The sequence below is a fragment of the Coffea eugenioides genome, chromosome 9 (genome assembly GCF_003713205.1).
Source record: "Coffea eugenioides isolate CCC68of chromosome 9, Ceug_1.0, whole genome shotgun sequence".
Classification (NCBI taxonomy): Eukaryota; Viridiplantae; Streptophyta; class Magnoliopsida; order Gentianales; family Rubiaceae; genus Coffea; species Coffea eugenioides.
In genome coordinates, this window is record NC_040043.1 from 13,174,146 (window position 1) to 13,246,234 (window position 72,089).

The 72,089-nt window shown below is 34.8% G+C and overlaps 5 protein-coding genes and 1 non-coding gene across 7 annotated transcripts; 2 read left to right on the forward strand and 4 right to left on the reverse strand.

The window, feature by feature from the left end:
• Positions 1-4,193: 4,193 nt before the first annotated feature.
• On the reverse strand, positions 4,194-4,301 carry LOC113748473. The gene has a single exon (XR_003464331.1). It is a non-coding gene; the product is annotated as a small nucleolar RNA R71 (small nucleolar RNA).
• A 775-nt stretch (positions 4,302-5,076) lies between these two features.
• LOC113782233 lies at positions 5,077-9,055 on the forward strand. The gene is made up of 3 exons (XM_027328137.1): positions 5,077-5,178; positions 5,689-7,915; positions 8,925-9,055. Exons 1-3 carry the CDS (start codon positions 5,077-5,079, stop codon positions 9,053-9,055), a joined length of 2,460 nt encoding a protein of 819 aa, XP_027183938.1.
• Positions 9,056-27,419: 18,364 nt separating this feature from the next.
• On the forward strand, positions 27,420-37,236 carry LOC113783865 (ADP-ribosylation factor GTPase-activating protein AGD12-like). The gene is made up of 9 exons (XM_027330110.1): positions 27,420-27,592; positions 27,975-28,065; positions 29,045-29,126; positions 31,081-31,156; positions 32,265-32,428; positions 32,729-32,864; positions 35,003-35,119; positions 35,559-35,654; positions 36,728-37,236. Exons 2-9 carry the CDS (start codon positions 28,026-28,028, stop codon positions 37,007-37,009), a joined length of 993 nt encoding a protein of 330 aa, XP_027185911.1. The 5' UTR covers positions 27,420-27,592; positions 27,975-28,025; the 3' UTR covers positions 37,010-37,236.
• Positions 37,237-39,853: 2,617 nt separating this feature from the next.
• LOC113783084 (V-type proton ATPase subunit F) lies at positions 39,854-45,113 on the reverse strand. 2 transcript variants are annotated; one of them, XM_027329115.1, is made up of 5 exons: positions 44,874-45,113; positions 44,710-44,773; positions 43,206-43,287; positions 41,603-41,685; positions 39,854-40,273 (listed from the first exon to the last, which is right to left on the reverse strand). In XM_027329115.1, the coding sequence occupies exons 2-5, from the start codon at positions 44,770-44,772 to the stop codon at positions 40,109-40,111; spliced, it is 393 nt and encodes a 130-aa protein (XP_027184916.1). In that variant the 5' UTR covers position 44,773; positions 44,874-45,113; the 3' UTR covers positions 39,854-40,108. The 2 variants fall into 2 exon arrangements, with proteins under 2 accessions (XP_027184916.1, XP_027184914.1); XM_027329113.1 differs by having other exon boundaries at positions 44,869-45,113.
• An 8,839-nt stretch (positions 45,114-53,952) lies between these two features.
• Positions 53,953-54,761, reverse strand: LOC113783182. Its single transcript, XM_027329248.1, has one exon. It carries the CDS (start codon positions 54,683-54,685, stop codon positions 54,146-54,148), a length of 540 nt encoding a protein of 179 aa, XP_027185049.1. The 5' UTR covers positions 54,686-54,761; the 3' UTR covers positions 53,953-54,145.
• Positions 54,762-63,170: 8,409 nt separating this feature from the next.
• Positions 63,171-64,634, reverse strand: LOC113783779 (glutathione S-transferase U15-like). Its single transcript, XM_027329987.1, is given in 4 exon segments — positions 63,171-63,389; positions 63,392-63,503; positions 63,506-63,634; positions 64,292-64,634. Coding segments are annotated over 4 exon segments (690 nt in total). The 5' UTR covers positions 64,610-64,634; the 3' UTR covers positions 63,171-63,258.
• Between the last annotated feature and the right edge of the window lie 7,455 nt (positions 64,635-72,089).

Here is a 72,089-nt window from a genome sequence, read left to right on the forward strand (position 1 = left end):
GTTTCTCCAATTATTTCTTTAAATTAATTATTTTCTGCATTTAATTTGTCTAGTTGGCATTTGATACCAAAACCCCCCCATTAATCTTGATTTGAAAAGAAACAAAATATCTTGCTAATTCCTGAGGAGACGACCCTGCTTACCACTGTCTACTAGTTAGGGAACTCAGTTAAATAATTAATTCAGGTATATCGGATACTTTGACCAAACCCGAGTTCTTTTTCATTTGGTGTATGGTTACTCGGACTAAGGTCAATTTAGGTAGCTGGTTTGCCCTCCACCTCCGCACTGTGCTAAGTAAGAAAAATAAGCCATTAATTTTAGGCTCATTTATCACTCAATTAGCTGTAAATCTTGGGGTTTTGGACTTGAATAATCATAATTTGCATCGTGCTTGTACTATGGAACCCTTCGATTTGGTTTGTTTGGAGAAAATGGGTCTTGTGCGACAGGTGAATGGCGCTTTCCAGTTTGCTCCCCCGGGGCCAATCTCTGTTCCTCCGAAGCGCAGCGCTTCCAAATCCACTGCCCCGGAGGCTGCTGGTCCTTCCACGGATGCCCCCGGGCCGTCCTTTTCGGCGCCTCCACCATCTTCCTCCGCTGATAGCCAGCTTGCAGCCCTTCGGTTCCAGATGCAGCACATGGACACTCGTATGAATCGGTTGGAGCGCCAAATGGGAGGGATGGCCCAGAATTTGGCACAGTATCTCCACCACGTGGGTTTCTGCCAGCCTTTCCCTCCGCAGCCGTGATTCATTTCTGCCCTCCTCCGTTTTAAGGGAAATGTCGTTGCCCCAATACCTCTGATTTGGTCTTTCTTTGCTTGCATTGAGGGCAATGTAAGGTTTAGGTGTGGGGGAGGGTTAACTATGCTTTGGTTGTGTTTTCAGTTGCCTGATTAAATTTTTCCTTGCCTTAGTAGTTGTCTTTCTTTAAACTGTGATGAATGAAATTGAGATATGAGTAGACGTAGCAAGTTCATGCCATGGGGTGTTCTATTTTCCTCGATGACGAATTGATTGATGAATATGCTGAACTTGACATAAATTTGACCACTTGTGCGATTTTTGGGCCTAATTTTTCGTTTGTTTGAGTGGTTATTGCACATGGTTTGTCTTTCTAGAACTTGTTCGGTTATGCATGTCAAGACTGCATTTAAATGAGTTTAATGCATCGAAATGATAGGGCACCTAGGAATGAGCCATTTTTGGACTTTCTTAAAACCAACCCTTGGATTATTTACCATTAGGGAGCCAAGTTGAGCCTTAACTCCTATTCTTCACTTGAGACCTAGTTTTTAGCCGAAAAACCTCTTTTTAGACTTTCTTTTTGAATCTCGTGTGAAGAAGTGCTTTGATTTCATTATACAGAATTTTGGAGTATTATTTGAGAGGCATTACACCTATCTATGAGAAAAAAGAGAAAAACAAAAAAAAAAGGAAAGAAAAAAGAAAAAGAGGGAAATGTGAAAAAGGAGACAAAGTGCAGGAAATCAGCAAGTAAAGTTGATTTTATGTTGTGCAGAATTGACTTTTCCAATCAAAAAAAAAAAGGGGGAGAAAGAAGGTCGAAGGTCGTGGCAAGTGCCAATTCACTTCACTTATATGATGGTTGAGATGTCTTGAAGATTCAAATGTGCAAAGCATCTGTGTAATGAATTTCTGAGCACTTTCTTTACACTTTTACACCCTTTTGATTCCTTTTATCCTACCTTCTCACCCTAGCCCCGTTACAACCTTGCAAAGTCCCTTGATTGCTGCACTTAAATTCATAAGTAAGTGGTGGAGATATGATATATGAGCAAGTTTATGGTAGTGTCATTCTATTGTGTTGATTTGAGAGCCATCTTATATACATACCCTATACACTTTGGAGTGAAGGAGTGCACTTTGAACTGTGAGCATTGTTGATTTGGTATATTCTGATTTCGGTGAGGTTATTGGGAAATTTGGAATGCCATTCTTGGTATGAACTGCTATGAATTGCTTAATATCTTGATTGCGCTTCTGAGTTAATTATGCTTGAGAGCAAGCATAGTTTAGGTGTGGGGGAAATTGATAGGTCATAATTTGTTAATAAATTTATAATTATTTTTCCCTTGATTTTAGCCAAATATTACTTTAATTGTCGGATTCTACTTATATTTGGTGTTTTATATTAATTGCAGGGCATTGGAGTAAAAAATGCTAAAAAGAGGTAATTTTCTTGGAGTTGATTGTCAAGCGCAAATGTTCTAATTCAAGATGGAGTCTACGTGGAGCATTGGTTGAAAATTAGGAAACTGCCACCTTTTATTAGATGTTTTATTAGGGAATAATTAGTATTATATTTTAGAAGGTTTCCCTTTTTCAATTAGAATTGGAGTTCTATTCTTTTGCGAGCCTTTAGTTAGTGGAGGCCAAGGTATTAGTACTTGATAGGAAACAAAGCAAATAAAAAAAAAAAGAAAGCCGGATCCCGCGGGATTGCTACTTGGCCAGGGCTCCTGTTTGACTTCAAGAAGGAAACAATAAGAGACGTGAGGGCACTAGACTTGGTCTCCACTTTTGTCTCCTTTGGCCGACTTTGAAAAGGAGAATTGCTTTGGTTTTTATTCTGGTTTTTTTTTTACTTTTTCCTGGGACGGAATTTGGGAGACGGCAATTGTAAGCTTCGAATAGGTTGGTTCTCCATTAATGGGGAACTAGCCTCTTAATTCTAGTCAAGGGGACAACTGATGAATTGGTTCGGCAATTACTGTGAGATCTAAACCGCTTTTAATTATTTTTCTCATTTATTGGTATTTATATGTTTCCTACTTTTAATTGTTATAACTCTTGTGTATGATTGATTAGTGCGCAATAATTAATTATTCATATAGGTTATTTTGCTAAATAGGGGTAATTGAATCCGTAATTGTTCGTTATCTCTATTTCAGTAGCAACTGGCGTAATTGGGTTTATGTCAGAGAAACATACGATCTAACTTAAACAAACCCTTTTAGCGTGTTTGTTAGTTAGGACTGGGCCTTTCTAATTAATAAAGCAATCTAGAAATTAAATCCTACGGTCGTACCTAGGGTTGTTCTTGGGTTAGGGAAATAGCTAACGGTCGTACCTTAGCTATCGATAAATTAAGGGTTGGTTGTTTATCGCGTGCATGACAACTATAACCACTCTATTAATAAATGTTGGAATTATCTCTGAATCAATGATCAGTTGCATGAACCATTTCTGAAGTGTACCCTTGGCTAGAGTTTCTCCAATTATTTCTTTAAATTAATTATTTTCTGCATTTAATTTGTCTAGTTGGCATTTGATACCAAAACCCCCCCATTAATCTTGATTTGAAAAGAAACAAAATATCTTGCTAGTCCCTGAGGAGACGACCCTGCTTACCACTGTCTACTAGTTAGGGAACTCAGTTAAATAATTAATTCAGATATATCGGATTAAGCAAACTCTTCGGGAACAGGGTGAATCAAGTAACCCATTGCACACCTTGAGTCCCTGCTCCAGTACTCGAATTGATTATTGACTGCTTTAAGTGGTAGTTAGGTTTTATTTATTATTATTGCACAGGTTCGGCCCCTGTCAATTTTTGGCACCGTTGCCGGGGACTGGCATCTGATTTATTTGTTTCTTTTTTAATTCAGTTTTTATTTTGTTTTATTTTATTTTTCTTGGTACTTTTGCTAGTTTATGCCCCGTTCTTCTCGCACAGGTGAATTGGTATACAATCCTGAGGTTGAGACGGCAGCGCGTAGGCGAAGGCAAGAAATCAAAAGACGAAAAGAAGGGCATTTATCTTTTGCAAACGAGTCAGTAGAAGACGAATTTAGCATGACCAACACCCAGACATTAAAGGAGCTGGCTACCCCAGAGCTGACTCATCAGCCCTTGTGCATCACGTTCCCAACTCTGGCTGAGAATACCTCCTTCGAGCTGAAATCGGGGTTGATTCACCTCCTACCCTCGTTCCATGGTCTTTTTGGTGAATAACCCCACAAACATGTCAAGGAATTCGAAATAGCTTGCTCTAGCATGAAATCTCCTGGGGTCACTGAGGAGCAAATAAGACTTAGAGCTTTCCCCTTCTCTCTCAAGGATGCAGCGAAGGATTGGCTATACTACCTACCTGCAGGTAGTATCACCACGTGGGCACAATTGAAAAAGAAATTTCTGGAAAAATTCTTCCCCGTATCCCGGGCTACGAGTCTGAGAAAGGAAATATGTAGCATCAAGCAGTACTCTGGAGAATCATTGTACGATTATTGGGAAATGTTCAACAAGTTGTGCAACGGATGCCCACAGCATCAGATTAGTGAACAACTGTTGATCCAGTACTTCTATGAAGGGCTCCAGTCAACTGACAGGAGTATTATTGACGCTGCGAGTGGAGGAGCCCTGGCAAACAAGACACTGAGGGAAGCGTGGGAGCTCATTGAAGCCATGGCAGAGAACTCTCAGCAGTTCGACTTCCGTGAGAGCAATCCTACCCGTAGAGTCAATGAGGTAGAGACGTCATTCATCCAGCAGCAGCTGTCAGAATTGACGTCTGTTGTCAGGCAATTGGCCATGAGAGACACGCCGCGAGCGAAAGTATGTGGAATCTGCACGAGTATGGACCACTGTACGGATACGTGCCCCATTCTGCAAGAGGACTGGGCGGAACAGGTAAATATGGCCGGAGGCGTGCCCGCACCCCGCAGGCAGTATGACCCGTACTCCAACACATACAACCCCGGTTGGAGAGACCATCCCAATCTCAGTTATGGGAACATGCAACAAAGTTCATTCCCGAATCGTCCACCAGGATTCCACCAGCCTTGGCAATCAAAATCTCAACCCTCATCCTCCAATTCAGGAAGCTCCTTGGAGGACCTAGTCAAAAGCCTGGCCACGACTACTACTCAGTTTCATCAGGAGATCAGATCCTTGGCAGCAAATACCGCGCAGCTCCAGCAGGACACCAAAGCGGACAAGAAAGACCAAAACTCGAATAAGCCAACTGGCAACTGCCATTAACCGTTTGGAGTCCCACGTTTATGGAAAACTGCCATCGCAACCTGAGGTAAATCTCAGGAATGTAAGTGCCATGACGCTGAGGAGTGGCAAGGAACTGGAAGGGCCTAAAGTGGGAAACTCAAAAAGCAAAAGTGAGGAGGAGATAGAAAAGGAAATTGAGGAGGAAGGACGTGTTCGTGAGGATCCTAAGATAACCTCCACCTCTCCACTCACTACTAACTCTAACTTACCCCCTTTTCCTTGCAGGTTGGAAAAGACAAAGAAGGTAGAGAAGGAAAAAGAGCTCTTGGATGTGTTTCGGAAAGTGGAGATCAACATTCCCCTGTTGGATGCAATCAAGCAGATACCGAAATATGCTAAATTTTTTAAGGACTTGTGCACCCACAAGAGGAAGCTAAGGGGAGAAGAACGAGTGGCGGTGGGAGAGAACGTATCAGCTATACTTCAAAGGAAACTCCCACCAAAATGTGGAGACCCAGGTATGTTCACCATCCCCTGCAAGATAGGAGGTACCCCAATTAGGAAAGCAATGTTAGATTTGGGGGCGTCAATTAATGTTATGCCTAAGACAATCTATGCTTCTCTTAATCTTGGCCCATTAAAAGGCACAGGCATTATAATCCAACTTGCAGACCGTACCAATGCTTATCCAGAGCGGTTAGTTGAAGATGTTTTGTTATAGGTCAATGAGTTAGTTTTTCCTGCAGACTTCTATGTCTTAGATATGGGAGATGAAAAAGCATTAAATCCATCACCTATTTTGCTAGGTAGACCATTTTTAAGCACTGTTAGGACGAAAATAGATGTGAATGAGGGTATTTTGTCGATGGAGTTTGATGGTGAAATTGTAAATTTCAATATCTTTGATGCGATGAAATACCCGGATGAGGCTAACTCTGTTTTTGCTTTGTGCATTATTGAACCTCTTGTACAGGACACATTTGAATTGAATAGGGGCGATGCACTGGAAGTGGCATTGGCCAAACATCTCGAGTTGGAAGCAACTCTTGATGTAGAAATAAGTGATGAGCTATACCGTGCAATTGAAGCACTGCATTCGCTCCCACCACTCTCCCCAAGGTATGAGTTTACTTCTCTCTTTGTATCAGAAACTCAGCCAAAATTGTTGCCTTCTATTGTGCAGGCACCTGAGTTGGAGCTCAAGCCTCTCCCGAAGCACTTGAAGTATGCATTTCTCGGAGATAATGAGACGTTACCAGTCATCATATCTGCTCACCTGTCACCAAGACAAGAAGATGACCTTATTCGTCTTCTTCGAGACTATAAGGAAGCGATTGGGTGGAGCGTAGCAGATATCAAGGGAATTAGCCCCTCTTTATGCATGTATCGGACCCGGCTTGAGGAGGATGCGAAACCAGTGAGGCAAGCGCAACGGAGATTGAACCCACTGATGATGGAAGTGGTGAAGAAGGAGATACTTAAACTCCTAGAAGTGGGGATCATCTTCGCCATCTCAGATAGTCCTTGGGTGAGCCCAGTGCAAGTAGTCCCGAAAAAGGCGGGAGTAACAGTTGAAGAGAACCAAGAGGGTAAGATGGTCCCGGTGAGGAAACCCACAGGATGGCGCCAGTGCATTGACTATCGGCGTCTGAATGCTGTGACGAAGAAGGACCACTTCCCTCTACCTTTTATTGATCAGATGATAGAGAGGTTAGTTAGTCGTGTCTATTACTGTTTTCTTGATGGTTTCTCAGGTTATTTCCAGATCGCGATAGCACCAGAGGACCAGGAGAAAACTACATTCACCTGCCCCTTTGGTACTTTTGCCTATCGGAGGATGCCTTTCGGCCTCTACAATGCTCCAGCTACTTTTCAGAGGTGTATGGTAAGTATATTTTCTGAGTATGTAGAAAAGATTATTGAGGTGTTTATGGATGATTTTAGTGTTTATGGAGATAGTTTTGATGAATGCCTGGATAATTTAGCTTTAATTTTGAAGAGGTGCATTGAGGCAAATTTAGTTTTAAATTGGGAAAAGTGTCATTTTATGGTGGATCATGGCATTGTTTTAGGGCATGTAGTGTTGGCCAGAGGTATAGAGGTAGACAAGGCAAAAGTCGATATTATTTCTGCTTTACCTTACCCCGCAAGTGTGCGGGAGGTGCGCTCCTTTTTGGGTCATGCAGGGTTCTACTGGAGATTCATCAAAGATTTCTCCAAAATTGGAGCGCCCCTGTTCAAACTGTTGCAAAAAGATGTAGCATATGACTTCACCGAGGAGTGCAAGGTGGCATTTGACAGATTGAGGGAGTCATTGACATCACCACTTGTTATCCAACCTCCAGACTGGAGCATCCCGTTTGAGATAATGTGTGACGCGAGTGACTATGCAGTGGGGGCGGTGTTGGGGCAACGGATTGGCAGAGCTGCTCATGCAATCTACTATGCATCTAAAGCGTTGAATGGAACTCAACTCAACTACTCTACAACAGAGAAAGAATTGCTAGCTGTGGTTTTTGCACTAGAAAAATTTAGACCTTACTTGTTAGGTGCAAAAGTAATAATTTTTTCTGATCATGCAGCTTTGAGATATTTGATGACAAAAAAAGATGCTAAACCAAGGCTCATCAGATGGATCCTGCTTCTTCAAGAGTTCAACTTGGAGATTAAGGATAAAAATGGGGCAGAAAACTTAGTCGCTGATCACTTGAGCCGCCTGCTTGCTCATAAGGAGGAGCCACCATTGAGGGAGGCATTTCCAGAGGAACAACTACTTGCTATTAACTCGTCTGTACCCTGGTATGCCGATTTAGTAAATTTCTTAGTGACTAATCAATTGCCTGCAGGGTGGCCAAAGGCTAAGAGAGACAAGTTGAAGAGTGATGATAAATATTACATTTGGGACGACCCGTACCTTTGGGGACATGTTCGGATCAAGTGCTCAGGAGGTGTGTAAGTGCAGGTGAATTTCACTCCATTTTAAATTTCTGTCATTCGTTTGCATGAGGAGGGCATTTTTGGGCCCAAACGAACAGCTCGCAAGGTTTTGGAGAGTGGTTTTTACTGGCCCACCCTTTTCAAAGATTCTTATTTATTTTGCAAATCCTGTGATAGGTGTCAAAGAGTAGGAAATATTTTCGTAGGGACCAAATGCTTCAAACTCCCATGTTGTTGTGAAATTTTGATGTTTGGAGGATAGATTTTATGGGTCTTTCCCCTCATCTTTTGGTTTCCTATACATTTTACTTGCGGTTGATTATGTTTCTAAATGGGTGGAGGCCAAAGCCACCCGTACTAATGATTCTAGAGTGGTTGCAGAGTTTTTAAAGTCTAATATTTTTGTCCGCTTTGGAATGCCAAGAGCTGTGGTAAGTGATAGGGGGACACATTTTTGTAATAAGACTATCACTGCCCTGTTCCGAAAATATGGCGTGCTCCACAAGGTATCCACACCGTATCACCCTCAGGCAAACGGTCAAGCCGAAGTGTCAAACAGGGAAATCAAGTCGATCTTGGAGAAGATGGTGCGTCCGGATAGGAAGGATTGGAGTTTAAAGCTAGAAGACGCATTATGGGCGTACAGAACCGCGTATAAGACGCCGATTGGGATGTCTCGGGATATACTTGTCTTCGGTAAGGCTTGCCACCTTCCCGTGGAGTTCGAACACAACGCGTTTTGGGCAGTGAAGCAATGTAACATGGGATTAGACGAAGCAGGGGTCCAAAGGAAATTGCAGCTACAAGAGTTAGAGGAGATAAGAAATGAAGCGTATGAAAATGCCACGATCTATAAGGAAAAGAGTAAAATCTTTCATGATCAATAGGTTTCCAGAAAATTTTTTGTAGTGGGGACAAAAGTCCTCTTGTATCACTCGAGGCTTAAACTTTTTCCCGGTAAGTTGCGTTCTCGTTGGATTGGTCCATTTGTCGTTTCTAATGTGTTTCATTATGGTGCAGTGGAGATCCAAAGTTTAAAAACAGAGAAAAAGTTCGTGGTGAATGGCCATCGTCTCAAACCTTATTATGAGGGGTTCTCTGTTGAAGAAGTAGAAGTTGAACACCTCCAAGATCCACTTTACCATGCTTGAGGGTTTTGGCCATGTCTAGCCAAAGACATTAAAGAAAGGCGCTACTTGGGAGGCAACCCAAGACTATTGTTTCAGTTTTCATGTATTTTTGAAGTTTTAGTTAAGTGTTAGTGTCAATTAATAGTTTGATGTTTGGTGACAGGAAATTAGTAGTTAGACGTGCCCACGCCAGGTGGTCACGCTTAAGGGAAAGAAATTTTCGTTCAGGATCTGCGGACTCTATAGCAGTTAGACGTGCCCACGCCAGGTGGTCACGCCTGAGGGAAAGAAATTTTCGTTCAGGATCTGCGGACTCTATAGCAGTTAGACGTGCCCACGCTAGGTGGTTACGCTAACGGATCGAGAATTTTCGCCGGATGGTCAAAAGACTAGGAAGCGGTTAGGCATGCCCACGCCTAAGCTAGAGATTCTTTGGAAAAAAAATTTTTTTTTGAAAAGACTAAATTGCCCCTGAATGACAAAAGGAAGAAAGGAAAGAATTTTCAAGGACCCGTAGCCCTACTTCCCCTCTTTCTCTCTTTTTTTTCTTCTTCCCTTTCTTTCTTTTTCTCCTTTTTCTTCCTTCCTTTCTCCTTATCCGCCGCCGTCACTTTGCACGCCGCCAGCCTGCGCACCCCCAGCTGAGCTCACAGCCGCGCAGACCACCAGCTCCTGCTCGCGAAAGCCCAGCCGCAACCAGCGGCAGCCGAGCGTTTTTTTTTGAGCCCACCGCGCGCGAGTCTTCGCGCACGCCTTCTCCACGCGGCAGCAGCGATCCCTCGCGCGTTTCAACTCAGCAGCAGCCAGGCACGCCTCCTCTCGCAGTGCGCCTCCTCCGCGCAAGACCAGCAGGCAGCGCGAGCTCGAGGCAGCTCGCACCGCGCCACGTCAGACGTGCGACCAGCGCCCGACGCCCGACCTCAGGCGTGACCCTCCTCGCGCGCGCCCTTGCGTGCGACCAGGGCTCCAGCACCCACCAGGCGCGGCCTCCTTCTCCGCGTGGTCAAGCCCGGAGGCGATCCTCCTCGCGCGAGCTAGAAGCTCGCACTCAGCCGCAGCAGTCCAACAGTAGCTACGCATGGCGCGCAGTCATCCACCAGTGCGCGACGCCCTCTCCTCCACGGCGTGCGCCAGCAGCGCGCAAGAAATCCTAGGCGCGATCCATCCGCGCGCCTCGCTTGCAGCCCAGAATAGCAACAGAGAGCAGCAACTCAGCCGCAGCAGCGCCCACAGTGCGCGTTCCTCCTCACCCTGGAAATTTTTCTCCAATGATATTTCTCTTTAATTTACTACCATTAATTAGCTGAGGCCAGATTATTACTTCTTTATTAGTTGATGTTTCGTAGCTGAGGCCAGATTTTTGATTTGCTAGCTGAGGACAGATATTTTGTGCTTGTTTGGGTGCTGTGATATATCTGTGGTGGATTGTTGATTGTTTGGTAAATTTTGTGCTCAACCAGTGATATTTGGAGAAAATTTTGCTCTAGTTGCCTGTTTATTTAGTTTTTGAGGGGGTTTTTGCTCTGTTTATTTGATTAATTACTTTTTGGGTCAAATTGGTAGTGTTTGGGAAATTTTGCTGCTCACAGTACTACTTAGCTTTTGGGGTAATTTTATTGTTTGGTTGTGCACTTGTCTGTGATTGGAAGCTGTGATTGGGACCCTTTACTGAATCAGCTGCCTGTTGACTTCTTTTGTGCACATTTGCCTTGCCTCTGCCCTATCCAATAGACCAAATGACCAAACCAAAAACTAAAGGCAAGAACAAGCCATCCACATCCACCTCACAGCCTACAGTCCCCTTGAGTGGACCTGCCCCATCGATTGGTCCGGAGGGCCTCGTACCCACCTTGGACGGAATAGGGAGGTTCATATCTCCTCTCCCGCCCACTTTGGCGGCAATTTGACCTTCACCCGGGCTGCCGACAAGGAGCGGTATGTCTCAACTTGTACAAGAAAGATAATTCCTTGTAAATACATCCATGGCCCTACACTTGATATGCTAAACCTGAGGGATGAGGTCGCGCAGCACTTGACTAACGTAGGCTGGACTCGCTATGCTTCTATCAATCTACCTGCTTTTACTGAACTCACGTGGGAATTCTATGCTACTTTTGAATTTAATATTCCCGATGAATTCTCCGTTACCACTCCTGGGGTAGTGAGATTTCGATTAATGGGTGGAGAGTTCAACCAATCTATCACTGAGTTTAATTTGGCTCTTGGGTTTATTGATATTCCCTACTCCCAGAGTGAGGAATATATGCACAGTGTGTGCGAGTACTCGGAGCCATTTTTCTCTCATTACATTGGTTATTGGAGAGATTTGTCGGTTGACCGACACAACTATGACCCCAGCCAATCTAAGGCATCTTATCTTAAGAGCGCCGCCTACCGTTATTTACATAGATTTATGGCCTACAGTTTCTCAGGTAGGAAGGATAGTTCGGGTACTTTGACCAAACCCGAGTTCTTTTTCATTTGGTGCATGGTTACTCGGACTAAGGTCAATTTAGGTAGCTGGTTTGCCCTCCACCTCCGCACTGTGCTAAGTAAGAAAAATAAGCCATTAATTTTAGGCTCATTTATCACTCAATTGGCTGTAAATCTTGGGGTTTTGGACTTGAATAATCATAATTTGCATCGCGCTTGTACTATGGAACCCCTCGATTTGGTTTGTTTGGAGAAAATGGATCTTGTGCGACAGGTGAATGGCGCTTTCCAGTTTGCTCCCCCGGTGCCAATCTCTGTTCCTCCGAAGCGCAGCGCTTCCAAATCCACTGCCCCGGAGGCTGCTGGTCCTTCCACGGATGCCCCCGGGCCGTCCTCTTCGGCGTCTCCACCATCTTCCTCCGCTGATAGCCAGCTTGCAGCCCTTCGGTTCCAGATGCAGCACATGGACACTCGTATGGATCGGTTGGAGCGCCAAATGGGAGGGATGGCCCAGAATTTGGCACAGTATCTCCACCACGTGGGTTTCTGCCCGTCTTTCCCTCCGCAGCCGTGATTCATTTCTGCCCTCCTCCGTTTTAAGGGAAGTGTCGTTGCCCCAATACCTCTGATTTGGTCTTTCTTTGCTTACATTGAGGGCAATGTAAGGTTTAGGTGTGGGGGAGGGTTAACTATGCTTTGGTTGTGTTTTCAGTTGCCTGATTAAATTTTTCCTTGCCTTAGTAGTTGTCTTTCTTTAAACTGTGATGAATGAAATTGAGATATGAGTAGACGTAGCAAGTTCATGCCATGGGGTGTTCTATTTTCCTCGATGACGAATTGATTGATGAATATGCTGAACTTGACATAAATTTGACCACTTGTGCGATTTTTGGGCCTAATTTTTCGTTTGTTTGAGTGGTTATTGCACATGGTTTGTCTTTCTAGAACTTGTTCGGTTATGCATGTCAAGACTGCATTTAAATGAGTTTAATGCATCGAAATGATAGGGCACCTAGGAATGAGCCATTTTTGGACTTTCTTAAAACCAACCCTTGGATTATTTACCATTAGGGAGCCAAGTTGAGCCTTAACTCCTATTCTTCACTTGAGACCTAGTTTTTAGCCGAAAAACCTCTTTTTAGACTTTCTTTTTGAATCTCGTGTGAAGAAGTGCTTTGATTTCATTATACAGAATTTTGGAGTATTATTTGAGAGGCATTACACCTATCTATGAGAAAAAAGAGAAAAACAAAAAAAAAAGGAAAGAAAAAAGAAAAAGAGGGAAATGTGAAAAAGGAGACAAAGTGCAGGAAATCAGCAAGTAAAGTTGATTTTATGTTGTGCAGAATTGACTTTTCCAATCAAAAAAAAAAAGGGGGAGAAAGAAGGTCGAAGGTCGTGGCAAGTGCCAATTCACTTCACTTATATGATGGTTGAGATGTCTTGAAGATTCAAATGTGCAAAGCATCTGTGTAATGAATTTCTGAGCACTTTCTTTACACTTTTACACCCTTTTGATTCCTTTTATCCTACCTTCTCACCCTAGCCCCGTTACAACCTTGCAAAGTCCCTTGATTGCTGCACTTAAATTCATAAGTAAGTGGTGGAGATATGATATATGAGCAAGTTTATGGTAGTGTCATTCTATTGTGTTGATTTGAGAGCCATCTTATATACATACCCTATACACTTTGGAGTGAAGGAGTGCACTTTGAACTGTGAGCATTGTTGATTTGGTATATTCTGATTTCGGTGAGGTTATTGGGAAATTTGGAATGCCATTCTTGGTATGAACTGCTATGAATTGCTTAATATCTTGATTGCGCTTCTGAGTTAATTATGCTTGAGAGCAAGCATAGTTTAGGTGTGGGGGAAATTGATAGGTCATAATTTGTTAATAAATTTATAATTATTTTTCCCTTGATTTTAGCCAAATATTACTTTAATTGTCGGATTCTACTTATATTTGGTGTTTTATATTAATTGCAGGGCATTGGAGTAAAAAATGCTAAAAAGAGGTAATTTTCTTGGAGTTGATTGTCAAGCGCAAATGTTCTAATTCAAGATGGAGTCTACGTGGAGCATTGGTTGAAAATTAGGAAACTGCCACCTTTTATTAGATGTTTTATTAGGGAATAATTAGTATTATATTTTAGAAGGTTTCCCTTTTTCAATTAGAATTGGAGTTCTATTCTTTTGCGAGCCTTTAGTTAGTGGAGGCCAAGGTATTAGTACTTGATAGGAAACAAAGCAAATAAAAAAAAAAAGAAAGCCGGATCCCGCGGGATTGCTACTTGGCCAGGGCTCCTGTTTGACTTCAAGAAGGAAACAATAAGAGACGTGAGGGCACTAGACTTGGTCTCCACTTTTGTCTCCTTTGGCCGACTTTGAAAAGGAGAATTGCTTTGGTTTTTATTCTGGTTTTTTTTTTACTTTTTCCTGGGACGGAATTTGGGAGACGGCAATTGTAAGCTTCGAATAGGTTGGTTCTCCATTAATGGGGAACTAGCCTCTTAATTCTAGTCAAGGGGACAACTGATGAATTGGTTCGGCAATTACTGTGAGATCTAAACCGTTTTTAATTATTTTTCTCATTTATTGGTATTTATATGTTTCCTACTTTTAATTGTTATAACTCTTGTGTATGATTGATTAGTGCGCAATAATTAATTATTCATATAGGTTATTTTGCTAAATAGGGGTAATTGAATCCGTAATTGTTCGTTATCTCTATTCAGTAGCAACTGGCGTAATTGGGTTTATGTCAGAGAAACATACGATCTAACTTAAACAAACCCTTTAGCGTGTTTGTTAGTTAGGACTGGGCCTTTCTAATTAATAAAGCAATCTAGAAATTAAATCCTACGGTCGTACCTAGGGTTGTTCTTGGGTTAGGGAAATAGCTAACGGTCTTACCTTAACTATCGATAAATTAAGGAAGGGTTGGTTGTTTATCGCGTGCATGACAACTATAACCACTCTATTAATAAATGTTGGAATTATCTCTGAATCAATGATCAGTTGCATGAACCATTTCTGAAGTGTACCCTTGGCTAGAGTTTCTCCAATTATTTCTTTAAATTAATTATTTTCTGCATTTAATTTGTCTAGTTGGCATTTGATACCAAAACCCCCCCATTAATCTTGATTTGAAAAGAAACAAAATATCTTGCTAGTCCCTGAGGAGACGACCCTGCTTACCACTGTCTACTAGTTAGGGAACTCAGTTAAATAATTAATTCAGGTACATCGGATTAAGCAAACTCTTCGGGAACAGGGTGAATCAAGTAACCCATTGCACACCTAGAGTCCCTGCTCCAGTACTCGAATTGATTATTGACTGCTTTAAGTGGTAGTTAGGTTTTATTTATTATTATTGCACAGGTTCGGCACCTGTCACTGCACTATTATTATATTCGCATTTACAAACCATACTGACTAAAAATTTTCCAAGGAGACTCAGGAAAATTTGATTCACTAGAGAGGATAAGGTTCACGCATTGTTGCAGTCTCATCTTGCACTATCATATTAGGGCTCCATTTGGGGTTGCGATATTTTTGCTGAAAAAGTGTTTTTGAAAGAAAAAAAAAATACTTTTAACATGTTTGGTGAGTATCACTTTTAGAATTTAGGAGTAAAGCATTTGTTCATTAAAATACTATTGGCATAAACTCAAAATTGATCCTTTTAGAGCAACTTTTATATTTTAAAAAATGAAAACATTAATTTTAATAATTTTATTGTAAATTTTGAGCTAAAAGAAGAGATAACAATGTTTTAGAATTTCAAAATTACATATTATCAAATAGCAAAAGTAGTTATGCAAGTATATATGTATCCAAACAATATGATTAAGCACTTAATAAGTATTTTGATGAAAAAAACTCTCCTAGCTGAAGTGTTTCTTGCAAGCCACCGCACCCCCAAACGTGCCCTAATACAGGTGAGGAACTCAAGACGCAAACGATAACAAAGAATTCTGAAAGCGTCACAAACATTGTGCTCTTGAGACCACAGACACAATAAAATGTCTAAACTATTACCCTTTGAGGTCCGAGAGCTTTTGGAAACAAAATGAAATTCCACATTGGCATTGCTTTCATCATTCAAGTAATACGAGCAAGAGATTGAGACGTATACTGACTGATGTCACGTTGTGTCCATGTCTTGTAAAACTCTATGCAAGGCATGTACTAGCTAGCAAAGTTTGATCTTTTTTCTTTTTTTTTTTTTGTCGACGCAGGGGTGTCCGGGTCAATCCTTACAGGGCCCGACTAATCCCCTGCGGCCCGGGTCGGACGCCCCAACCCGACCCGAACGCGATAAATGCGCGGAGGAACCCAGCGGAGCGGAGACTCGAACTTGAGACCTTAAGGGTCACCGGTGAGAGGCGCTACTGCTGAACCATTCACGTGGGGGCAGCTAGCAAAGTTTGATCGAAATTAATGTTTTACCTTCAAAATATCAGCTCTAAATTTTTTTTAGTGGGGCTAATGATATAGTAAATTTTGTACTCTAAGTATATGTTTATGTACATATAGGGTTCATCTCGAGGGTGGGGTGCCTAGTCCTAGTAGGGCCACAAATGTTATCTTTTATCACATAATTATAATTGTATAAGAAATTGTCTACATCCAAGAAGCAAGTACACAAATGTGAGCATGTGCACTATAGGTGGGGGAAAAAAATATTGGATTAGATAAATTAATATGCAGACCCAATTTGTAGATATCACGGACAGGATGAAACGGGGTACACATTCTCGAACAATTCATTTTGGATCGAGTCATCCTCAAATAACTAATCCTATTTGGTTGGTTCTGAATTAGATTGGATCACTTATTTATAAATTAAAATACCCCTTTTTGTCAAACCCACAACTAGAGGTGTCAATGGGATTTTGATAAGTCCAAATTCGACAACAAAAAGTAGAAATTTTGGGTTTGGAGTTCCAGGCTAACACTATCAAACCATAATCGGCTCATAAATATAGTGGGATTTCGAGCCTGGTTTGGGCTTAACACAACTCAATATCAATACTCAATTATGTGTTTAATATTATATATTTTATTAAATAATTAAATATAAATTATAAATTTTATGATACATATTTTTTTTATAATACATACTTTAAGCTATGCAGATTATTATATATAATATACACATTTATATTAACAAAGTTCTTGACGGTTTGTCCAAATGAACGATGACTTTTTTATGAAATAGATATCAACCAGTAGGTTCCCATTTTCCCTCCCCAGCGGGGCATAAAGGGCATATATATAGGTGTAAACAGATTGCCTCTAAATACTAAGTAGTCTAGGTTTTTGTTTTTTTCGTGCACAAAACTTAGCTCCAACAATCAAAAACGAATTACAATAACCTAGTTCCTAACCGCCTAGCTAGCTCCCCAAGGAAAAAATGACGGCAGTCGCGGCCAACTCCAACTTCAACATAACTGAAGAAGCAGCCAATAGTAATCTTCTGCCTCTAAAAGTTCATGCAGCAGTTTTATATATTTTCTGCATGCATGTCTACACACTTATATTACGAATGCTTTGTTTTACAATAGCAAGGGATAATTATATCTGTCTCTTGAAATCAGAATGGGTTTTTGTTCCTTGATGGAAATCAGTGGCTGCAAAGGGATTCCAGCAGGCCGAGGTGGAAGCTATACTGAAGATAGCTGGAGATGATGGGATATGGATGGAAGGCAATGGAGGGAATGAGGGATCCAACAACATGGACATGTACGATGAGGACTTCTGAGCCACTGCTGTTGGTGATGGACAGGTGAATAATGATCATATCCTGGAAGATCCATTTTTCTTTCTTTTGCGTTTTGACTAGTTTACGCATGTAGCTTGAATGGTTCCCGCAACAATATCGCTATAAAGTTGCACCAAATTAATTCCTTTCAGCTTATTCACGACCATCGAGTTTCGATACGAGCTCTGAATGCCCCGGGGTGTAAGTATTGTTGGGCATTCGCCCCACTATTGAATAAACGCTGAGGCATTTGGAGCGTTCGGGGTGTTTTTATAATTTTAAACTTTGGTTTTACTATTTTATCTTCCTATCTTATCTTTGTTTTCTGTCTTTATTATTGTTTAATAATTTTGAAGAATAATTCCATTTATTTTCTCTTTGGAAATAGTTTGAAAAAAATACAAAATAATATATAGCATCCATGACTTTGTTTCCTATATGCTTTTTCTTTTTTTTTTTTATCCCAAAATATAACTATTTTTTATTAACATGATTCTAGAGGGCTAATGTGTAAGTTAGAGTTATGTTGTGATTTCACTTGTTAGACAATAATAATATTTTGATAATTTTCTTAATTTTATCAATTTTTATAGTCATTAGTAAGATATATACACACGTATATGTATGATACTGTAATTTTATAGTATTATTACATATTTTATTTTTATATACTTAAAAAATCAAAATTTGTGAGATTTACGTCCCACTTCTCGAGGCTTTCGCCCCGTTTGGATGGACAGAAAATGCCCCACCCAACGTCTTGCCTTTTGAAAACATTGTTCACAAGTATTATTATATATGTACTAGCATTTAATTTTTTCAAATAATCTTCTATCCAATAAAGCACAGTTTCTTATTAGTTTGTTGAATCTGAGATTCTGGCTGTTTCTTGAAAGGATCCTGACTAATTTTGGGAATTCATATATGTACGGTTCACAGAACGCCAAATTCATTGGTTTAGGTCTTATTCCTAAGCCAAAACCAGTGGACACAACAAGCGCTCAAGTGATAAGGATCGCAAAATTTGCAGTGCAAAAGCACAACGAGGATACTGGGACCAAGCTAGTGTTCATCGAAGTGGTAGGCGGGGTCTCATGGAACGTTGTTGCCGGCACTTTGTGTGCACTCATTATTGCAACTCAAGACACCAAGGGCACATATTGGGACAAAGCAGTGATCCGTGATGCCATGTTTGGTTACAAGAAACTCGTCTGGTATAGGCATTAATCAAGAAGCCCTACTCTTCGAGTGGAGGATGATTATTGTATCCTACATAGTACTGAGTACTTTGATTTTCTGGTGTCTCTGTGTGGTGAAGTATGGGTTGGATGTTTTAGACAGTCGACGTACTGCTAATACACATCTTCCAAATACTGTATTGCATGTAAGAAGGTGCATTTGTGCCAACAAAAATGCGTCATAAATAAATAAATAAAACCAGCAAGCTCTGTGTTTGAGATAAATATATATATATATATATATATATATATAATATACGTGTATATTTTGTTTCTTTGTTAATTAATTACATGTGTGCAATGGCTGAGCAAAGGAGGGCTGAAGGGGACCATGGCCCCCCCAATTTTGAAAATTTTAATTCATAGGGTGTAAATATATGTGTAAAACAAATTTTGTCCCCCACATTTTTTACATTTTTAATTTATATTATAAGAGTTTATATATATATATATATATATATATATGAATTAGCAACCTCTGAATTAATTTTTTTTGCAAGAATAGTTATTAATTTTTTATTGTGCTAATTATTTAACTTACAAAAATTTAAACATATAATTTGATGATCCATAGTAAATTGATCTAATTTAATATATTATAATAAAAAGACTCAGTTCATAATTATCAATGGATTAAAACAAAAATAATTACTTTAGTGGCCCGTATACAAATATACAACTTAACCCAATTGATAAAAGATTTAAAATCAGTGATCTATTCTCTTATTGACCCATATACACCTACACAAATAATTATTCCAAGACTTGGTGAATATAAGAAAATGAGTGATCTATTCTCTTGTCAACAAATTGATTAGCATTGTTCTTCCTTGTCCTATATCAACTGCAACTACAGAATGGACATTTTTAATTATGAAAATAATCAAGACAAAGTTTCGAAACAAGTTGAAATATAATTTCTTGAATGGTTGCCTAACTATGTATATAGAAAAGGAAGTTGGTGAAAAATTTAGCACTGATTCAATCATAGATGAATTTAGTTCTGTGAAAGAATGTAAAGTTCAATTTAGTTTCAAGAAAAGAGGTTGAAATTTCACGGTATTTTAATATAACTTTTATCTTTTTTTAATTGAAAATAGTTATATTTGTATTGCATAGTGTTATATATATATAGACACACACACACACACATATATTTGCACAAGTGACATATTGGAGCATCTTCTCATAATGTGCAACTTGGGTGGTTTGCAATATTATAAGATATTTAATCAAAGGTTATTTCTTATTTTAATTTTCGTTATGACTGTGCTGCATATTTATGAAATAGACATACCTTTATAATTAAAGTTAATATTTGATGTTGTTAGATGTCATATATTTGAATAGATGGAAATTACTTTGAACATAACATATTAAGATAATTTTGTTAGGAAAAATTTTGGCCTCCTAAAAAAAAAATCCTAACTCCATCACTACATGTGTGTTAACCACTGAGATCGATCCAGTGGTTAAGGGCAGAATATTAAAGTCTTCTTCGCCTTAGATTCAGGCATTGCATGTAATTTCATCTTCTCATGAATATTTTAAAAATAATGATAAATGAAGTTGTTGGCATATTAAATCAAGACTCAAAAATAGAAATTTTTATATTATTATTTACTAGTATTTTAGTCAAGTTAAGGTTTTACTAATTATATTAGAGTCAAGTTATAGTAGTTTTATTATTTAGGAATTTGTAATTTATTATGAAATTTTTTATGGTTGTAAGACTTGTTTATCAAGTCATATAGTCTACAAATAGGGTGCTTTATTATTATATCAGTTGAGAAGAGTGAATGATTTGAGAGTCTTGTTATTATAGTATGTGATTAATATATTATTATTGATATTTATTTCTCTCCTCCTACACATACTCGTATATGTGTAAATTACCTCCCCGTATACATTAATTTTATAAAATATATCTCCTATAATATTTGATGAATTTTTTGGGTTCTACGGAAGTCTTGCTAATAATGTCTTATGTACAACGAAACCAATCCCCAAAACAAGCAAAAGTTAATTGATATACTCAAATGACATGTAGCCACGCTAAATTTCAAACATAAGACGTTCTCCTTCCTCTCTACTATATACTTCTCTTTGAGTCTATCTCGAAACAGAGTTTATTTGGATGATTTATTTGAGATAATTACTGTAACACTTTTTGTGATGTGATATATGTGAGATAAAAAAATGATTGGAAAGATAAAAAGGTAATTGAAATTTGTGAAGTAAATTATTTTACTTCAAATCTTGTTTGTCCAAACACATTCAATGTGTATCCTAATATGCATGCAATAATTAAGTGTACAGGGCATAATAGATAAGCCAGGAATTAATGGTTCCTTGTCTTGAAAATGTGTTGATAGAATCTAGAGACTAACGTACAGTTGGACTATGATCCCTTTATTTTATTTGAAACTCAATGGAGTAGTAATCGTGAGATTGAGCACCAAAACCACTTACCATTTTAAGCAGTAAAGAAAACGATATTTTATGGTCAACACTTAAAAGTATAAGTTGTATTTCATTCACCTTTTGATTTCCCAACTGTCAATACCAATTGGAAAACCTTGAAAGTTGATCCCATGTTGTTTTGACTACCTATTTCCTGTATCATTACTTCATTCACCTATTACCTGTTTCTTCTTCTTTTTTTTTTTTCCAAATCACTAACAGCATCCAACATATGCAAAAATTTAGTGAGACATTCAAATTACAAAGGGCATTCGTGTTTAAAAAAATAAATAATTTTAGATACCTAAATTATGAAGCTAGAGTGATACAGAATGAAGATTCCCAGCTTCAAGAATTCCTTGTCTGTATCATACACTGATATATTGAGTTATAGTGATTCATTCGGATGGAAGATATATAGGAGCATCAACGTTATCTTTATTTATATTATTTTCTTAGATATGTTATATCTATTGATTTCAGATCTATATGTATATATGTCATGCTTGTTTAATGTATTTTCTGCCATTAATACAGATTTATTTGAATGAAATGATCTTTTCTAACAAAAAAAAAAAATATTCCTTGTCTGTATTGCCTTTGCTTTTCACGCTTCCATTACCGCATCATATAGTCTTGGCGCTTATTTGTTTTGGTTATCATTTTTATCCTGTCTACGTGATTTTGTATGTAATATGCAAAAAGGCATTAGTACACAAGTTATTACATCATGTAGACTTCTGATTAGGGATGGCAATGGGGCGGGGGTTCCTTCCCCCATCCCCCGCCCCATTGTCAAATAACTCCCCCCGTCTCCCGCCCCATCCCCCGTCCCTTGCCCCCCGTCCCCCGCCCCGCCCCTGCCCCATTTCCCCCGCGGTTCCCCACGAGAAAAGAAATTAACTTATCATAAAATGTTCATTTACAATAATTCACTGAATTTTTTATTAAGTTGCACTTGATTGCCCCTCTATGTATATCTGACTTTTCAGTTACCAGCCCATCTCCTGACCGAAATATATCATTTGGAGTTATTTCAGCATTATACATATATCCATGGCTATCTTTTTTTTATAATACTAAAATTTTTAACCATTTAATTACCGTAAAACGAGTATTAGTACATAAGATGCCAAAGATTCATATCCAAAACTACAACATAAATTTACAATAATATAGAGCTTTTCCCATTAAGTAATAGCATTCACAGGTCTCCTGAACTAATTAGCTAAAGATGACCCCCATCATAATAAGTTATATCCATGGCTATCTAAAAGGATTGAACAACTCAGAAATTTATGCACACAAAAGCCTAGTACATGAAGCAAAAAAAAATCAGAAGCAAGCCTATACGAAAAGCAAAACTCTCCTCGTATGTCCAAGCATTTTTGAGAACTAACAGGAGAAAGGAAGAATTCCCAAACACTAACCAAAAATACCTTGAACAGTTAGGGGTTTTGTTACTTTTGTATATTTATATATATATATTTTATACGGGGGACGGGGCGGGGGATGGGGCGGGTGTATGTTGCCCCATCCCCCGCCCCGTTTTAAGGTGGGGGTAAATATTTTGCCCCCGCCCCGCTCCATTTGTACCCCCGCGGGTGCCCGCCCCCATTGCCATCCCTACTTCTGATGAGTTAGAACAGGAAGCCTTCGCAGTATTAAGTATCCAAAAATAAAATGCCTACTCATTCAAAAAAAAAAAAAAGAATTGCTTGATAAGTAAATCAAACTAGATGTTACTGAAATTTCTTATATTGCAACTAGTTTTCAATATTCTAATGAATAAATCTTACATACACTGACAGTACATACACTATTACGGTTGGATGTATGGCACATGAGCAAAATTTGGATTGTAATTTTAAATTTAGATGAATTGTCATATATCCAATGGCAATGATGTATATACTGTCAGTATATAAAAGATTAATCATATTCTAATTAGCAAAACAACGAAAAATAAGGAAAAATACCCAAAACCAAACTTAATTTATATTGAATGGGGGGACCTCTGGTGAAATACAAAGCCAGAGAATATGAAAAAAAAATGAATATAATTTGCGAATTTTTTTTTAGTGGGTAAAAGACTGCACAAATTGTAAGCTCGTAAATTGCGGAATTTCAATATCAAAGATCAAATATTAGGTAATCGCTGGAGTATCTTTGAATATCCATGTATTTCTTAGAATTTATTTTCCTATTTTATTGTTGCTTGTTAGATCATGTTACCCCAAGACTTCTTGCTATGATCCTTATTCGATAATAATCAGAACACCACTTCAGGCATCCTAACCTAAAGTACTTTACTCACGTGCTATTATTTGATAGAGACAAATCAATTATTTGATAGAAACCTTTAAGCATTTCACTACCATTTATTCCATTAACTTAAATTACGTAAACAGCCATAGACAATCTCAGATAACAGGAATGATATTCTATATTTAAATTCTTTTCTTAATTTAACCGTTTGGAAAAATATTTATCACAAAATACTTGCATTGAATTGTTAAAATAATTAAACCTATACATTTTTAAGAAAGTGGACATTAAGGGTTCTAATCCCCCTTCTCTCGCTTTGCTTTTTAAATCCCACTTTTCGTCTTTTTCCTCATAGGATAAGAAAAAAGGTGGACAACTCTTCCAACAAGGAAACTTTACTTTAGAGATAATCCATTAATTTTTTTTTTGTTGGACAACTTGTAGTCATATTAGTGTAATGAATTATGTAATATTATTTGTTTGTTTAAAATTATAATCAAGTTACTTATAAGAGCACACGCACACACATATTCATACATACATATATTGACATTCTACAAATTACTAGGAATAAAATTTTTCCAAAATCTAGTATCTAAAACAAAAATATTGCCTTTGGTCATTGGGGGCATATTTGCAAATTAGTATAGTAGAATTTATTTTTTTTAAAAAAAAACCTATATTCTTACTAAGGCCTACACATTTGTGTGCCATTATGATTTTATGACTAATGAGTCTATATTCTTCTGTTTCCACTATGTTTTGCCTTGGAAAAATGCGAATGTGAATGATGAAACATCATCCACTATCAAATGTTGTTTCTAGTTTGCTCTTGTGCCATTCCATTTTGAGTGAAAATGATCAATGACTTTTTCAATGCATTTATTTGTTTGTTAAATAACAATTAATGCATCTCAAAGTAAATAAAGTTAAATGCTTTCCACCACTAATTCCAACATTTATGCTGATGATATATTATTTGACAACTTAGACGAGCTTTTTAGATATAGGGTGAAATACAGAAAAGACCCTTGTGGTTAAGCTAACCTATAAAAAAAGTCCCCTATAGTTTTAAATCATACATTTTAGGTCCTTATGGTTTGAACTAATAAGAAATAGTGACGGAAATCTTCAAAAGTAACGGGAGCGGATGAAATGACACAATTATCCTAAGATATATATATATATATATATATATATATATATAAGCAAAAAATCCTTCTAACAACTATCTTGGTTAAGCAAACCTACGCAAAAACCCCATAATTAAGTCAATTTTCCAAAAAAAAGCCTCCTATGGTTACTAGTTGCCACCATCACTCTTCATTTTTTGCTGTCATCCTCTTTTCCATCAGCAACTTGCTCCTCTTCCTCAGTGGCGGAACCAGGACCTTAGGGTTAGGAAGGTCAATTTTCGGCATCATATCAAATATAATCATAGTAAATTTACAATAAAAAAGTGCTTATGTTAAACATACTTTCTTTTAAGTCAATTAGTCTTTGACATCTAATTTATGCTATTATACAGTGGTAGTTTAGTAACATCAAAAGAGTTTTTTTTTGGATTTATATCAATAATTAACCTTAATTAGATCTAACACTTTTGTGAAGCTTAAGAATTAAGAATTCTTAATTTATTAAAGGTAGCCAATGTAAATAAGAAAGACACACTAAAAATTTTAGTGGGGACAATATAGATAAAAAAGAGAATTTCAAAAATATTGAGGGGCCAAGTTGAGAAGAATAAAAATTTTAAATATTTTAGGGGGGACAAATAAAGGTGTAACCATCACAATTTCAAATTAGTTTAAACCACAAGGTATCAGAGTGTATGTTTTGAAACTATAGGGGCTTTTCTATAGTTTCGCTTAACCACATGGATATTTTTGCATTTTACCCCTTAAGGGTATAATAGGTATATCAGTTGAAAATCTTTTTGTTTCTAGGACAAATAGTCACAAAAATGGTGCATGTACCTCAAACCCGTTAATTCAGATGATTTTTGTTACTTTTTCAAATTAGTTCAAATCATAAAAATACCAGAGTGTATGTTTTAAAACTATAGGGGATTTTTTAGTAGATCCGCTTAATTAGAGGAGGTTTTTTTTAAAAAAAATTTACCCTTAAATATATTCTCATTGTCTAACTATAAAGTGTTTCAGAATTATGATGTTTTACTGTAATTGCTTAACAGAAATTTTAGAAACAAAATAAGTACTAAAAATAACGATACCCTTTAAACAAAAAAAAAAGAATATTCATAATGTAAAAATTTTTTGCAAGTCTAAGTACCTACCTATATTTTCGAATTACAGAGAATGATATCTTTGAATCTAGACAGGTGTACCTGCATTTCTCGTTTGCATTACACTTGCATTTAATTCCAACATAGACAAAAGAGGAAGGAAGATTAAAAAAAAACTTATTCCTCTAATTTTGTTAGTAAATTTTTATCGCACTCCACTTTTTTTTAGTCGCACTCCTACCATTTATTTTATCATATTGTTTAATAAATGAAAACTATATGATAGATATGATAGTGGGAATATGATTAATAAAAAGTAGAGTATCATTAACATCTCTCATTTAGTATAGCAGAAAAATTTTATATTTTTCGTGAACATATTTTTAATCACTTTTTTATCTGACATACATTAAATTACTATAGTATATTTTTCTACCAAAATTTCTAAAAATAGCAATCCAATCAAGACCCTTGGCCTACAACAATTTCTAAATATATAGGGTATGTACCCTTTACTCTACTTTCGGGGCAATGAACTATAAACACAATATGACACTAACCAGTGCACTGAGTTGGACTTTTGTTAGTTGTCCGAAGTCCAGAGAAAGTGCCACTTGCCATAATTGCTGATTGATCAAGTCCAGTTATATATTATATTTATGGAGATGGTCAAAACTACTTAATTCCTGTACTTTTCAACTCGTTATCAGGACATTATAGATCAAGAAACGGCCACAACTAAATAGCTACAAACTTCGGTTTCCAATATCCCACATCGCCTGGGGGGTCAAGGGGATGGGTAGTTAAGCTCCTGGGTCATCGTCAAAAGTTGCCGGCTTTTGACGATTGGTTTGGGACTCAGTTTATTTACGCTTCTCTTCTCTGTCTCCTCTGCCCATGATTACATCTGGTAGACTTTTGTTTTTTGTTTTTTTTTTTGTTGAGGGACGGGGGGGTGGGGTGGGTGTTCTTAATTCATTTCTTCTACAAAATTTTCTCTCTTTGATATTTTATTGTTCTTGTTTTCTTGTGGAGGTTTTCATGACATTTGTTTAGAGCATGGAAATCCCTACGTTTTCAATGAAATAATGAAAGGTATGACGGGCGAAAATAATAAACCTTAATAGCAATAGGAGAACAAAAGATAATAGTAATTATTTAATTTCATAATATATGTATTATAATATTTTTAACTATGATTAGTTTTGTGGCATGTATCTCCATTGAATTATTAATCAACATTTATTTTCTAAGTTTTTTTTGAGGGAGCATTTCCTAAGGTTTCAACTACTTTAGTGCTTAGGAAATATTCTGTCTTCTCTATTATGTGGAATTCTATTCTCATTAACTTCCTCCAATTTCAAATTCTTCTTTCCAACTTGTTTCCTTCTTGAAGGAAATAAACAATGAAGTTTTATTTTTTCTTTTTAATTGGAAGGTCTTGAATTTACGAATTACGATGCCTTAAAAAAACTTCCTTAAAAAAAACTTTCTATTAACGATTCTTCTCATATTACTATCTAACCCAACCCTGTGCTTATAAACAATGAAATTGGAAATATAATAGAAGAATAAATGAAAAATACATTGGAACCATTAGAAAGGAGCCTCTAGATAAATTATATCACCCAAACACGATAAAAGAAAACAAAAGTAGAAACAAATAATCTTCACGAATTTATGAAAGAACATGCTTGAATATGCCTCCTAATTTATCCATTTTATGCCCATTTCTCCACAAGAAGATAACATACCAAAACATTGTGATGTAAAGATTTTCCTAATAAAACATAAATTTACTAAAAATTCTCATTTGTTCTTATTTTTTTAAATTTGTTATAAGTGACCATGTGTTATCCAACGTGGAAGTAGAAAATTTTTCTATAAGAAAAAAGAAAAAAGAAAAGAAAGATGCAATAACCAATATATATATATTTGTTTGCAGATTCTTTCCCTGCCGTCCCGACTCCCAACAAACTCAAGAAAATATTACAGTTGTTATGGTTGAATTTCAAATCCAAATAAAACTGCCTTTCCTTGTTTGCTGCTGTGGACTTTTCCCATCTCTCTCTCTGTCTCTCTCTCTCTCTCTGGACACAGTCTGTGATTCCAAGTGTGCGAGCAAATCCTGACAATCCCAGGTGAAACTTTCTCACACTTTTCTTTTTCAGATCTTTCATTTTTTTTCTTTATTGTAGATTCGATTGTTTTGATATTTTCAGTGCATCATCATTTCATTCATGTTGGTGAATGATCTTTGGAGGGCCATTCATGAATTCAATAAACTTCTGATTGATATTTGTTAGCTGTTTTTTTGTCTTACTTTGAATTTGTAATTTGGATGGAATCATTTGTCCAAACTTTCAATTATTTGAAAAGGGTTCATGTCCAATGATAATTGTAAGTTAGAAAAATGTTTCTTCTTTAGTTTATCTGGGATTTGCTGGTTTTGATTCAAGAAATGAATTCTCAAAAAGATTGGATTGTTTATTACCTATGTACTAAGAGATAGACATTTTCCAGGTTGTTGACAAGGACTAACTTGGTTCATGATAGTGGCCTGTTAAGAGAGCAATGAGCTACCGTCAATCAGCCCCTGGGAGACCAACTTCAGGTATGATATAATTCTTTCTGAAGTTTCATTCAAGTGTGGTTATGTGGATTAGTGCAGTTTTACACCTGATGTTTGATGCTATGTACATTCAGTTTCTTATCTTCTGATTGTGACACTTTAAGTCTCTTCAGTTTATAGTTTATGCTAATCGAGGACAAGTAAGAGCTAACTTCATGCATATTAGTCACCGGTGTTCTGTTTATATAGCTTAGCTGCCGGTTCCCCTTAAATGGCAAAGTTCAAAAAAAGTTTTCACGTGAATGTGTTGAAACGCATTGGCGGAAACTAAAAGTCCTAAACACTCAGGGACCAAAGCTAAAAGTTCATTCTTTTAATTAGTTCTTTTGTGCGTCTATATGGAATTTGAGACCTCTGTTTTACTTCTGGTTTCGCCCATAGAGGAGTGACTCGATGAGCTCATATTAGCTGAAATTGCAATTTTTTTTTACCGTGCACAAAATTTGACATTTGAATCTTGCATATCAGATTTAAAGATCTTTTGCTTATATTGTTGCTTTATTGCAATTCGACATTTAGGTGTTGCTACTTGCTTTCAATTTTTTAATTTTGATGTTGTGTTCTTGAATTTTGTTTACTTTTTCCAGAATATAACCTGGATCTTAAAATCCTTTTGGATTCAGTAAGATCAAAGGGGGTAAGGTGTGATATGTTGGGAAGTTTCAAAGTGAAATTTTACCTTGATCTAGAGCGGAATCTGATAATAATTCACTTTGGGCAGAACTTTCACTACTTTTAGCCATTTTTGTGTCATACTAGTCTAGCCATCCTACCGTGAAGTTAGACATGCTAACAGTAGCCCTTGGATGATCAAATGTAAAGGCCTGACCTATACCGGTCATGCAGAGTTTTTATTTTTACTTCCTCGGCCAGGATTTATATAACTTTGGATCATGTTTTGCCTTATTGGGGACAAGTTTTTGGCTCAAGGCTTGTGATTTCATCTTTGTTGACTCGACAGGTAAACGAAGATTAAACGACCTTTTGCTTCAAAGAGATAATCGTGTTTGTGCAGATTGTTCCGCTCCTGACCCTAAATGGGCGTAAGTCTTTGCAGCTAGATACCTTCAATTTCTGGTAGTTACTACAGTACTAATTTTTTCGGCTTGCAAATATTAGGTGTAATAAAGTTTATCCGATATTTGCACCTTATATATTTCATTTTACATATTACCCGTTAGCTTGTGTTCTAATTTGTTTTCATCTTTTTTGCTCATGTTCATCCTTTTATCTTACTATGCTGTGAAGAAGTTATAGTTGCACGCAACAAAGAGTAGGTTTGCCTGTGAGAGCAGTGACATCTTCATTTTTCCTAAAACTCCATTGCTTTTCTGTGCAGTTAATGATTGTCTATAGTCTTTGAAATGAAAGTCAACATGCTTACAGCCTTGTGACTAAAATCCTAGATCCCATTGCCCAAAACCAAAGTTATTTTAACTTGTGTACTTACACATGAACTGAAGATAACAGAGGCTCTAAAATAAAAGTCAGCATGATTGCTGTCTCGTTGCTTATCTTGTTTAAGTACATAGGGAGAAAGAATTGATCTTTGATCACATTGTCCAGAACCTATAATTTCTATTCAGCAATTTGAACTTCTGGTGCCTGATATGATGGTGTCATACCCATTATCGTTTTATATGTAAAGGGAGAGGAAGGAGTGCGGTGTAAACTTTTTTGGTCACTTTTTGTTTTTCCTTATTTATCCTCCCACTAAAATGCTAATTGGCAGAAACCTCCAATTAACTGCCAATAATTCTATTTCCTTTTTTGTTTAACAACACACCAAAAAAAAAAAATCGCACTACACAACCTAATAAAAGCTTTTAATAATTGCTTATTGTTTTTCCTTATAATTGTTCTTTTAATTTGCACACACATAGGGTGTGCATTTCCCACTAGTATGTAATTATACAGCCATTTTTTTCTTTGGGAAAAAATGTAATTTGAAGTTTCTTCTGCTGGAATAATCTTGGTACACTGCATCTTTTTACCTCTCTTTATCGCTATTGTCGTCTTCATTTTATTTTCCCAGCTAGAGATATGTGTTAAATTCTCTACTCCACAGTATCTTTGGCTGAAGTTAACCTCATGATTTTTGGATGTTTTTTCTCCTAGCTGCAAATGGATGTGGCCTTGGTCAAAGTAATGATCATACTTAATCTCAGAGATTCTCCTTTACTGGGAACAAGGAATCTGTTGAGGCTTTGTTTTATGTGTGTTCTCTTTTGTTTCCAAAATAATTTCATTTTGGCACGAATTTGTTTGCTTCGAAATGCCATAAATCCTCAACTAGACTGGTGAAAATCAATTTTCCTAGGTGGCCTGAATTTTGGCATAAGCATGTCATAGTTTTGCTTCCCAGTTCAAAAGTAGGTACTTGACTAACAGTATTAGTATGACCACACCAGATTAACAAATCTAGCTTTTCCCCCAAGGAAGGGGGATGTCATTCAGCTGAATGGCTTCAAGGTTGTTCTTATGTTTTAGATGGAACCTCGGAGTGTTAAATGCTAAATGTTTTAGGATCTTAATATCAACTGTAGAACAGTATACTTTTGTTTGAAGCCACATGTGATTCATGTGCCTAGGATAGAGGTCCCTATCCATCTCCAATTGGAGAATGTCATGGCAGCAACCCCAATAACATATTCGTAATGGTTATAGACTTCTAGTATTATAGATTGGACAGGGTAACCTAGTCTGAATAAACTTATTCGGCTCTCCAATTTAGCATCCCACTTTTATGATTGGCTTACACCTTTTATGTCAAAACTAGCAATTAAGACGAATCTATGGACCAACTTTTACCGGTTCTTCTTGACCAGTTTTTTTCCAGACAAAATTAATCCAATGGTATCTGGTAACAAAAGTAACCTAGCAGAGCACGCTAAATTTTTTCTCGGTTATATGAGTCTAATTATTTAGAGATTTTCCTATCCGTTTTGTTTGTGTTCTCCTTTCCACGGATATTCAGATTGTATAATGACTTTTCAGGTCGGCCAATATTGGAGTTTTCATATGCTTGAAGTGCTGTGGTGTTCACAGGAGCCTTGGTTCACATATCTCAAAGGTAATTGCTCTTGATACATTTCTTTTCCTCCTCTCTGGAGACAGATAATATATAAAAAGCTCAACCGTGATACACTAGAAACATCCCAAAATGTTCAGTTGTGCACGAAAACAAACACCTCCTGAAACCAGACAACGTGAGATATCGAGTGAATGTCTTTTGGAGAAAAGTCACTTTTTGTTGTTTGTTATAATATATTCAATGATCCAACTAGTTAATGCTAAAAGAGGCTTGACAAATGAATCTGTTTATCAATTAAAAGGGGAAGGTTTTCAGCTCTGAGATTGGTTGTTTTCAGTCTCCTTTTTTTTTTTTCCCAAAAACGAGTATCTTAATTGCTAGCATGATTGGCTACATAGTGGTACCAAGTTGGATGTACAGTTCTAAAGTCCTATATTTTGAAAAATTTGTGATATTCTGGTCATTAATTTACTGTCTAAGGTTTTCCCATTGCTCCAAGAGTAATGGTCCTAGTAAATCTTCCTCACTGATTTTGATGGAAATATTTAGACGTAATGCCATGTCAAAAGTAAAAAGGGCTACGAAACATGGTAATCACAGATGGCAGGAAGACCATAAAAAGGTTCTGATTCTTCTTCAGGAGTAGGTTAAGTTTCACTCTTGCTACTTGGTTTTGCAATTTTACTTAAATCAATTTTCATGGATGCCAAGAAAGGATCCTCTTTCTTTTTGGTTGGAGATACACTGTTTAAGTAACAGCCTCTGGAAAGCTTCATTTGGTCACTTCCACAGATGTAATTTTTCTGGAACAATAATCAATCAAGAAAATAATTACCTGATTCTCTTTAAATCACTTTTGTCCAAGCTATTTTATAAAACATTACATAGAGGTTTACATGGTTTGTTTTATGACCAAAAAACTCCCTTGAGAGTAACAAATAAATAATGAACTTCCTTTGGACAAAGTTTGAGCTGAATAAAACTTCTGAATAAAGCTTCAGAAGCCATTTGTGTGATGAATTTTTTCCTTAGGTTGAAAACAGTGGTTTGGGTCTTTTTCTTTCATAGCTTAGTCTCTTGTCAAACAGGAATACTAACAGATCTTTGGTCTGTCAAAGCTTTAAATCTCTCTGACTATCACATGCAGGTTTTATCCGTGACCTTAGATGAATGGTCTGATGACGAAATTGAGTCGATGATTGAGGTTGGAGGAAATGCTTCTGCAAATTCTATCTATGAAGCTTATATTCCTGAAGGAATCTCAAAGCCTGGACCAGATGCCACCCATGATGCACGTTCAAAATTCATTAGGTTAGGGAATATTTAAAGATATCAATTTGTATTTACTATCTATTTATTGAAGCCTTTTTTCATGTTAATTCAAGATATTTTGGTGATACCAGCTGGAGAACCCTTTTTGTTTCTCAACTGATATGAACTTGGTCTGGCTCTTAAATGTTTTATTTATTTATTTATTTATTTTATAGTTGTTTAGCTAGATTACTCTGATTAGATCTACAAATAGATAAAAACAGTTGACACATGGAGGCAACGTTTCTGCTGGGCACTTCATTTTTTTTTTTAATTTTCATTTTTCTCTCAATTTTGTAGGTCTAAGTATGAACGTCAAGAATTTCTGAAACCGAGTTTGCGTATCTTGTCAGCTCCAAAGTCGAGCTCTCTCCAAACAAGTCTTTCCAGAAAGATTATGTCTACCTTCAGAAGTGCAAGTTCATCACATGCCTCAGTAGGTTTTCCTAACTTGGTCGATGTGTCGATTTTTGTCCATCTAATATCTAAACTAGAATGGATTTCTAAAGCTAATGAAGTATTAGTAATGCTGCAAGTGCAACTTACTTGATGATCTCTTTCTTCTTGACATACTATTGTTGATGAAAAAGCTTTCTTTCATCCTGCCTAAATGTAATTGTGCCTTGAATAGCATTTACCATCTAAAGGTTTGGATCAGAAACAATTTCTGTTCCTCTCACATTGGTGTTTCTGCTTAAATATTTGCAAAGGAAAATTGAAATTTTTGATATGATTAGAAAGAACCTATAGTTTTTTATGCGTAAAAGTTGCAAATGACAAATGACTGCAGTTGTTCTTCTAAATGCTTCTGAAAAATATTAAGAAAGTTAACGATTTGTACATCAAAGTCACTCGAGATTGCATGATGGTAGTTGAAGCTTTATGTATGAATATAACGTTCTTAACATAAAAAGTATACTCTGCAACTTGATATGGATCGTTTGGCAGCCAAACCTTTTAGCTCGTATTTGTTCTAATTGAAAGTGGATGATTCAGAAGCTGTCATAGGACTACCATAAAGCACATTCTTATTGGTTTTAGTTTGTGAACACTTTCAATATTCTTCTTGTTTCCAGAATTATCTTCTTTGCCGTTTTATTTTAGATATTGCAATCAAGGCACAGTAACACTTTCCTATCAATTTTCATAAGATGATCATTCACACAATATGAAATAAGAATGTAACATTTCTTGGATTAATAAATCATGACATGATAAATTGTGGTTAAATTCTTATTTTATTTTGTGAAAGTTATGAGCAGATTATGAGCTCTTTGGAGTTAATTTTAGTTCATTAATGTATTATGGGCAAATCATATTCTGTCAATCTTGCGAATTTTTGGTCTACAGTCTCGGAATTTCGGTTTAATATTTGGCAAGGTATCGACGATGCCATTTTGAAGTAAGTGGATAATGAGTCTACTGGCAATTCTGGTCCTTAAAACTTGCACTGTCTGAAAACAAATTGGTTAACCAAAATGCATTGGAAACCTTGTTTATGTTCTATTGACATTCTCCCAAGTTTACAATCTCTTGTTTACCTCTTTTGTTATACTTGTATCCTTGGATGTGTTGTTTCTTGTAATTTGTACTGCATGAAGGGAGGGAGGGAGGGAGGGAGGGAGAGAGAGAGAGAGAGAGAGTGCAGAAACAGGAGAGGTGTGAGAGATAAAGGGATAGAGAAAGTTTGCAAGTATAGTTCTATTTCTCTTCCAGCTCAGTTAAGTTGGACATGACAACATTGGAATTGAACAAAAAGACACCAAAAGGTTGTGCACACAAATTTTTAATTTGGATTTAGTACTTTTTATTTTATTTTATTTTATTTTTTTAACATTCGTTGGATCTGAATGGAAAAAATTAACCATTCCATACTATTTCTAACTTTTTTTCTCATGAATTGGATCAAAATAATGAATGTTTATAGCTAGCATATCAAACACATCTGACTTCTCTAACAGGAACTTGGTCCAAATATTTTAGCTTATTAAGGGCTTTCTCATTCTTCTTCGTTTCTTAAACAAATGCAATCGGTGTGCCATTGCTAGTTGCAAATGTCAGGGTATAGTATTATCCAGATGAAGTATATGATAATTATGTTTTAAATTCTTCAAATTATCCGAGGTGCAAGATAATTATTCTTTAATCTTTTACATGGTCCCTTTCTAGTTACTAATGCTATAGAGATTTACCAAATTAAAAGTGGCAATTCGATTAAGGTAAGTACTTTGAAATTTTGGAATCTTTTAATCACTATTAGAGATTGTCAGGATATAGAATAGTAACCATTAGAGTGCTGACTGCAATCTAATGGTTTATGTGACCACTGCCTTTGTTGTAGCATTTGTGAGTGACAACATTCCTCTTTCATGTCCATAGTGGTTCAGAAGGATGCTTTCCTTTTGTGTTTTTTTTCCCCTATTTCCACCCCATGAAAAAGAATACATGTTAGTTCAGTTGAAAGTTAATATCTAATGGTTCTCTTTATAGTCAACCTGTGAACAGGATTCAAGTGGTCTGCCTTTTGGTGGTTTGTGTGACACTAATCTGCAGCTGATATTGAGTGTGTGACAGGAAGGTATGGTGGAGTTTATTGGGATGTTGAAGATTAAGGTAGTCAAAGGCACAAATTTAGCTATCCGAGATATGCTGTCAAGTGATCCATATGTTGTCCTGACTCTTGGACAACAGGTTGGTTGCTCTCTGTTCCTTTTGGATTTTTGTGACTGAAGAATATCATGTTAAAGCTTGTGAGTGTTTCCAGACTATTCAATGTATGATCATGCAGTAGTTTATCCCATTTCATTATGATATCACAGAATGTGTTGTACTTAATGTTGCAACTTGTCTGGATCAGACAATCTTGTTTATTCCTTGCTACTTGATGAATATGATGGTGCCAATTTCTTACTTGTATACATATATTTTTGGAAGGAAATAAAAGCGATGGTTCTTTACTATATTTTCATTTAGAATACAGTGTATGTTCGATTTCTGAAAAAGTCAGATGCTAAATGCTTTTTTCTTTTTTTCTTTTCCTCCCAATGTTTTCTGTGATTGATAATGCACTTATCACCTCAGATCTTAAGGGTATTCTTTTACCGTTTCAATTTTGTCTTTTGGTTAATAGAAGGCTCAAACAGCTGTTGTAAAGAGCAACTTGAATCCAGTTTGGAATGAGGAACTCATGCTTTCTGTTCCTCAAAATTATGGAGCTGTAAAGATGGTAATACTTATGCTTGCCTCTCTCTCTCTCTCTCCCGCTCCCTCCCTCCCTCATTGTTATACCTTTTTTCTACTGTACAGCTTCAAATGGTATACAAATATCATAAATTTACTTTATTTACAAAATTCCTATAAATCTTCTTTCAACTCCATATATATTTTCAAATATCATAAATTACTTTATTTACTTTTGTTTCTTGCTGTTTTGTGCTGCTTATATTTCTGGGAAAGGTCTGTAGTAAGGTGGCTTAATTTCCTTCAAGCTGTCTGTCATTGTTCTTCAAGTTACTAGTCATGCGTGCGTCACATGATTGTTTTTTCAATGCTCTTATTCTCTCAAACTCATGAATCATTGTACATGTACATTGAAGTTGTTTCCAATTCAGTTCATTCTGAAAGTGGGACATTTGTTCTGGAGTTTGATAGAAAGGGATGCATATCAGGCAGAATTTGTTGACAATGGAGTTATAATTCCTTCTCAAAGTCCATGTGGCCACTAGACCATACTTGTTGCCCATGTTTTGCCGCCATTATGTCTATTGTTATTATTGTTCGATGAGGTGGAATGTATGTGAACAGGCAGATGATGTACATTTTTATACTTCCACGTGCTTATTCTTTAAAAATAGTTTGTATTCCCGCTCTTAAGCTGATGTTCTAAGTGTGTAAATAAATTTCTCTGCCATTTGTATGTAAATAAACTTTTCTGCCATTAGTTGCTTTATCTTTATGACACTTCCCATACAACTTGTGCAAAGAAGCCTTATTACATTTGCTGATGACATCTGAGTGTTAGTTTTTATAATTTCCATTTAAGCGGTAAGAATAACTTCAATTGTTTATCCAGGTCAAAAGTGAAAAATAATGAAATTAGTGTGGTTGTGTTAAAGGATGAGTGAGCAGCGAAAAACTGTGTTTAAATAGGGTCATTAAATCGAATAAAAATAGGAAAGTTGTGATAAGGAATTGGTCTCTGGTGTCTTAATTCTTCCAGCAAGGGTTTTTCGCTTTATCTTGTCATTTGTTCATTCCATTATTTTTTACTTACATTTTTTTTCTGCTTTGTGACTGCAGCAAGTGTATGATCATGATACATTTTCTGCTGATGACATAATGGGGGAAGCTGAAATTGATATCCAGCCAATGATAACCTCTGCAATGGCATTTGGAGATGCTGGGATGTTTCAAAACATGCAGATTGGGAAATGGCTGAAATCAAATGACAATGCTCTGATAGAAGATAGCACTGTAAACATAATTGACGGAAAGGTGAAACAAGCTGTATCACTCAAGCTGCAGAATGTAGAATCTGGGGAAATAGAACTAGAACTAGAGTGGATTCCGCTTGATCAATAGGTGTACATAATTTATTCTCTCCTGTTTGCATTCCAAAATGAACATACAGTAACGAATCACTTTTTGTTCAGAAATACACCATGAACACTTTGTATTTGTTGTATCTTGACTTTAAGTTTTGATCCTGGAAATATTTTAGAAAGTTCTTTTCATAAGCGGATCAAACAAGGACAGCATGTTCAATTTGAGCTCATACTGGCAAATAAAACATCTAATTCAACTGTTAATTTTCCACTTTGTCTTCAAGTATAATAAAGTGTTCAAATTGTGTTTCTGTACTGATAATATGTTGAAGTGTGCTATCATGGATTTTATGGTAGGAACCATTGAGACATCAAGAACTTGCTAAATACATGAGAAAACAAGCACTGTAATACAATCTTAGTTCAGGCAAGTTACTTGAAGCATATTGCAGATGATATGACATGGATTACATTCACATTATGGGGCTAATACCTACTATTGCATATATGACTCTCTCCTGATTTATTCATACATTTTTAGCTTTTCATGATGGCTTATTTTGGTTTGTATGAGATAGCATGTGGATACTATGTTATTAGTTTATGAGATGCCTCTGGATTCAGGCATATATGATAGATGGGAGAATATAATTATTTTGACAAATAGTTGTAGATAAGTGAATTTTATGGTGTACTGAATACACAATTAGTTCTACAAATACTTGTACAAACGTGAAATCTTAGCCTGCATTTGAGTACACAGTTCCACAAATAAGTGTACACACTTGGAACTTTTCAAAAGATGTGAGTGGTGACTTTCAGTCTGGTTGTTCTTGTTATATTTCATCCTTGACTTATTGTCATTCTTTGCCCATGAATTCTTGTTGAGAAATTAGTTGCAGACCGGTATTGTACTGGAATTTGACATGCCTCATGATGATTGTTTGTTGCAGAAATTTCCATGGTGAGTACAAATAGGATAAGCTTCCATTTTAGTGTTCATTAATGAAAGTGTCAAATATTTTAAGTTGAGCAAAATTTTGTATAAGGTGACCACTTTCTTCTGTGTAGGAGTTGTGTGCTTTTACCAATAGAAGGCGTGATGTCTGGATTCAAGAGTTTTTCAAAAATTAGTTTTTTAAATATTATTAAAATTTTTTAAAAGTACTCTAGAAGATACTTTAAAAAGTAATCTAAATTTTTTTTAATGTCTAAAAAATATCCCAATATATATTTTAAAAACTCTTCTACTCTTAAATATCCCAAAATATTTTCTAAAAATATCCCAAAATATACTATAAAAACTCTGCTACAGTAAAATTTTACAAAATACTTCCAAAAACAGCTAATCCTACAATGAACTTTGATCCGTCCAAACTCACTTATTAATAAGTGAATTTTAACTCACTCATTAATAAGTGAATTTTAGTATGCAATGAACTTTGAATCGATTTAGATAACTGATTCAATTAAACTGATTTGATTGGTAGGTGATGAGTTGACTCGTATTACCGATTTACACTTGAAAATAATTACATATTAAATTCAATTTTTGGAGAATGTTAAGCAAATAAATTTAAATTTCTTATCAATCCTACAACAATAAAATGTCATTATTCCTTGTCAAACAACATTCAGAAAAAAAAAACTTCAAACAAGTCATAAATGTACATTTCAAATTGTTCCAATTACTAGAGATTCCAGTCTATATATCATGTTTAGCCGTAAAGATCACAAAATGCCAAAACATGTGACACTAATTACCATGAGAAATAACCATTGAATCTTCTAAACATGATCAAATTTGACTGGAAATACTGGACTATGATATTGGATAAGAAGCTTCTAGACCTATATGGAGGGAAAAATCCTGCTTTTCTGTAATTAAAGTTGAGGGAAAATCCAGAGAGGATGAAGAGCAATCTTCTGATACTCGTCCTGGTAAGAAGGGATTGAGCTCCTCTCCAGTCAAATTTTCCTACAATTTCCCTCAATAAATATCTGGATAATTGATATATGTATTAATATGATGTCAAAAGTTCAAAATCATTGTGTCTAACTATGGCCCATATCAAAAATTAGATCCAAAAATTTATTTGCCTCTACTATATTTGCCTTTACTAGAGGCAAAGGACACCTAGAGGAAAGTGAGAAAAGACTCAAAGTCCATCTTGTTCTTTTTATATGATTTTATGCAACAGCATAAAACAGGGCTTATAAAGAAAGCTAGTATGCTTAATTGCACCCTTTTTTTAAGTGTAAGTAGAAGGTCTTGAACGTGAAACTTCTTATTTATACTCCTTCTCCTTGTACCGTCCAACTGATCCCTTTCCCTCTATGCTCAATCGCACGCTATGTGACAAAAATTTCCACTTCTTTTGTAACACTCCAAAGGGCTCAAAAGGATTGTCATTGCATATGGTGAAAATCATCTCTCTTTCTTCTGACCATTCTAGTGTCTTTGTTTGATCAAACAAAAAGATTTTAAAAAAAAAAATTTTGAGTGTCTCCGAAAAAGAGAATGAGCATTCCAACCATTCGTGAGTAACCCTTGATTCCTATGCTTTATTTTGGCTGCTTATTTTGGCCTCCAAGATTCCTTTATGCTTGTTTCTGCGCAATCCTTCAATCATAGGACTTTCTTTTGTTCACCGCAAAGACATCATTTTTCTATTGCATGGTGTTAAAAATGAGCTTTGTTTTTTCTGAGATGCAATGAAAGATATTGGGTGAATGTCACACGTATCCAACCTTTTGATCTATAATACTACACAATCAAATAAGTTAACCTAATTTACTGTTTCATCTTCTGCTGGCCCTCAGACAAAACTTACAATGGTTGGGTGCAATTGAACTTGTGCAAATAGATATTAATGTGAGATTATCATGAAGCTAAATAGCCAATGATTTTTCACCTACATGCATTCTAACCAGTTGCCCAGGTCATTCTAGCATTACATGGTTTAAGTTGCAGCTAGAATTAACCACACCAAACATATTATTATAATTCCAGAAAAGAATACAAATATGTAAAAAGATTTAAAGGGAAGCGACACAAAATATTTTCACGGCGTAATAATCCTTGACAAGAGAGAGAGAAAAAAAAAAAAGGAAAAACATAGGCTAGTACACATGCTTAACGCCTATCAGATGCCACCGATTCTGCAGAGAAGAGGTATCTCACACGTGAAAGAACAGAGTCATGGGCAGGATCATATGGATAGTCCTTGGAAGGGATCTCCAGAATTGCTGGAATTGGTTTATTGTAGCTATCAACCAAAAACCTTATCATGTTTGCAATCTGTGTAGCAAAAAGCAGAGCAAAGATTTAATAAGATTGAGAAAGGAACAAACATGACAAGCATGTATGATTAGGTCCCTATTTTAGGAAAACCTTGGAGTGAATCCCACAGAATGAAGATTGCTATCATTAATCAGCATGCCAAAGGCAAGACATTATCAATCATAAGTTCTATGTGGGGTCAACCGTGGCAAAGACAGTGTTAAACAAAATGCCAATCACATAGAGATCAAAATAACTCCTTTTTCCATGGCGACTGCCAATCACATAGAGATCAAAATAACAAAATGCCAATCATTACAAAATGGCGACTGCAGAGACCGTGATATTAAAACACATCAGCAATTGGTGAACTAGAGCTCATAAAACATGCCATGATGAGATTTCAATTGCATTTGCTAATAATTTCACATGGTTATGGATATCATGGTATTGGAAGTTTTCGCTAGTTGCTTTCGGCCAATTCCAGAAAGCCATGTTCTATTTTGAAACTCCAATTTCTTTCAATACTTAGAGAGTGTGCTCCAGAACAATAGTGCTATTCTTACGTGGTAAGTTTGTCCTCTTGGTAGAACAGCATTTTGCCCCACAGACTAGGTTCACCCATGTTCCATGACAGAAAATAAAGTCAACTCTTATAAGTGAGTACTAAATTATCTTCTCGCATAAATAGCATAATATATGTCCATGTATCAAAACCTTGTAAAAAATAAAGTATTTATTGACCAACATTGGGTACACAAGTGGCCTTTCCAGAGTAACATCGGCAGCACATGCCACTATTTTGTCCTTAAAAAACTTCTGCACTAACAAGAGGCTTTAGTTTGATGAGAAAGATGGTTTATTTCTACCTTGTGAACATATATGACACAAGAGATTGGCTTTCATTGTAATGTTTTAAACCGTTTGAAATGTCTTTATAGATTACTTCTGAAGTAGTATCAACCAACTTTAGAAACATCCGCTTCAACACTGAAAATTTAAGTCTTTCCAGGCTTAGATTTCAAAATGATATTTTGCCGCGTTAAATCAACAAACATATTTTTCTTCTAAAATAACTAGGTTTTTTCATCCCATAAAACATCACGGCAGTCTTCAGTCTTATATTTAAAGTATAAACACATACACATTAACAGATCATTAACAACATAAGTAAGCAGCCATCCACATGGCTATACACCCATGAAGCCCGAATACAGATCCTTCATTCATTGTTCAGTCTTACGTGTAAGCAACTGATGAAGCTTTTTCCCTCCCCTTTCTCTTTGAAATAGGAAGAGGATTTTGTTTCATAGTATAGAAAATCACAATATGATCAGCGGAACTTACATATTGGCTTATCAACACCACAGCTACATCCTCTCTTGTCGTGAAGTCTTTGAATGCCTCTTCAATCTGTTTCACTGTTGTTTCTAAGAAAAAACACCAAGATCATTGATGAGTTTGTATCAAGATTGGCATAACCTACATTTTCTAAGAGAAAAACAATCCAATCATAATGTCAAATGTTTCTGACACAACCAAGAATGAAAAGTGAAAAGTTACTTGTGATCCAAAATTTCTTCATTCCACTTCCAGAAACTAACGAGTGTTAACCACATAGCACATTTCCTTAGCAAAGTAGTCACTGATTGTTCATCATAGCAGGAAAATCAGAGTGCAACCACCTAATACAGATGGGAAACTTTTCTGGCTTTGAGATGAACTTTCATAACTATCCTAAGTGGCAACAACAAAAAATCACGTAGCCAATGAAAAGTATCTGGGTGTTTGCCATACTAAAATAAGGGAGGAGCACCCTTCAATCTGTGGTGCCTCTCCATTTTTTATCATTTTCTATACATAACTTGAAGGCTTTAACTTGGTATAACAACTAACAAGGCTTTTACTACACACTACTATGGTGACTAACATAAACTATCATTGAGATTATTTTTTCTGAAAAAGACATATACAAATATTTAATTTCCAACTCCTAAATTGTAAGCATCATTTCCTCTAATTAGTTTTGTCAAAATAATCTTACATCTAAACATAAAATCATTTCTGTTAGATTTTAAAAAACAAACAAATAAACACCAAATGGGTGCACCACATTTTCAAACAGTCAAAGAAGCTACTAAAATAAAAGTTCAAGATGTTGTTAACTGTTTGCCTTATGCTGCATACTAAAATTTGATCTCCTTGTAAGCAAATAGCAACATCATTTTAGGTGAAGATAATACTAAATCTAAAGGACTAAACAAAAAATAGAAAATCAAATAAAAAAATTCTGCACGCTTATCAGAAAAGAAGTCAAAACACTGTGATAAGATCAACAGAGAACTTGACTCAGTTGCAACAGTTTCATTTAATTGATTTTTGACCAACAGAAGTTTTTGGAATAAAGATGAAGAAGTGAAAAACTTCTAAGGATAAAAAGACATATGCATAATTATTGGATTTTATGCATCCACATCAAGGAGAGGACACAACACTAGTTCAAAGAAACTAAACCAAAAAGATTTTATACATTGAAAATAAGCCTGCCTATATGGATAATAGATGATGGCATCTAAGAAAGTACAATAATCGGTTGATATTTCTCAAAATCCATCATTCAAGAGAAATAATTCCAACATTTAAACCCCCCCCCCCAAAAAAAAAAAAGAAACGAGAGAGAGAGAGAGACTACATTGCACATCTACCAATACAGAATAGTTTGCTACTGTTACTATCCATATTAATTTCTGGCATTGCCCTTGCAATTCCAACAAGGCTCAAGCTCCTCCTTTCATTTGAATATTCAGTTGATCACTTATCGTGACTTAATCAAACAAAAAGTTAAAATTCTGGAGAAGATGTATCAATTCTTTTCAGGAAGTAAAATATATGAACAATAACTGAACAAAAAACTATGTATCAATGAGAACACTTAGGTGTAAAAGCATACTTGAGTCCACGATGAGGTAATTTGTCTTCCTCCTCAAGTCTACATTGCCAACTCCAGCAAGTAAAAATCCAGTGATAGTGTCCTACATAGACAGTAAGTCATGAGAATAATTTCACTCTACTAACCATAACAGAAAGAATATCCAACTTCCTGATGTAGAAACCACAGTTTAAAGCATCATTCCACAGTATCCCCTTGTGTATTCTATATCAAGAATAGTGTGAATTTCCCTAATGAAGCACCCTTCCCATTGACACCAATACAGTCAAAAGATGTTTCCATCCCAGGAATGTACTTGTAATTGTTCGGAAATAGCAAAAGCAAACCCACGATCAACCACATCCCATCCCATTCTTTACATTTGTCTACCTACATAAATATCTATGATGCATCTGCAACTACTTCAAGAATCATTTCAAGTTGTCAATTAACTTGTATTGTACCAAGACAATTAACTTGTATTGGAGTAGGAACCTTGGAGTGATTATAAAAAAAAAGAAAAAGAAAACACGGAAATTGGTGAATGAAGAATTTCTTTTGATTGTTATGACAATAAATATGAAAACAAAATCAGGCTTTAATAATTCTCTAATGAACATAACAAAAAACACGTCTCACTCCATCCTCTTCAAAATATGTTAGAAAATAGTACCCACAGAAAGAGGAAAAAATTAAAAAAGCAAAAGATCTCTTGCTGCAGTGTTAAATTGACCATGCACCATTATCCATACCTCTTACTTCATACACTAGTAACTTATTACGAAACATAAATTCCTTGGTACAAATTCATAACACTTGAACCAACATGTGATTCACTAAATAGGCCATGATCGCTATAACCTCTGAGCCCATAAGAATATACAAAAGGGTATGCACTAAATGTCATCAAATTTAGTAGATACTATCCAATGTTAAGAAATATGGCAACATGTGAACAAATCCAATACAAAAAAAATGTGATGGACCTTCCAACTTCAAAAGACAGAAAGAAAAAGTTCCATAAACAAAAAATTTCTGCAAAGGGTACGATAGAAAGGTCAATTAATAAAGAAGGCACCATTTTTGCGCTTTTTATGAGAAATGGGTAGATGATTTACTGAAAAATGCACACATATGTACCCCAAAAGAGTCTTTATTTGTTACAAAGTCAGTATATACAGCATTTAGAAATAGCCAAAATTATACTGTCCTTATTAATTAAGGATCCAAGCCCACCCTTTTCACAAATTTTCCCAGCTATGGATAACAGATTAAAAATGCAGTCTTTACTGCAGAACAAAAAAAAAGTTCAACACATATGCTTCCTAGTACACAAATCAAAACACTGAATTAGATTAAACAGTCATAAGTGAGGTCGATAAAAAAACCCTTTTCAGCATCAAAGACAAAAATTGCTATATCCTTGAAATCAATTCAAACTTCAAAGATGCCCTCCAACATATCACAATCAATATGCTGCATAGAGTTTTATTATCTAAATAATGATGAATTCAAAATCTTTTACCTCATCAGCAATCATAGCGATGAAGGCTGAGTTCATAGTGCGAACTGGAGCTCGGCCGGCCATCCTGAAACCAATAAACAAGTAAACATGAGAAATCTGCATCCAATTCATAAAGGGAAAAAAATGAAAGATCTGGGTATCAAAGAAAGAAAGAGAGACCTAACTGGTAAATGGGTTTTTGAGCGGCAACAGGAGGAAGGTGAAGGTGGCTGTTCGGGGACTGCCGGAGATGGTAGTAGTTGCGTCGTCGGGTGGTGGTTGAGGGTGCTCTAGGACGGTGGGAGGAGAGCGCAAATGATGACGGATCTGTTTTGTGTTGGATTTTGGGGTAATTGCGTTTTACCCCCTTAAATATTTAGTGAGTAGCAATTGACCTCCTAAACTGTGGGGGTGCTGGTAAAAGGGTTTGTGATTCTAAAACTTTTGAAGAATTTTCAAATGGAAACTTATTGAACTAACCTTTTTTTTTTTTTTAAAAGAACAGCTACCTGCATTTCAGAAAACTCCACACCAAACAAGAAAACAAGAATTTGGTAGTAGGTGTCTGAAGAATGGTAGATACAATACATGTGAGTAAAGTAAGTAGCAGATTTTATATAGAAGAAAAGTACAATTGTTTATCGAAAGATTAAAAAAAATCAGCACCAGAGAATTTTCCTGACTTAGAGGGTTGGAGTTATAGCATAGAAGATTTTGGAATGAAATCTTAATTTTATGAATCCTCATATGCTAATCATTTGGGAGGCTTTGGCTAATTGCCAGATTTGAGTCTTATAACAAAAAGAAATAACAACAATTTTGAAGTGTTTGACTAAATCAATATCTGTCAAGGTCAATAATTGACAAATACTCCAAATTACTGATTTATGAGGTCTTACATGTGGTGAACAAGTTGAGTCCCAAGATCATCTAATTTTTCATTGTCTATTTTCTAAGATTACATAATAATTATCTCCTATTAAGTGGGATAACCTCCATCTTCCTCACTTTTTTGGTTAAAGCCAACTGAAGTTGGTAGGCAACAGTTTGCTAGATCAAATATCTTTCATAGCCTAAGTACTATAGGACGTCTGTACAAAGGTTGCTGGATATCAAAATTGGATAGTATCTTTTGCAGCTCAAAAGTTCCAGTGGAGGTGCTTGAACCAGGGTCTTCCTATGAATGAAGTGATTTTCAGCAGAACAGAACTGGGAAGGGTGAACCATGGTGCAAACATTGTAAATAGAGAAGAGGAGACCCTGGAGTATGTGTTACTGCTTTGCCACAAAGCTGAGGAAATATGGAAATTTGCACTAGTTCATTGGGATGGGTCGAGTGAAAAGAGGGTTACTTTTGGGATTGGATAGAGGCATACAGGGTGCTAAATAGAGAGTGGATCGATATTCTCATATCACACTCGCAGTATATTTGCTATGGGCCATCGGGAAAGAGATAAACAACCTGCTGTTTAATGGAAAAGGGATGGACTTTGTAGATGTTGTACAAAGTGCATGGCTGGGGTGGGATGAATATGACAGGTTCTCAAAAGGGAAAAGGACTGGGAGCAGCAACTGGAAGGATGAACTCTACCAAGCATGGGCGCTGACAGAGGATAGTGTTGCTTCGCCCGAGTTGAAACTAGCAACTGCTTTTAGATTGGCTCTTACTGAAGCTTGCGAGCAAAGGCTGGAGCTGAAGTTCAAGTCATGATTGACAACAGAAAGCTGCTAGACAAAATCTCTAGTACTGCTGTCAATGATGCAAATGTAGGCTACAATACTAGAGGACCTGAATCACACCTAAAGCAAATGTTTGCGAGCTGCTCGTTCAAGAGAAGCATAGAAGATAAGAATAGTAGTAGTAAAGTTAATAGACTAGCTCTAGTTGCAGGCTGTTTGCTGCATGAATCCATTGGAAGCTATGCTTTCCAGTGCTGTGGTTAGCAAAAAATGTTGATAGTAATGGCATTGACTTGCCATTGATGACTGGACACTAGTTTAGATTACATAGATACCTCTCGTAAGTCTGATTGTAGAAATGGAATTGTTGATGTTTTCATGAGGATATAAAATTGTTCTTGCAGCAGTAGCACGAAATTGTTATGGTAGCATGTTAAGACTCTTAGTTTGGTCCAATCATGGAATCCAAATTGAAGATTGCAGAAGCAGTTGTTTGTATGGTTTCAAGCTCATAAACAGAATTGGTATCTAATAGGTTTATTCAATGGCTAGTAATGCATATTTTCTTGCTGCTCTTTTATCTTCTTGCAGAATCGCATGGATTAGAAGACAAGGTAATTGGGTAAGGCATGTAGTGGAAAATAATGCTACAAACTTTTTATCAATTGTTCAAGCAGCTAGCAGGACCCCTTCCCCCCTTGTGGCATTTTAATGAATAAGTCTGTTGCCCATGATCTATAAAAGCTTAATATATATTTATCAGTTTGTAAAAGCACATTTAAATAGATCTTCTTTTTTTTTTTTTTTTCTAAATCTAAAGTTTGTCCCATTGATCCTAATTAGTAGGGCAATTAGGCACTCAATAAACTTTTGCAACGCAAGTTTAGAGGGTTCTAATACTCGCTTGAGCGGCTTGACTTGATTACTAAAAGTCAATATACAGTAGCAACTCATAATTAATCTCTTTCACCCTCTTTCATTTTTGTTAATATAATCCAATTTCGCGCTCTAATTCCTCTGAATGAAATAAATAAGGAACAAGGTAAATACAGAGGTGAAACGAGCATCCCGTAGCATCCCATACCTAAAAGGTACCAAGACAAAATTAAAATTTTCGTAAAATGCAACCCTAATAGAACATTTCTTTCTTCTTTTTAGATTCGAAAATACGATCTTTTATGAGAAAGTCGTCCGTCTTTACTAACGGAACCAACTTGTGTTTGCAAATATTTACATCGGTGTTGTAATTCTCCGAAATGTCTTGAAATTACAAAACTGCCCTTTTCACTAAGGCAAATTATAACTAGGATATTATCAAACTACAGGCATCCATCGTTAAAAGGCCGACATAGGGCATGTTTTCTTTGAGAGAGCATCTGCTATAAAGTTGCACTCTTCTGGTTTAAAAACCAAGTAACAAGCTGATGACATTTGTTATCATGGCTCGACAATCCTTGACTCAATTGCTTCTCTTATGTTCTGATCGCCAGGCTTGTTTGAATTGCTATTTTTAGGAGTTTTTATAGAAAATATACCATAATGATTTGATATATATGAAATAAAAAGATAATTAGAAAATGTGTTCACGAAAAACTTTATTTAATTTTTTTTTTTTGTGTGGAAAACCACAATCCAAACAAAGGAAAGTTGACGGCCAAGGGCAACCCTATTCTTATGACAAAGTTCTACCCTCATATTAGGATGCATGCCAACGTTCAAAGCAAATCCGATCTAAAACTTTCCTAAATGATGTCTTATGAGTCCAAATCGTAGTCATGGACTTGGCAGTTCAGGTCCCGACTGTAGACACTGGACGCAATTGTTCTATATCGGTCGTGACGCATGGATCGCGAATAAGGTGATATGCATATTTTGATATAAATTTTTTCAAAAATTTTGAAAGATTTTTTAAAAAATAAAAATATCATAAGAAGTAGAATGATCAATTTAAGTTTTCTATATACCTACATTAATATAGATAATAACTAATTTTATAAAAATCGTGATGCTGTTTTAAATGAACATAAGGCTTGTATCAAAAAAATGAAAATTCCCATTCCCTTGGCAAAATGGATGTTTTTGGGCTACACAGGCTGCTAATTCAAACAATTTCTCCTTGGGTGGAAGTGAGCTAATTCTACTTTTTACTTTTGGTACGCAAGAATGGCCTAGAAATAAAAGATCTTTCCAACTTATTCATTCGATTCCAATTTTGGTATGGATCATTTAAGTAAGAAAACTCTTTTCTCCTGCAATGTTCATACCTACTTTTATCTAGAATCCCATTCTTCCCAAAAAAAAAATCTAGAAAATAGTCTTTTCCACTTCATCCTAAAATGCCCAAAATAGTCGGCTGTCAAGTTTATCCTTATAAATCTATTTTACTTCATCAGCATATTTTTGGATATTTATGAGTTCAATTAATAATTGAATGTAATTATTTTATGACATAATTTTTCTTGTGTTGAAAATAAATTTTTCGTTTTACCAGCAAACAAATATTTTAAGGTGCTTTATTCTTTGACTTTCAAACAATTTTGTGAAATTCTTTTTATTTTTCTCATAACAATAAAAATATAATAATAATCAAGAATATATTACATTTGTATGTATTCATGTAATTTATATTTTATATTGTTAATTATATTGCTAGTGAATACAAAATTTTAACATAAAAATCTATATGCTAGAATGGATCAAGTATTGCAATTAATATCCATTGTCAATTATTCTCAAAAAAATGTCAAAATTCCTTGTAAACAGACAAATAACCTAGTAGAACAAATAAAAGAAAAGCAATAAAACATATTATATCTTGTAAACTAATTTAGGGCAACTAAGTCAAATTTTTATTAATTGTACTTCATTCTGACATCTAAATATTGATTATACCAAATATTGGAAAGTGAACGAACTTTCCACTCCGATTTGTGTACTAGACACTTGAATGTTAGATTTTTTCTAAAATCGAGTATGTAGAAGTCTATTTATATTAAACATGCACGTATTAGGAAGGAATTCAGGAATATGGAGAAAAAATTCTTAAAATACCACAATACAATAAGGAAAAAAATAAATGAGAGAGATTTCATATCTATGTGATTAGGTATAATAACCTACTAAACCCCAAGTAGAGTAAGAGTAGAATCTCACTATGATAAAGAAGAATATAAGCCTTATCAGAGCATTCCTGAATCCACCAACATAGCCACAAGAAAGATACAAAATAGCAAAACATCACAAGTAAGGTCTAAAGACCATAAATACCAAAGTAACTACTATATCTTTCTTTGAGACTCTTAAGTCTTGATCAATATGTCTGTCAACACGTCCTCACAATAGATCTTGACTAAGAGAAGGAAGAATTCTTAGACCAGCATGTTGTGTGGGTATCCACAATTAAAATCCAACATTTTTGGAAGTTCTTTAACCACTTTATTTGTTTATGAATTGCATACTTTTATTTAATGACAGGGAAATGAAGCACGAACCTTTCCAATCAACCAAATTTTTCAGAGTCAAAAAATGAAATTTTTTATGAACATAAATTCAAAAAAAATAAATGTAATCTTTAAACAAACTATTAGATGCTTTTGTGTGATCTTTTATGAATTTTAACCATGATTGGAGCAAATCAATTGGGTTATCTCTTTTGTGTTTTCCCTATTGCATCATCTTTGTTGAGAAAGAATTGTTTATAATCTTTTTCATGGTGAGCAGGAGAGGAAGGAAAGCGGGTGTGATTATTGGGTAAAGCCATCACGGCGGGAGAGGAGTGTTTTAGCATTTTACGGATGTTTTGGACTTTTAGCCAGCTCTGTTTGACCAAATTAACGGATGTTACTGTCAGGGGTTCTTTGTTATTTTGTCAAACTACAAGGTTTCTTTAGTAATATATCTAAACCTCAAGGGAGATAAATGTAATTAACCCTATTTTTAATAATATGTTATGACTATTTTACCCTTGTTAGTTAGGGTACAATAGAAAATATATAAGGTAGCCCGCCCCCTGAATAAAGAAGCCAAGACGTGCCTCCCAAAAATACCCCGTCTAGTTCTCTTCTGCTGTTCCATGTGGGTCCTGCGTGAATTGTCTGGGTGGAAAGCTGGAGAATACTTATTAGATGGTGTTGAGAGGGTCTAATTCAATAAATTCTCTAGAGTAATGATTGTGACATTCTATTCTGTGTTTTTATACTTTACTCCTTGAACCTATCTTGCAGTTGCACTTTAGCCCATGGAACCAATTTAATTTAGTAATTGCTGTACCCCATTGAATAATTGTGCAAGTATAAAGAACTACAAAAGGATGATTTTAACTTTTTTTGGGTGGGTTGGGGGGGGGGGGAGAGGGGCAAAAATGCCTCCTTCAAGATGTTCCTGGCAATATTTTTTTTTAAAAAAATTGTGACTGTAAAAGTACTTCTTAAATATCACATTTTTAAAGGTTTAATTACAGTTTGCTCCTCTAAACTTGATCTTGTAAAACTTTGCCCCTTTAACTTCAAACATATACACTTTACCTACTACATTAACTAGTCAAACATTGGTGATGGACTTTTCATCCGATATTTTGATAAAATGACATTAACACCCATAAATAGTAGTTGTTTGGATAGTGTATTATTTGAAATATTATTTGGAATAATTACTGTAGCACTTTTTATGATGTGATGTATGTGAGATAAAAAAATGATTGGAAATATAAAAAGATGGGTTGGGAAATTTGTTTATGATGCAAGCGAAATATTATTTGGGATAAAAGCACTATCCAAACAAACCCGCGCTATACTTTAAATATGGAGTGTCTTATTGGAAAAAGACTAAATCACATAATATAAAAAAAATAAAAATAAAAGACTGCAAAATATCAAAGAGTTGAAAATTTTTGTTTTAGAAGTTCAAAATTTTTAAAAGAATCACTGAAACTTCTATACTAGTTTTTCATCGCCTCTCTTTCTTCCTTTAGATTGTAAATGAATTGGTTTTGATAATTTTTCCTTACTTTGTCGTCTCACAAGATTCTTATGAGTCAATAAAATGCAAGTTGGTATTTTTATGCCACATTCACATCTCACGAGTTGATGAATTTCTTTTTATTTTTTACCTCTCATCCTCTCTACACCCTTCTATCCAATTGCCTAGACCAAGATTTAAAACTTGAACCTAACAGCAAGAAGGACAATAAATGCTCTCCCTTGGAATAATTTAAAAAAAAAAATACTGTAACACTTTTTTTGTTGTGATCTATGTGACATAAAAAGTTGGATAGAAAATGTGTTGATGATGCAAGTAAATAAATTTTTACTAATAATCCACTAACCAAACAAACCAAATTTCATTTGTATCTTACCAGCTCCGTTTCCTTGTTGTTACTAAATTATTCCACGTTTTAGAAAATTAAGACCTGAAGTTATTTTTATCTTGTTATGTGATCCTTAAATAACTACTATTGTTTGCTTACTTGCTTATTTAATTTGTTTAGATATTGAAACTTCAAAATAAACAAAAAAGAGCCTATATTCTTACTTTTTTGTGTAATTATATAATAAATAAATTGTTTAAAAATGTGATGATTCCAAAAATATTCACATACTCACGAATTAGAAAAAACTTTAAAAAAATATGTGACGTGATTAGAAAAAATAAATGACTGATTAACTGTGCTGCAAATTTCTGTGAATGGCAAATGTGTCATATTCTATATTTGCAAAATATGGCAAAATAGATGCCATATTCTATATTTGCAAGTATTGTTGTAATGGGTAAAAGTGTCTTTCAATTTGATTGAAGGGGTAAAGTATAAGTATCCCTTCTCTCTCTCTCTCTCTTTTTTCATAGACGCTTAATTTTCTGTATCTTCTTAAGCAAAATGTACAAAAGAAAATGGAGTGAGCACAACAATAATTACAATGCCAAATATAAAAGTAACCTCTTTTGGATTGCAATTCTTTAAAGAAAATTTTTAAGTTTTCATAAATATATTTTTTCAATTATTTTTTTATTTCATATGCATTAAATTATTATAGCACATTTTTTTTTTAATAAAAATTTCAAAAATTAGTAATCCAAACGAAGAAAAAAATTTCCAAAGAATAGCAATCCAAACAGGTTCAATTTTACTAGGCCTAGACCTGTCCCGAAAGAATGCTAGCTGGAGAGGTCTAAAATTCTCCAACAGCCATCATGTTCATCATCATATGAGGTGTTAATGGACAAAAATCCGACATTTCACACGGAAGAGAAATCTGAGATTCACCAACCTTTTACATATCTGCAAATGGATCCTATACAAAGATTGTAGCATTGATGTTCTATGTTATGTTTTAAGGTGGTCGCGCACTAAATATAAATTGAAGTACCGCAATCAATACTCATATCATATACCTAGTCCAAAAACATATCTCAAATACCCTAGTACTTTCTTGTTGATTGAAACTGTGGATTAAAAATTTGTATATTTTTCTAAAAAATTGTATATTTTTCACGGACATTTTTTCAATTACCTTTCTATCTTACATATATCAAATCGTTACAGTACAATTTTAAACAAAAACTCCAAGAATAGCAATTTAAATGAGCTGGTACATGGATGTGTATTTTGCATGATCCACAAGAGCAATCCCACCCTTGAACAAAGGGGAAAAAAAAGAGCTATTTATCCCATTTTTTGAAAAAAAAGAAAAGAAAGAAGATAACAAGTACTAGTGTAAAGAAGCAAGAAAATACACAAAACTTCTGAAATCAATTTTGAGAAATTAAATTCAGTTTTTGGTTTGCACACTAATTTTCTACATGCGTCAGAGATCAAAGAATCTATGCTCAGCCAACAAACAAATGGAAAAGGTCCAAAATGATAAAGTCAAGTTATTCGGATTCTTTTTGTTTTTGAATCAAGTTCACCCCTCAAATAAGCCACTTTATTAGTTATTGCACTGTTGTAGTCCAAGACAAGTTTTTGCAAAAGTACCAAATTCAAAAAGGTTGTAGACCGTTCAAAGTTTTTTTTTTTTTTTTATTTTCCAGGCTTTCTGACCTGAAATCCAATATTTACAATGGTAAAATAATTGGATGGCCCAAATTAATAACAAAGTACAAGAAAAAAAAAAAGGAATGCCAAATAAGCTGTCAATATGATCATCCCTTATGTTATGCGTGAAGATGGGTTTATCATGCTAGTTTTCTTGAAAAAGTGTAATTAAATTTAGTAATTATCAAGTGCAAGCAGGTAATAAAATGTAAGAGAGTGTATTAAAATGATAAATAAAGTCTATATCATGTAGCTTAATGGGCACCATTTCGGAAATATAATAATAACGACGAGTTAATTTTATATAAACTGACACTGTATATACTATCACAATTGAATACATGACACATAAGTAAAACTTAAATTCTTAATTCAACTTTTGCACGTATCTCATGTATTTAACGATAATATATATATATATATACTTACAATATATATAAAATTAATCCATACATATACAAAAAAAAAATGTAACTATCAAGTCCAATATTATCCAGTTGTTTTGACCTTTAAACAATGGGGGAAAAGAAAAGAATGGAAATGCATGGTCCAAATTAATCTATCAACATCATAATTCATTAGTTACACCCAAGTCCCAAGCATGCAGCTTTTAAATCCCACTCACAATAAAGGGCAAAAAAATAATATCACTGGAAATGTAACTGTCACTGCAGCAATTTAGTACTAATCAACATTTACAAATACATCAATTAAAAGTGCCATTTTCATATCCACTAATTATTATTATTAGTTCTTAAGTGCCAAAGGCAATTGTGACGCGGACGCTGACGTAGACACAGACCTGTCCTTTGACTCTTTTGACCTTTGCACCTCCAGCTGTGGCCGCTGCTTTCTGTACCGCAGAATAAACAGGAAAGCCGAAACCACCAGCAAAACGACGCCGCCCAGCCCGCAGACCAGGCTGCTTATGAGTAATATTTCCCTCACGTGATTTTTGTGAATGTCACGTGACCTCTTCTTTTCTCTGTTTCTCCACCACGCCGCCGCCGCCGGATCGGAACCAGGAGAAAAGCCTCCAGCGGAGCCGGCGCCGGTGGTTAAGTTCTTGGCCTCGGGTAACGACACCCTTTTTCCGTTGTTAAAGAAGGAGAGCATTTCCGGGTCGGTTTCTTTGGTCGGCTCTGCCGTGTCTTGGTATGATAAGCCGTGGTCTGATGGCCGGAGATATCTGCCGTCCGATTGCATGACGAGAAGAGAGAGTGTTAAGTTGAGTGCTAGGAAGCAAATGACTGGGTAGACGACGTAGTTTTGGCAGCCACGATCCATTTCTGTGTGTTGTGATTTGAGAGAGGGAGGTGTGAGAGTTTATGAAGATGATGAAGTGTTTTTCACTCATTCTCACTTTGTACTTCCACTTATATATATGTGTTGTAAAAAGATTAGAATAGGGAAAGTAAAATAAGCAAATAAATTGATGTTTTATATAAATAGCTTTTTTGCCATAAAGGGTAGTCTACGTGGGCTCCATTTGATTTGCATTTTCTTGAAGACATTTTGGATTGAAAATTATGTAGAAATATTTTTTTGTGATATAATGATATAAGATGGAAAAATAACTAAAAAGTTACAAAAATGGCCTAAAATCGTGTTTAAGAAATAATATAGTAAATTCTTAATGTGCAAATAAAAATAGGTAGTGTGTGTGGATAGGAAATTATTTCGGATAATTTTTTGAAAAAAAAAAATTGTAGCACTTTTTTGATGTAATGTATATAAGATGAAAATTTGATTGGAAAATATGTTAATGATACAAACAAATTAATGTGTGTAAATAATATGCAATCCAAACAATTTTTCGATAAATCATTTCTAGCAATCCAAGGTTTTTCGGGTGACATTTGTGAGTGATGATTATTTGGACTTTTATGAAATAAAATTTAATTTGTTTTGTTCTTATAGCATCTTTGTACATTTTTCAAGTTTGTGTCAAATTTTGAGAAGTTTCAAAGTGTGTTATTTCCTTTTTGACAGAATATTTCTTTTATGGTCATTTATGTCCCAAAAAAAAAAAGAGAAAGAGGTGGTTGATAGTCTTTATTTTTCTTTTTGACCAAAAATTTATATGTATGCAGCAAAAGATAAGGAACTACATGCTCTTTTCAAGATTTAGGTTAGACAAAAATCTTTTATGGATAAAGGTTTGTCTAATGGAGGTTGACCGGCAATTGCCAGCATGAGTTTCAATTTAATTACCAAAAAAGAAAATACATATTTACACTTTTTACATTCATTACATTTAAATTTTCTTGATTTGATTTTTACTTTTCTAAAATATTAATATTTAGACACCCTCTTGATCTATATTTAAGGGACACTCTCTTAACAAACCTCATAAACAAAGTATTAATGCTTATTAATCATATTTTCAGTTTTTAATCTTTTTTTTTTTGTAATTTTTATAATGCATTTTAAAGATGGATTATACACTGCCGAGCTTAACACATCGCTAGAGGAGGAAGCTGGCTGACTACGTGAGTTCCTTATGTTGATAAGAAATTGAATTTTCTAAATTCTTTCTTTGTTAATTCTAAAAATATTGTCTACTTTTTTTTTAAATATATACTTATTGTTTTCAAACTTTCTTTGAATCAATACATAAACTTCCTAGCTTTTGTATTCACTTCCTCGCTTAAAGAATTACTATCAATTTCCAAGTTTTCTACCCTTTTTTATAGGACAAGCCCATCATCATTCAACATAGCAATATCACTAAACCGACAAGTGTTACTTTCTGGTTAACCCATCTAATCACTGCAATTATATCGAACTTTTTCTGTTTTTTCTTGCGTACTTTGTCTTCAACATATTTGCAAACTATAAATGATTGAGACCCACTATGGACACAACCAATTTCCATTTTTTTTTGGTTTTTGGTAAAAAAATTTGGATGGTCCAGTACCAATCATCTCATGAATCATATATGTTCTCGAGACCATTGATTATTTATCAAAACTCGTACAAATCGTTCGCTTACACAATTTTCATATCAACAACGACAGTCAAATGCACGGTCTTTTTATATGAAGAAGTGATCGATTCTTATACTCTCTCCGTCCCATATATTTAGTCATGTTTGGACATATATGTTTTTTATGCATAATACACTCCACTAAAATTTTTTTCCTTTTATTCCACTTTTACCCATAATCATGTGTTGATAAAAGTAAAAAGTAGAAAATAATCACATCATATTTGTTTTTATGCATCATTAATGAAGGTTATAAGAGAAATTTTAAAATATAAAGTAATTAAAAATATTAAATATAATAAATATTTTCGAACAATCAAAAAAGAAAAATATGACACTTTCAACGGGGCGGGAGAATAACAACTAAGACTTGTGTTGGCATCTATCGGTTTCATGATTGCGAATAAATAATCAAACCATGATAGATAACGCGTGAAATCTTGTCGGGGACAATAAAGGGCCTTATAGGACGGGAATTACATTAGTTGGTCGTTGGTCAGATCCACCGCGCCATTTATTTGTCCTTTTAACACTTGACAAAGGTAGAAGACAGCGATTTGGCAGAGTTAGCACATTAGGTTGTTATGAGTCATGACTTGCCAATCCAAAAATAAAATAATTCTCAAATTTAACCCTTTTTTTCTAAGCAATAGAGAAATCGTCAAAAGCAATTTAAGATAAATTGAACTTCAACAGGGAGGACAAAGGGTCATATCTCCTTGTCTTTGAAATTGGGGTATAGTTCCAAGTTGACGAATTTTTTTTTTTTTACAAGATTTAATGTAAATTTTTATAAGTCATTGGTTGTCATATTACTAAATTGGTGTATAGTGCTTAGTTAAAGTAAGCAAGCCAGTCATACAAGCCAGTGAACTAGGCAACCAACTTGCTCCAATCATAAATTAACAAAACTAATAAATCAAATAACGGTCAGTAGTAAAAAGTCAAAATCAAACTAATAAATGAATAAATTTATGCTTTCATTACTTTTTTTCCCCCTCCAAATATAAAAAAGAAGAAACTAAAATAAAAATAGATAAGTAAGAAGTAGAAAATACCATTATGGATTTGGTTTAAAAACAGAGAATGATGTTTGTAGTAAAAAAAACTTGATATTCTTTCTTATTTATTTGTTTTATATTTCCCTTGCATCTTTTTTGTTTCATACTTATTTATTTTTATTTCCCTTTCATCTCTTCTGTTTTTGGTAAAAATTAAGATTTTGTAGGCCAAAATCTAAGTTTTCAAAATCATCTCTTCTCTTCAGAGAGAGAGAGAGAGAAGGAAAAAAGAAAAAAGAAAAAATAGTGAAAGGGTAGTATTTGACATTGATCACTGCTCTAGTTTAACAAGCTTGGCTGTGAATTTCTTGTGTGATAACTAATTAGCTCAAGCGTGAATTTAATAGCTTATTTCCTCGACAATTTCAGAAAACGATACTGATCTCCCGCATAGAGCATGTAACATCAAGCAAATGACAAATTTTTTTGTTTCAAACGCTCCTTAATTGACGTAATATTTGACAATTTATCGTGTTAGCTCCTCAAAGAATTTATTATTTATTTCCTGAATAATTCCGATTTCAGTTTTGGTTTCTACAAAATTGATCGGAGTTACGAAATATTGACCTCAAAAGATTCAAAACTTTCCCAACAAATTTTTTTTTTTTTGGTTGGAGGGGAGGGGGGCCGGGGCAAGGTACAATTTCAACAGATTATCTTTCTGCCTTTTTAGATTATTTTGGAGAACTTAAATATGACAAATAGAATATAATAACCGAAAAGAGATGTATAAAGCTGGCAGAAAGTCTAAATTAACTTTAAGATTCTTGATTGTGCTTTTGCTTTAAAGTTGATCGATCACATGAAAGTAAGACTTTTCTCACGAAAGAAGCCACTGATTAGTGAATAGCATCACATGTTCCTTCTAGGTATGGTATTATTAGGATCTGTTTATTGCTTCATGTGGACAGCCTTCATTGAGCTAATTACCCAACAACTTGTCATGATTCAGCCTGTGGAAAAAGTAAAAACATTGAATTAGTGCTTCTTCTGTTTTTTTTTTTAAAAGTGAGAGGATTTAAATTCAAGACCTCTTATTTACAACTCCTCCTGCCTTTTCATTTAATCTAACCCGCCCTTGATTTAGTGCTTTTTTAGCTTTTCTTTCTGCAATATATTTGTATATACTTAAAATTAGAAAGGATTTTGATTGAAGAAAGATTTGCATTTTATACATTTTGCCATAACATAGGTCATTTCTTGAGCTCTGTTTTTTTATTGTTAAGTAAAAGAAGTATAAGGATCCTGCTAGTTGACTGTGAGAAAGGTATGGAGAGGGATAGGAAGGTAAAAAAAAAATAAAATAGAAATGATAAAAGAAGTATTAGGAAATTAATTTAGAGGAGAGAAAACAAACTCAAAGACTCCTTTTCCCATATTTAAAAATTATTTTTGGGTAGAAAGAGGGGAAAGAGTTTATTTTGCTTCGACCATTCTAACTAAAACTTGCAGATAGGATTTGCAATAACACAAGGTCAAGTTTATATGCCCTTTTTTCGTTTGGTTAAGAAACATTGATCTCATATATAGTTGCGTTTTGGAAGAGTAGAAATTTTTTTAGCCTTAAGAAGAATAACAGTAATAAAATGTAGCTGGAGATATTTTTGGATAGTATTAAGAAACTTTTGTTAACTAATAAAAACTAATTCTTTGGTAAATATTATTGTTAAGTTAAGAAACCCTCCATCAATTTTTGCTAATCATGGCTAGCTTTTGAGCTAATTTAAAGTACCTGATCCAACAGACCATCTTATTTTTAGAGTTTAGGCAAGTTTTTCAATTCCTTTGCACCTCCTTTCTTTTCTTTCCTACTATTTTGGTAGGGATCAAGTGCCTCAAGAACTTGGACGTTTGTCATTCCACTCTTATATGATTCATTAAAATTTCATTACACTTTTCTGCATGAGAACTTTGAATAATTCACAGAGACTTTTAGGGCATTAGTTTTGAACATTTCTTGGTGGGGTTACTCTATATAAAGGTTGGTTGAATCATACCAGCAACCTTTTGAAGAGAATGAAAAAGAAAGAGAAAAGAAGTATAGAAGCAATAGCAGAAGCTCTTGATTATTCTATTTCTAATGGGATAAAGATGCCCAAGAATGTGAATGTAAGACTGCTCATCTCTCATCTAGGGGCCCTTTTTGTCATAGTTGGAGAAATTTCTAATTTTGTGATGAATTTTAAAAAAATTCTACAAAAGAGGTGATTTTGGTAATGAATTCCGTCCGGGGGGTCTTCGCATTCGTGAAATGCGAGCTCAGTAGAGCTCGCATTTCACGAATGCGAGGTTAGAATAGAGCTCGCATTCGCGAAATGCGAGCTCTACTTATTGAGCTCGCATTCCGCAAATGCGAGCTCTAATTTAATGTTTAACTCCTAGTTTGCTGGTTCAGACTTGCGGCTTTGAAACTTTATCTACTTCAGTTGCTGTTTGGTTGTCTTTGTTTGGCCGCAAGTTCTGATCTGCTGAGATTTGTGTTTATAATCAATAACCCTGGTTTCATTTGAAGTGTTCAGTGTTAAGGGGTATTTGGGGTGATAGGTTCACTAGTTTTGTTTGAAGCTTTGCATGATTTTTCTGCATCGAAATTTGCAGAAGCATTGTTGTTGAAGAAAAAACTGTTCTTTGATGCTCGCATGATCCTTTCATCTAATTTGTTTTGTGCTTAAACATAAGGATTTTTGCGGCTAAAAGATGGAAAATGTTTAGAATTTTTATTACTATAGTCTAAGTGTTAGACTGTTCAAGTCATTAGTTGCAGTCGGATGAAAGGAAACTACATCAGACACCATAAAGGCTGTGCCGCGAGCCTGCTGCCGAACCATCTTGCATGAAGTATTTTCAATATTTGCATGATTTCCTCCTTGTCTTGGCTCTCAGTGAATGCGAGCTCCAATTCGAGCTCGCATTCGAGGAATGCGAGCTCAGTGAGCTCGCATTTCCCAAATGCGAAGACCCCTATTTGCAGAATACACTCCAAGAATCGCCCTCGTTGTAGAATTCTTTTTTTTTTCCATCATAAACTAAGAATTCACCCGTCATAGTTGGGGGTTGCCCTTGTCCCCTAGCTCTTTATGTTGTTGACTTAATTATCAACTAAATGCTTTCTATATATAAGAGATGGCGGATAATATAGTCCTTAAGTTTGATCCTTGGGAACATCCACCATCAATTCTCAACCACGAAACAATAATAGTGTGTAACGAGTAGCTAGTAATATTACTAAATTACGATCACATGAACATTAAATAATCCCAAAAGAGGATTTGATCTGTGACACCATACACAATAATCTTGAGAGAGATATGTCTCTTAAATATACTTTGTTCCATTACTCATCCAGGCATTTTTGTCATAGTTTGTGGTTGTCCTTTGCTTCGCCCTTCATTATTTGGGCTAAGGATGGGAGGTCATGAATAAATATACACAAAATAATCTTAAACCCGACAAAAGACCCCATAAACTATGATGAAGCAACGTTCCTCTTGATCAAAGCTACCAAGATAAGAGCCCCTTCTTGGATTTGGGGCATGAATGATTTGGAGGGCATTATGTTGACTTGGTGCACCAAAAGATGAGAGCCCCATCTTGCAGTTGGGACATGAATGATTTGGAAGGCATTATGTTGACTTGGAGCAAACCAAGTCTAATTAAAAGGTTGGAGGTAACACAAGTTAGTTCAGTTTGTAAGCATGGATTACTTTCTTACAAAAGATCATGTATTTAAATCTCACTACTAATCTGATGTGAGCACTATGCTGGTGAGCGATATATGAGAACTCGTGTAAGCGATTTATGATTTCTGGGGCAATGCTTTGATCTATGATGGGATGGGAAACTGAATCTACCTAAACTTTTTATTATCCAAAAACAAAAAGGTTAGAAGAACTTTTTAGTTAATCACCACCTAGAGCTATTTCACAAAGGAGAAAAGAGAATTCTCTGCCCATGTTTTATTGGATCATTTTTTTTCTCATAATCTCCATTTTTCTTGGCTTAGTTTCCAAAGGAAATGGTGAATCTTGAAAAGAACAGAAGTGAAATTGCTCAAAGGTAGCAAACCTCCAAGGGATTAATTATTTTCTTGGTCAAATAAGAGCTACTGCGCATTGCCAAATTGGTGAGTTTTTTGTTATAACGAACTCTTTGAGCTCACTAATCATTATTATTAGGGTAAAATACCAAAAAACTCCTTGTGGTTAGCTAAATGTTCAATTTAACTCCCTCTAGTTTAAAAACCTATACTATAACTTCTTGTGGTTTCAACTACATTAAAAATTGGACGGAAAGCATCCAATCTAACGGTTATACGTGAAATGTTAATATTGCCCTTATATAAATGAACTCCCTATGGTTTGTTGAATATTCAATTTAACTCCCTCTAGTTTGAAAAATGACACTATAACTCCCTATGATTTCGATTAAATTGAAAATTGAATGGAAGCATCTCATGTATAGTAGAGACAATATTGACATTTCACGCACAACCGTTGATTTAATGCTTTCTGTCTAATTTTCAATTTAGTCAAAACCATAGGGAGTTATAATGTAGGTTTTCAAACTAGAGGAAATTAAATTGAATATTTTTCTTCCATTTAATGTAGGTTACACGCTCTGATGTATTGAAACCCATTCTCTTTGAATATCACAATTATACCCCTAATTAATTTGAACTCTTGAAAAGAACAAATGTCAATGTACGAGGACGTGTAACATGAGTCTTTCATATTAGTGTGTAATATAATACCCATAGTCGTTTTGAAAATTAATTACTTTTATTGTTTACCCAAAGTAGTACTTCATACCCAAATATTTGCTCGATACAAACAAAGAAGAAATTTATAATCCAGCATGAATAAAGATGAATTTTTTAAAGAAGAAAGAAAGAAATTTGTCCAGGCTATTCTTTTTTCTTTGGTAATAAAAAGTATAAGCGGTTCGACTTCGAATGCATTACGAGTCAAGACATACCTCTGAAATCATAAATTACGAACACAAGACCTTTGCTGAAAATGCATCACCTTAACAACCTTTACCATTTAAATCCTACATTTGTAATTTTTCCTATGTAAGCGTCTAATAATTCTTTACGCTTTTTTTCTTTTTTTGAGGAATCCTTTACGCTTTCAAAAGTCTTTTATTTCTCCAGTGCCAGTTGTCTTACTACTATATTAAAAGTCTTTTATTTTCTCCGGTGCCAGTTGTCTAACAAAATATTAAAAGCCTTTCATTTCTTCAGTGCCAGTAGTCTGACGTTGATCTGTTCCCTGTGTGCTCAACCACCATTTTATTTGATTACATTTATTTGTTTCCCATGCATATGTTTTCCTCCTAGGATCCATTGATGCCCACAATCTTAGACTTTTTTTTTTTTTGTGGTCCTCATCTCAGGTAGAAACAGCTCTAAATTTCCCTGCTTGCTATTTTAAAAAACGGGTTTGATAAGACCGAATCAAAATCCCAAATAGAGCTTCCCACTAGGAAGTTTGTCACGGGAAAAAATGGAAGAAAAGCACACAAGGTAGAGGCTCTGTAGTACTTTTGTTATCCTGAGGAAAGAAATTTGGAAACAAACATATTAGTTTATCACTCTTGCACAATTAAAAGGACTCCCATACACAAATCTGGTTTAATAGAAATTACTGCAGTTTTCAAAAAAAAAATTTTTTTTTTGATAGGGGAGGATGGAATTTAAGAAGCAGCTAGCGAGGAAATTTTTCTTTTTTTTGGCTGTGGATTAACAAACAAAAACGATAAACAAGAATTCTTTGCCACAAAACTAATAAATGAAACACATGCATCTTTGTTCACTTGGTTGCAGCTGCTGCCTGAGCTTGGAACTCCTTGAGACATTTGTTCAACTTCTCAGGCTCTGGCACGACATTCTTAGCAGCTTCATTTGAGCAGAAAGTCTCAGCCCACCGAAAAAGAGCTGGTGCTTGGTTTCATCGAGCAGTTTCACAGAGGCCAATTTTTCTATTCCTTTTAGCCATCCCAAGCAGCCGCCTAGAGCTATATCCAGGTAACCTATGCTATCTCCACCAAAGAAATTAAAGCTTTCCCTTTGCTACACTTTACGAAAGCAGCCTCCAACAATACTAGACCTTCACGTACTTTTTCTAGCAGAGTTGTCCTCGAGTCCTCCTCTTTGGCCTCATATATTTCCCAAAGCAAAGGAAGCCACTACAACATTCTTATTCTACCCGTTTAAGTCAACATATTTTGATGATGGGGCATGAAAATGAATTTCTAATTAACTGGTAATTCCATTCGATTGGGGACAAGAAGGCAAAATAACATTCTAATTGGTTTCACATATTGTCACATGATTTTCCTAACGTTTCAAAATATTCAACTAACATTCCTGTGACTTTATATGAAGCGAAAATTTGATGAGAAGCAACCTCCGTAATGTCATTAATTGAAATGCTAGTGTTATCTCTGAACAGAACGGCGGTCTAACCACTTTGAGGATTATAGAGTATTAGGTTGATGTAATAGTTTGATTACACATGTTTTGGAGTGCATTGGTGTTAACCATTGTAACTAGAGGTGTTTTCGTTCTCTTTCCACTTTATATAAAATCACTAGGAGAATTATGTAGATACTTTGAAACGTTAGGGAGGATCATATGACAATATCCAAAACTACAAGGAAGTTACTAATAATTTACCCTATAATCTATCAACACGAAAATTTCAATGACTGGAAAAGTAAGCGTTTTAGTTATGGCATTTAAAACCTAGAGAAGGTAATTTTAAGTGAAGTTTACTCTTGGTTTCTTGCTCCTATCACTGAAATTGCAGGAATAATTATAGAGTAGAGAAGTTGTTTAGGTACCTTTTCATCAATGTAAGCAGCCCAAAAACGGGACATAGCACGATCACGGGGATGAGAAGGAAGAATAGAAGGACCATCTGTCCACACCTCATCAATGTACTGTACAATGTTAAGAGATTCACATATAGGCTCATCACCATGGATAAGGACTGCTATTTTCTTCTGGACAGGATTGGATCTAAGGAGGAGCTTGCTTTTGTTCAGAATATTCTCTTCTATGAATTCATGGTCAATGGACTTGAGGTTGAGTGCAAATTGAACACGATCCACATATGGGCTATCCCAGAAACCTAGAAGCTTTACAGGTTTTGTTGCCATGACTAAAAATTCTCGGATGAAGTAAAATTAAGTTGGAAGTAATCTGACGACTAAGCACTCTTTTGGGTATTGCTTACTGCATGAGATGGCTTGCTAATTTGCTATACCAAAAACATGGGATATATATATATATATATATATATATATATATATATATGAGGCAGGTTAAAAAGTAAGTGCATCAAGACAACGTTTCATTAAAGTACTTGCTATACTTTGCACTTTCAACCGAGTACCATTTTTTCATTTTGTATTCTAAACTCTCAATTTTAGATACTTTACATCCTACACTCTCAAGTTTATTAGATCTAAGTTTAATCAATGATAACATTAGCAAAATTAACTGTATAGAAGGCCCTACAAATCAGTGAAAATTTGTTGAAAGTGGTAAAAAAAAGCTAAGGTATCACAGGTAGAATAAAACGATACATTGTCATTAATTTACACTATCTTTTATCTCATTAATTTTACTAATAATATTAGTAATTAGAACCATACAAATCAATGGTAATGTGTTGAAAGTAACCAAAAGAAATCAGGATATTGCAGGTAGAACAAAATGATACATTATCATTAATTTATACCAATCTTCATTTTGTTAATTTTACTAATGTTTTCATTGATTGGATTTAAATGGAAGAAACTAAAAATTGAGGGTGTAAAGCATCTAAATTGAGAGTTTAGAGTATAAAATATCTCAAATTAAAATTTAGTGTACAAAATGAAAATGTGATACAAGTTCAAGAGCATAACGTAGAATTAGCTCATTTTTTAAACATATTGATTCTTCATCCACATGTCACATGTGGTGTTTTTAATCATACATACCAGATAGAGCCACGATTCCATAGTGGAATGCGAAAATGGACAGAGAATAGGACAATCCCTCAAAATGTTGAATTTAAGCGTGGTGACTAATTTCCTAGCTAGACAATGCCTCATTTGTCAAATGAATTTTTTGGGTGTCTGCCTAAAATTTGACAATAACTTAATGTAGAAGTTATAGGAAAGATTTTTAAGATGGAAATCTTTTTTCTTTTTTTCTTTCTTTTCTTTCCTCTCTTCTCCTTCTCCTTTGTCAAAAACAAGCTCATGATATCTTTTATCGTTTCGCCAGGCAAGGACGGTCCCTTCTCTTTTTTGGGACCATCTATAATTTAGTAATGACAACTAATTCTTAGGTAAATAACTAAATATTGTTTTGAAACTAGACCTGTCAATTGAACCATATGAGTCTGACTTTAACAAGCCCAGACTTAACTCATCTAATTAGTATCACTTTTTGGGTTTCAAATCATGAGTTTTGAGTTAATAAATGTAAAACTCACACTTGGTTCATAGAACATTCGAATCTAATTCGGGTTTAGCTCAAATTCACTTATTACTTCTTAATTTCTTAATATAATTACTATAGTTATTAAGTCATAAAATTAATTTAATATCCACAATATTAAAAATGTATGTGAACTAGTAACAGCCCATTAAAAGTTACATAAATCAAGAATTTTTCAACAACAATTATATCTAATTCATTCAAAACACATGAAAAATAGTAATAAAATATGATCAATAGTCAATACATTTTCAAAAGTTAGAAATTCTCCATAACCTTCTTCTCAATTTGCTCCTACTAATATTCGTCCACTCCCTTTGTTTAGAGTGACCAGATTTAAACAAAAATATAGCATTTGAATCCAAATAGAAATAATCAAATTGATTTGTCCCATGAGTCATGTAAAAACCAATAGGAAAGAAGAAAATAGACCAAAAAGTGATGGTGATCAATTAGATAGAGATTAAGCTGGTAAAGTTTACAAAATACAAGCTTTATCATTGAAACTATCATTATATGCTTTTGTAGAGCTGGAGATTAGAGATTGGAGAGGCCAATCATGGAGGTGGAGTGGAGATTGAAAACATAGAGGCTGCTGTAACTGTGGGTAAAGGAAGAAACCAGAGGGATTAGGGCTTTCGTCATTCTTTTGTCTGAATCTTCTGATATATGTTTTTTTTCTATATTTAATATTTCTAATATATATTGATATATTTTGACATATAAGTATTAGTATTTAGTAATTATATATTTATTTTGATATAATTATATATACCAAAGTATAAATATATTTGACCAGCGCGGGATATATATATAACAATTAACTCATCCACAGTCAAGTTTTACATTTATAAATTTCTAAATACCCCACATGCGATTTTTCGCAAGTATACGAGTTGAAAGCGAGTATAGGGTATTAAGGGTCGAATCCACAAGGAAGAATGTTAATTACCGATGTTTTTCAAATTTCTTTATTATTTAAACTATCATAAGTGCAAAATATTAAATCTACATTACAAACATGAAATAAAATTAATAAAAATAGCAATATAAAACTCCTAGAGATATGAAATTCCTCACTACTCTTGCAAATAAAATTACCGGTTAAGTAAATGTTATTATCTTGGCTAGTTATGGCGTAATTTCCTAATGTATGTGAAACCTACTCTCGTAGTGAATTAACTATAATTGTAATTAAACCATACCTACTCTCATGGTTATGAAATTAACTACATACTCATTTCTTCTATAAAATTACATGAAACAAGTCACTAAAACTACAAAGATGCATCTCTACTCTCGTGAGTGTACTCTCTAAGTTTATCACTTTCTTGAACTAGTGTTAAATCCCAATTTTCATTACAAACTTAGCACCTTAAGATTATCATAATTAATGGTCGGTTAATCATGATTAGAAAAGCAAAAGTAATAAATAACTTGCTCAAAATAATGTCATTAAATAACCAAGTACATATCACTAACAAGAAATAGCAAGTTCATCCATAACTCTAAACATAAACTTTAACTAAACATGAAGAATAAGATCCAAACTTGTAGTATAGTTAAACATGAACTTAAATACAAAAGAGAAAGTGATAGGAGAGAAGTCACCCTTGTCACATGAGATCCATCTCTGCATCTTTGTTTCTCAAATCTTAATCTAAATCTAATTACAAATACAAGAAGGATAAACTACACTAACTATACTATACTATACTAATGAACTAAGAAAAACTAGTGAAGACTACATTTTTGTGAAGTTTCTTTAGCCTTCCAAAGTTATCAAAATGTTCTCCAAGACCTCTATTTATAGAGAGATTCAAGCCACAAATGAGTTGTTTCTAGTTGGCAAAGTTGGCTCTTAAAAATCTCAAAAGTTATTTTTACAAAATTCCTCACTTGCTTGCCTATCTCCAGTCGGATTTTTTGCAAAAAAAGTTGGTCAAAAAGCTTGTATGCACTGAGCACAAGTTGTAAAGCAAGTTGCAGCCGCAAAACAAGAATATGCAGCCTTGAAAACGCGACCTAATTCGTTTTTGGTCAGTCTTCATCCTTACTCTATTTGTGTACCAATTTCAACCGATATTTTCTCAATGTTGGAGGCTGAACTAGGTCTTGTACAAAACATAAAAGTTATAACCCTTTGAGTTAGCTTTCCAATGACTAAAGAATCATCCAATTTAGAGCTCTGAAGACTGAGAAATGACCAAAATACCCTTAACTAGTCAGAACCCTATTTCAGCTTTCGACAACAAAAATGATAGACTATATTTTGACTTTTTGACTTGGAAAACTCATGAACTGGATTTCGATGTCTCTATAACAAATGTAGAGCTATGTGTTAGCCTCAAAATGGCATAAGAATCACCTCAATTTGATACTTGTAGTTCAAGATATAGCCGAAATACCAACAGGTATCAAAGAGGAAAAACTGCCTTAATTGCATTTCATCTTTTGCACTTCATATTATCTTTAAAACCACTTCAAATCATCAAAAACCATCCAATTATCTTCTCAACTCAATCCATTTGATGATTGAATCATTAAACCTACAAAAATATGAAGTTTCTACTATTAAAATTCATGAAAATGCAATTGTTCATACTTAAATCATAAAATGCATATTTTCACTAGAATTCTAGTTAATTAGCTATAAAAGTAAATAAAACATACCACCAAAACTAATTAATAAAACATACTAAAAACAAAAATATGCACTTATCAGTATTATATATATAGGTACAGATTAACGAGTCGGACCTATATCAGGTTTCAAGTGTAAATTCGGTTCACATTTAATTCGGACCTAATATTTAGGCTTAAACTCAACCCAACTCAATAAAAAATTAAACTCATCGAGCTTTTTATCATGCCGAAGTCGGATTGGTCCGACTCCGTTGACAGTGAACCCCAAACCCCAGGCCATCTTCAACCAATAGCAAAAGACATTCGTGGCTAGCTTTTGAGGTAATTCACAGTACCTAATCCAGCAAAGCTACTTACTTCTAGAGTTTAGGCTAGTTTTGGGATGCCCTTTGCATTTCCTTGTGAACTTGATTCTCTCTTATGGTTCATAAAATTTTCTTTAAACTCACCTGCATGGGAACTCGGAGGAATTAATACAGACTTAATGGCATTAGTTTTAAACATACTTTTTTGGGGTTAATTTATATAAAGATTGGTTGAATCATAGGAGTAACCATTAAAAAAGAAGGAAAAAGAAAAGACATACTTATGATTGCTCTGATGCATTTGATTAGAAGGTATGGACATATATCGAATTGATAATTGGTACCCATGTGTTTGGTTGAGTTAAATTTCAGAAACTATGAAAATGATACCCAGCATACTCTTTGAATCGGAAGAAAAAGGAAAAGATTTCAAAAATATATGATCTACATCATTTTTCTCCATAATTATTTGAGTGTTACTGGGTATTCTGTTTAATTCGATATTAAATGCTAACCAAACAAGGAAGAACTTGAAAATGGACAATGTCGCCTGCATACAAAATGATGATTAAAGTTAGCTTATATTAAGCCCCGTAAATGTTGGACTTCAAATATTCCTTCTTCTATAGATTTGAAAGGTTGCCACAGAAAGGTTTTATCTCTTATGTTAGGGTTATTATTACCTTGCCCTTTTAACGTTTGGTATTGCTATCAATTTCCCATTTAGCGTTATCTTTTAGTTACTTTACCCCTAAAACTAACGGTCAAATTTAACGGAGTTTGTTAATTCAAGTGAAAAGACATGATTAGCTCTTAAAATTATTATCACTTTATGCTTGTAAACAATTGCCTTATTATCAATTTACCCCCCTAGAGTTATTTTTTGAGGAATTTATCCCACCATTAAATCAATTTAGCAAGTTAAAAAACTTTAGAAAAAGTACCCTCCTCTTTGTATAATAAAAACAATGAAAAATTTAGAGTGGCTCTTCTCCTTTTTAATACCAAGAAAAAAAAAGTCAAAGCATTAATCTATTTCTTCTTGACAATCTTATTAACATTGAAAAGAAAGTAGAAAGATAGGAGGCAAAGAGAGATAGGCATGGCCACAGTTCCAGAACCGTCGATTCTGGTTCTTCAAAGAGGTAGAACCAGAACCGCACCATATAAGATGGTTCTGGTTCTGGTTCTTCAAAGAGGTAGAACCAGAACCGCATAGTTCTGATTTTGGTTCCTTATGGTTCTGGTTCTGGTTTCCGGTTCCGTATGGTTGTATACAATTTTATTTAATTCTTTATCCTTACCAATTTTAATATGAATATAACAATATATTTAAAATTTCAAATAAAATGTAAAAAAATAAATACAAAATAAAGATCATATTTTAATTTTATTAGTATTCTACAAAGTAAGAAGTAATAAATAGATAATATAAATTTTATGAAAAGTACATTACGTTGTCAAATTAAAAAATACATTACACTATCAAATGGTTGTCATGTGTTGACTTTCTTGAGTTGGACAATCATTAATGTTGAAAATTCCATTTGAAGAAATATTGCAAAAAATATTTTTTTGCTTGCTTGATTTTGAAGATGAGCTACTACCATCAAAACTTGTCATTTGATAGCAAATAAGCAAAAAATAAAATAAAATTGTAAGTAATAATTTAATACTTACAAATTATAATGATAGATATTAGATGAATAGAAAGAATTAAATAATTAATAAAATATATAGAAAGTCCATAAAATTTAGACTTTCTTAAAACCTATTAAACACAACTAATTTTTTTTTAATTATCTCACTACATATATTAATTATTTTTAACGGTTCTGGAACCGGCGGTTCTGGTTCTGGTTCTGGTTCTATTTTTTAGAGAACCAGAACCAGAACCATTATCCAAGGTTCTACCACGGTTCTGGTTCCATGGTTTTGGTTCCATCTCTGGTTCGGTTCCAAACGGTCCGGTTCCCGGTTCCAAATGGAACCATGGCCATGCCTAAAGAGAGAGGGAGACGGAGAAGGGGGGAGGGAGGGAGAGAGAGAGAGAGAGAGAGCTCAATTCTTTTTTGAAAAAATATAAATAAGAAAGAATTTAATATTTTTATTGTTTTAAAATTACTTTACTTTTTTGTTAACTACCCAATTTCAATCATAATCCCAACGACATTAAAGTAATACGATAATATTAGATTTTTCCTCATTTTCTTTCTTTGCAAAATCTATTTTTCTATTTCATTCTCTCATTTCTCTTTTTATTTTTCCAGTATTAATAAGTGTGAAAAAAGAAATTTGAGAAAATATTTTTATTTTTTATGTTTTTGGAACTCTTAGAATGAAAAAAAGGAAATATAACCATTCCAAATGTTTTATTTTAATTATATATAAAAAAGGGTAAATACATTTAAAAATTTTTGAACATACTGGTAAGATTAGTGATAGGGTAAAATGCCTAGAAAATAATATTAGGGAGCAAATTGATTGTATCACTATAATTTAAAGCGATAAGATGATAATAATAATGTAGTAATGCTATAAAATAAAGGGTATTTTTGTCCAGAATTTGTTAACATGCTGAGTTGAATTACCTATGGGGGTGAAGTGACTAAAAGATAATAATATGGGGTAAATTGATAGTAATAGTATAGTTTAAGAGGGTAAAATGATAATAACGCCTATGTTATTAGTTTTACCTTTGTGTTATACCATGTTTTAGATAGTATTTGTAGTTTCACGTGATTCAGTGAGTCTATGGGACCAAAGATTACCTTATTATAACATAGTGTAACACGAAAATTGTATCAGACCATCTACAATTGCCATGTAATTTGTTACAGGTATTACATATGGTATTTGGTATACTCGGACAAGTGTTTTGCTCATTAGATTGTCTACGTACATCCAAATCCATGAAATCAAACAAAAGCTTACGAAAAAAAAGAGGATATATAACTTGTGGATTTCCACTTGATTTCCTACAAATTTTTTGGGTTAATGACTTATTTTGGCATTAAACTCTTTCTTTAGCGGACAGGTAATAACAAAAGGGATAATTTTAGAAACCTCCCTTGAGGTTTTTAACAATTTCACTCGAATCTCTCAACTTGTGAAAATCTCACTTAGCTCCCTTTTTGGAACTTTTATGTAACATGTAAGCCCAAATCTTAAAGGTTGAATAGAAAAATAATTGTTG

Excerpts from the sequence above, each read along its gene's own strand:
- LOC113783084 (XM_027329115.1), bottom strand. The coding sequence starts at position 44,772 with ATGGCCGGCCGAGCTCCAGTTCGCACTATGAACTCAGCCTTCATCGCT. Across the intron at positions 43,288-44,709 it reads TCGCTATGATTGCTGATGAG|GACACTATCACTGGATTTTT; the intron begins GTAAAAGATTTT and ends CTGTCTATGTAG. Across the intron at positions 41,686-43,205 it reads TTACCTCATCGTGGACTCAA|AAACAACAGTGAAACAGATT; the intron begins GTATGCTTTTAC and ends GTTTTTTCTTAG.
- LOC113783182 (XM_027329248.1), bottom strand. The coding sequence starts at position 54,685 with ATGGATCGTGGCTGCCAAAACTACGTCGTCTACCCAGTCATTTGCTTC.
- LOC113782233 (XM_027328137.1), top strand. The coding sequence starts at position 5,077 with ATGACGCTGAGGAGTGGCAAGGAACTGGAAGGGCCTAAAGTGGGAAAC. Across the intron at positions 5,179-5,688 it reads AAATTGAGGAGGAAGGACGT|GTCAATGAGTTAGTTTTTCC; the intron begins GTTCGTGAGGAT and ends GTTTTGTTATAG. Across the intron at positions 7,916-8,924 it reads TCGGATCAAGTGCTCAGGAG|TGGAGATCCAAAGTTTAAAA; the intron begins GTGTGTAAGTGC and ends ATTATGGTGCAG.
- LOC113783865 (XM_027330110.1), top strand. The coding sequence starts at position 28,026 with ATGAGCTACCGTCAATCAGCCCCTGGGAGACCAACTTCAG. Across the intron at positions 29,127-31,080 it reads GCTCCTGACCCTAAATGGGC|GTCGGCCAATATTGGAGTTT; the intron begins GTAAGTCTTTGC and ends ATGACTTTTCAG. Across the intron at positions 35,655-36,727 it reads ATTATGGAGCTGTAAAGATG|CAAGTGTATGATCATGATAC; the intron begins GTAATACTTATG and ends TTGTGACTGCAG.